The 72,089-nt window shown below is 38.6% G+C and overlaps 2 protein-coding genes across 3 annotated transcripts in view; one reads left to right on the forward strand and one right to left on the reverse strand.

The window, feature by feature from the left end:
* The window catches only part of pargl (poly (ADP-ribose) glycohydrolase, like), a 15,590-nt gene extending 7,173 nt beyond the window's left edge, over positions 1-8,417 (forward strand). Inside the window, exons 10-16 of the mRNA XM_038296652.1 lie at positions 1,903-1,978; positions 2,053-2,200; positions 3,277-3,355; positions 3,444-3,552; positions 3,667-3,766; positions 7,600-7,728; positions 8,172-8,417. Coding sequence (XP_038152580.1) covers positions 1,903-1,978; positions 2,053-2,200; positions 3,277-3,355; positions 3,444-3,552; positions 3,667-3,766; positions 7,600-7,728; positions 8,172-8,284 — 754 coding nt within the window. The 3' untranslated portion in view covers positions 8,285-8,417. The remainder of the gene's footprint in view (positions 1-1,902; positions 1,979-2,052; positions 2,201-3,276; positions 3,356-3,443; positions 3,553-3,666; positions 3,767-7,599; positions 7,729-8,171) is intronic.
* A 3,675-nt stretch (positions 8,418-12,092) lies between these two features.
* Positions 12,093-55,580, reverse strand: ogdhb (oxoglutarate dehydrogenase b). Of its 2 annotated transcripts, XM_038296643.1 has the most exons (22): positions 55,260-55,580; positions 42,650-42,838; positions 40,701-40,794; positions 35,416-35,531; positions 33,051-33,205; positions 32,815-32,961; positions 31,065-31,155; positions 30,323-30,502; positions 30,118-30,246; positions 26,581-26,760; positions 24,722-24,874; positions 24,457-24,559; positions 22,286-22,414; positions 22,044-22,194; positions 21,298-21,425; positions 21,023-21,201; positions 19,556-19,627; positions 18,590-18,715; positions 18,428-18,500; positions 15,133-15,296; positions 14,849-15,003; positions 12,093-12,535 (listed from the first exon to the last, which is right to left on the reverse strand). In XM_038296643.1, exons 1-22 carry the CDS (start codon positions 55,491-55,493, stop codon positions 12,403-12,405), a joined length of 3,081 nt encoding a protein of 1,026 aa, XP_038152571.1. In that variant the 5' UTR covers positions 55,494-55,580; the 3' UTR covers positions 12,093-12,402. The 2 variants fall into 2 exon arrangements, with proteins under 2 accessions (XP_038152571.1, XP_038152570.1); XM_038296642.1 differs by lacking the exon at positions 55,260-55,580 and having other exon boundaries at positions 42,650-42,840.
* Between the last annotated feature and the right edge of the window lie 16,509 nt (positions 55,581-72,089).

Below are 72,089 nucleotides of genomic sequence, written 5' to 3' on the forward strand. Positions count from 1 at the left end.
TAACTGCGACTTTTGAGACCACCTCATTGAGGAGATGTTGAAAGAGTGGCTGAATGTAAGGAGACCAGGGGTTTTTTTTTCCACTCATCACCATCGCTGTAACTCCATGCGTGCCCATCTCACAGCTGATGTGAAAAACATGGGGAAACAAATTAACCCTGTGCTCGCTGTTCAACCGTTCGACATCGGTGTGAACCGGACCCAGCAGGTGCAGCAGAAGCAGCGAGTTTACATGCAAAGTCAATGGTTGACGCGCATATAGGTGCAGCAAAAGGTCCCGCAGCCTTTAAGCATCTGACGCACCGCCAACGCGCTGCTGCTGCTCGAGATGGAAAAATAGAAGTTTTGCTGCTGGACGCGCCGCATCAACCAATCAGAGAAGCTGATCTGGGAGCTGACAGCGAGACAGACACATCGCTCTGATGACATATGATATTAAGGCAAATGAAAAAGGCTGGATGGATGAGGAGATGATGAAAGCGTGGCTGAGGGAGGTGTAGCCTATGTGAGAAGAACAGGTGTTTTTTTTCCACGCATCACCATCGCAGTTAATCTGTGACTCCATGCGTGCCCATCTCACAGCTGATGAGAAAAACATGGTGAATCAAATGAACGCTGTGCTCGCCGTTATCCCGGGAGATCTGACAAAGGAACTTCAACCGCTCGACATCGGTGTGAAGCGGCCGTTCAAAGTAAGGCTGCGAGCGGCGTGGGAGCGATGGATGACAGACGGAGACCACAGTTTCACGATAAGTGGAAGGCAGCGCCGGGCAAGTTACGCCACCGTTTGCGGATGGATTGTAGATGGACTAACGTGTCTGCTGGCTCTGTTGTTCAAGCTTTCGCAAAAGCCGGCATTATTTCTGAGGAGCCGCGCTGCACGGAAAGTGACTGACAGCGAAGAAGGGGAAATTGGCATGTCTGATTTAGCGCAGCTGTTTAATTCAGAAACAGAGGATGAGGACTTTGATGGGTTTGATTACTACTCTGTAATAAATACATGAATAAAGCACAATCATACTCAGTTTTGCTCCCGCTCTATTTTTCTACCTGAAAACTTAATTCAACAGCAGCCTCTGGGCGGGTCTACTCCTCTTCACCGCGGCGGCTGGCAGGTGTTTTTTCATCTAAATAATCTAAATCTTGCAGCTATATTTGCTGTGATCAGTGGGAATAAAGTAGTTTTAATATGTTTTTAAGTGAGAAAGTCCACCTGAAAACTTCATAATTGCAGTCAGTTCATCCAGATTATCTATTTCTGTCGGAGGCGCTCAGACCCCCACATACCAGCGGTGCACCGACAGTAGAAATCCCTTCAACAGCAGCCTCTAGGCCGGGCAGCCTCCAGGTTCACCGCGGCTGCTGGCAGGTGTTTTTCCTCTAAATAATTTTAGCTGCAGGCACCAGGATACCGGTAATAAAAGCGAACAAATTCCGTCGGCAGGTTTCAGGATTTTAAGTTAATTTAGGAGTGATCACTGCGATGTGTCTGTCTCACGGCCAGCACCCAGGTTTGATTAATAGTTTGTAATAAATACATGAATAAAGCACAGTCAGACTCAGTTTTGCCCCCGCTGTATTTTTAAATACGCAGTAGAGGTATTTAAAGGTAGTAGAGGACATGTACCTGTATATAAAAAACGCGTCCTATAGTCCGGTGCGCCTTATGTGTGTGTTAAATACAGAAATGGGACACATAACTGAGACTGCGCCTTTTAGTACGGTGCGCCTTATGGTCGTGAAAATACGGTAGTACATATCATAGGTTTAAACTCGATGTCTTTAGGTGGCTTGAGACGACGTGTGTTGTGAATTGGCGCTATAGAAATAAACTGGATTAAATTGAATGTAAACCCAAGAAAGGTTTGGGAACCAATGTTCCATCTGTTTTATTTCTTGTAGGTGCAGAGAAACACTGGGAAAACTGCACGTAACCTCAGAGGGCACGATCGAGGATGAAGGTACAGGGCTGCTTCAGGTAAAAGGCCCACGGTGTCAGGTGACCCACAGCTGTCCGTCCACACAGGCCTGACTGTATCTGTGTGTTTGCAGGTGGACTTTGCTGCCAAGTGGATAGGCGGGGGTGTCCTGGACACTGGTTTGGTTCAGGAAGAGATCCTGTTCCTCATGCATCCAGAGCTGATCGTTTCTCGCCTCTTTACAGAGAAACTTGATGACAAAGAGTGTCTCATCATTACAGGTTTAATGAAATATGAAACGTTTATTGAAGCCACTTCATATTTCGGAAAATATTTATTTCTCTTCTATTATATATTAATTTATCCTATTTACTCACTATAAAAGTTTCCACTCAGTCTGTTTCTCTCTCAATGTCACACATTTCTCTGCAGGATGTTGTTTGTAGGCCAGACATACTGTAGCTTCTTCCCATAACAAACCAGATTCTTTCTCAAGGTTTATTCATAACATGTTATTGTTTAACCAAAGTGTTTGTAATTTGTTTCGACTCTGACTACTTTCCATTGTTATAAGTAAGGGGGGACGAACGCTGCTCTAGCAGAACAGGGCAGAAAGCTGTGCCATTAGGGCCGTATGAGGAACTGTTCTCTCTTTGCAAAGATATGAATAAATGTGCCGACTGAGTGAAATCCAATTGAATATTTATTATTATTATTTATTTTACTAGGATGAATGGTTGAATACTTTTTTCCCCACGACAATATTTATGTCGCTTCTTTATTTCAGGTGGAAAGAATTGCCTAAGAATTAAATGCTCATGTTAAAGATTAGGTAAAATAGTCTTTATTTTATCCAGGTATTGTATGTTTCAATTTTCAACAATGATCTATACTTTTGACCGAGAGGGGTTTTCATGGTAAGACAAAATGCCCAAAGGGAACACAAGTCAAAAAAGGTTTGGAAACAATGAACTAGACGTTGGGACACTCATCTAAAATGGCTTAACCACCTTATATAGTGCCTTATAATGATTAGGGCGGACGGTCCGAAACAGGCTCTGTTTAGCAGGTTAGCTTGGCAAACCTATCTTTGACAGTTAGCTATAGCCGGCTTTAGATTTTTCTCTGAAGTAAATAAAGAGGATAGAATAGAATAGAAAATCCCTCCATTGTTCAACGATAGTGAACAATGGAGGATAGTTAAAGGCAAACATTGGCGTTTTGCTCCAGACAAACTTAAGCCATTAGAGAAAGTAATTAATAATTAAATCTTTTTTTAATGTTTAGATGTTTTTATGGTCCTTAGCTGGATTCGATTTGATATGCCATACTGTGTTTTATTTTGTCTTATCCTCAGGTACGCAGAGGTTCAGTTGCTGTGATGGTTTAAGTGACAGATTTCAGTGGGTGGGACCTTTCGACGATAAACTTGAAAGGTGTGATTAGGACACGTCTCTATAAAACATTAAAAACAAAGATTTTAAAGTGTTCTAATTTATTGATTTCCTCCAACTCTTTTTGCAGAGATGATTGGAAGCGGCTAAAGCGTCAGATTCTGGCTATAGATGCGCTTCATTTCAGACATCCAAAGGAGCAGTACAGTATGGAAAAAGTTAGACGGGAACTGAACAAGGTCAAAATTGTCTCAAGCTCTTGTCCTGTTGAAACATTTAAAAATGTCTTGTTAAACTGAAACTTGAGCAAAAAAAATTGCTTATTTCAATTTTTTTTGCGTGTATTTATAAAGGCTTACTGTGGCTTTAAAGGCCAGCCTGGCTGTGAAGAGCCAGACATAGCTACAGGGAAGTGGGGCTGTGGAGCCTTCAATGGAGACGCAGAACTCAAAGGTAACATTTGTTCTATTATTTGATCTGTAGTTTTTGACCTTTAAACCAGTTAAACATTTTCGATAAGTTTTTCTCTGTTAAATACTTGGTGTTTGTTAAGGCCTTATTGAATAATTAAATTGATATATGCTGGTGAAAGTTCTCAGTCATCGAGATCATCGTCATTCCAAAAAAGTAAAAAAAAAACACTCCACTGGACATTGTTTTCCAAGTTTGAATTCAATTAAATTCAGTTTATTTCTATAGCAACAATTCATAACACACATCATCTCAAGGCACTTTACAGTTCAACCAGATCATCCAGTGAGATTGATTCAAAGTTTTCTAAGGAAAACCAGTTGATTGCATCGACTCATTGACTCGAATGCAATCTCTCTTACTAAGCATGCTTGTAGCAACAGTGGAGAGGAAAAACTCAGTTTTAACAGGAAGTTTAAAGTCGTTTGAAGTTTGAAGACATTTCGCTTCCCATCCAGGAAGCTCTTTTAAATCAAAATGTCAGAAATAGTGTTGAGTTCGAGGTTTTATACAGTAGCCCAACAAAGCCTTGCTTTGGCTTAGAAAACAAATTGAAATGGACGAACCGGGCTGTCTCTTTGGAATGGGGGTCGTTTGGCTTCTTTTTTAGCCTGCAATACCCCATACCTGTCTATGTCTCTGAAAGCCAATAAAGAGAAGCCAGGATAGGCGAGATATGATCTCTCTTTTTAATTTTCATTAGAACTCTGGCTGCAGCATTTTGGATCAGCTGAAGGCTTTTAACTACAGTTTGTGGACTTCCTGATAGTAAAGAATTACAATAGTCCAGCCTTGAAGTAACAAATGCATGGACTAGTTTCTCAGCATCACCCCTGGACAGGAGATTTCTAATTTTTTCAATATTCCTCAGATGAAAGAAGGAAATTCTAGAAACCTCTTTGATATGGGATTTAAATGACAGGTCCTGATCAAAAATAACACCAAGATTTTTTACTTTATCTAAAATCAGTTTAATCCCATCCAAATGAAGTGACTGACTAATCAGCTTCTTTTTCAGAGACTCTGGTCCAAAGACTATAACTTCTGTTTTGTCTGCATTCAGAAGCAGAAAGTTAAGAGTCATCCAGGTTTTTATGTCTTCAAGACATGCCTGTAATCTATGTAATGGGTTAGCTTCATCTGGATTTATAGACAGATATAGCTGGGTATCATCAGCATAACAGTGGAAATTAATCCCATGCTGTCTAATAATTCTACTGATTGGGAGCATGTATAAAGTAAAGAGAATTGGTCCTAGCACTGATCCCTGTGGTACTCCACAGGTAACATTTGAGCATGTGGAAGATCTATCATTAACATGAACAAACTGAATTCGATCAGATAGATAAGATTTAAACTAGTCTAGTGCTGTTCCTTTAATTCCAACAAAATATTCAAGTCTTTCTAAAAGAATATTATGGTCAACTGTATCAAATGCAGACTGAAACTCTTCAAAAAGTTCATTCTGGTGTAAGTGATTGCTACTACTTTCACAAGAATTTTAGATAAGAAAGGAAGATTGGATATAGGTCTATAATTGACCAAGTCATCTGGGTCAAGAGACGGTTTCATAAGCAGAAGTTTAATTATAGCAACCTTAAAAGCCTTTGGTGTAATGATCTCAGGAAGTAGGACCCAGAATTCAAGGCGAGACAGGCAGTGGGAAAGTTCAAAGCATTTATTTAACAAACAGGTGCGCGGGGCTGCTCGTCTGCTGCGGGGCGGATCTCTGTAGGGATAGGAAAATACAGGTCAGTGACTGGATGTGGAGCTGAATACGACTTGGAGCAAAGTCCCTGACCTGATTCAAAGTTCAGTCCGTTAGCGGAGGTTTGATCGCAGTTGCGTCCCCAGAGTTCCTAGAGAGCGATGCCGAGCAGCAACAGAGTCCAGAAGGGAAATCCAAGGCCGAAGTCAGGAGACAGTTCCAGGTTCAGAAGCCGGTAGAATCCAGGACCAGATGCGACAAACAGAGCAGACAGGGGCAAGGCAAAACTCGAGATCCACAGGGCAGAAAAACTAGTCATAATCAGGGAAGCAGACAGACTAAAGAAAGCTAGGAAACGTCTCACCAAAACACACGAATAACCTGGCGCTGATGGGAGGCCAACACACAACTTAAATAGTAGAGGAACCAGGTGGAAATGATCGGCGATAATCAGCCGGAGAACCAATTAGACAGGGAGCAAGGAGCAAACGAAAAAAACGAACCATCAGAGCCGAGATCATGACATTTGGTATATTTCCCTGTAACAGAGATACACTCACCGGCCACTTTATTAGGTACAGCTGTCCAACCGCTCGTTAACACTTAATTTCTAAGCAGCCAATCACATGGTGGCAACTCAGTGCATTTAGGCATGTAGACATGGTCAAGACAATCTCCTGCAGTTCACACCGAGCATCAGTATGGGGAAGAAAGGTGATTTGAGTGACTTTGAACGTGGCATGATTGTTGGTGCCAGAAGGGCTGGTCTGAGTATTTCAGAAACTGCTGATCTACTGGGATTTTCACTCACAACCATCTCTAGGGTTTACAGAGAATGGTCCGAAAAAGAAAAAACATCCAGTGAGCGGCAGTTCTGTGGGCGGAAATGCCTTGTTGATGCGAGAGGTCAGAGGAGAATGGCCAGACTGGTTGGAGCTGATAGAAGGGCAACAGTGACTCAAATAACCACCCGTTACAACCAAGGTGGGCAGAAGAGCATCTCTGAACGCACAGTACGTGGAACTTTGAGGCAGATGGGCTACAGCAGCAGAAGACCACACCGGGTGCCACTCCTTTCAGCTAAGAACAGGAAACTGAGGCTACAATTTGCACAAGCTCATGGAAATTGGACAATAGAAGATTGGAAAAACGTTGCCTGGTCTGATGAGTCTCGATTTCTGCTGCGACATTTGGATGGTAGGGTCAGAATTTGGCGTCTACAACATGAAAGCATGGATCCATCCTGCCTTGTATCAACGGTTCAGGCTGGTGGTGGTGGTGTCATGGTGTGGGGAATATTTTTTTTGGCACTCTTTGGGCCCCTTGGTACCAATTGAGCATCGTTGCAACGCCACAGCCTACCTGAGTCACCAGATCTCAATCCAATAGAGCATCTTTGGGATGTGGTGGAACGGGAGATTCGCATCATGGATGTGCAGCCGACAAATCTGCGGCAACTGTGTGATGCCATCATGTCAATACGGACCAAACTCCCTGAGGAATGCCTCCAGCACCTTGTTGAATCTATGCCACGATGAATTGAGGCAGTTCTGAAGGCAAAAGGGGGTCCAACCCGTTACTAGCATGGGGTACCTAATAAAGTGGCCGGTGATCGTAGAATAATCACATCCAAAATGGAGGAGGAGATCAAAGATCTAACATACAAGTTGAAGGCTTAGATGAAGACAATAGTTTTGCTAACTCTGAAAGTTCAACTGGGAGTTTAACCATCCCCCCCAAGAGACAAACCAATCGCGGGGGGAGGAGTGCAAATTATCTTATTTATAAAGAATCCCATAAAAACCTAAAAAGACCTGGACCAGTGATTCAGCAAAACATGGTTCTGCAAAAATATCAACATAGCAGGTAAAATTAACTAAAAAGTGGTTTATATTGATCTTTTTTGTTCCATTTCACTTATGGCCTTTTCACACTATTAAACCCAACAAATACTTTGACCTTTTCACATTTTGCCACATTAGACCTCCACCTTTAAAGTTGTGTCTCATGCAGGTTATTTTTGTTAAATTTCTAGGACAGTGGACCTGAATCAGTTCAGGCAGGAAATGTTGCATCCGTCACAGTGACGCTGTCTGTTCATTTGCAGCTGTGATCCAGCTGATGGCCGCAGCAAAGGCCAGAAGAGGTTTGGTCTTCTTCACATTCAAAGATGATTATCTGACAAAGAGGTTGCAACAGATTTACCACTCCCTGGTATCACAGAAGGCGACAGTTGGTGAGACAATTCATGACAGAAATTATTTTTTCCCCAAGTTGTGAACAGGAGCATTAGGGGAAGAGTTGGTTAGAAATACTCAGATCTTTGGATGATGTTTTGCCACTTTAACATTTCATGGTGATCTGGGGAAGTGCCCATTGATGTTAGAGCCTTGATCTTAGTGCTTGTTATGAACATAACTGAATTTACAAAAACTTATTTTTTAGATGTTCCAACTGGAAAGTTGGAGATTGGTCAGAAATATCGTCCATACATTGTTTTATTTTATGTAAATCTTAAATGGAAATTGATATAATCCACATTTTGTGAACTGTCTCTACTTTAGAGTTTAAGTTCTACAAATTTTAAATCATAAAATTGATTATAAAATTAAGAATTTATTGCTGAGACTCCCCTTAATTCTTTCTATAAACTATGATCATTTCTCTTTTTCTTTTCAGGCCAGCTGTATAAACATCTGGAACATTACTGTAGTCTTCAACGTAAACAAGGAACTTCACATGAAAGACTGTTTGACTACCTGGGAAAAATAAAACTGAATAGTTCACTTTAGGAATTCTCTTCTGTTTGCTTGAAACTGAAGGAACGAGATAAAACAAATAAAATGAGAATCAATAATGATGATGATTAGCTTTTTGGACGATCAAACAACAGGAATCTGGTTTCTTAGATGCTGCTTGATGAACCTTAATTAGACTTAGACTTAGACTTAGACTTAGACTTCTTTATTTGTCATTTTGTATGCACAGGGTGCATACAGAACGAAATTGCGTTACATACAGCTTATGAACGTTGCATTGATATTTCAAATGGCACGAGTTATAGAAAAATACAAAAAGTGCAGCAGTGGTCAAAGTGTGAACAGTGCAGAGGATAAGAGACAGTGTGCAAGTTGCAGTGGTTCAGTGCAAAATGGCATTTGTGCAAAAAATGCGTTATTGAAAAATACAATGAGATGAACAATTTAAAGGGCTAAAAGTTAAAAGTTCAGCAGCATTTGATGCCCGATAATGTGCAATAGGTGCAGAGTTCGGATTGTGGATTAATGTTGAAGCATCTCATCTCCAAAAACCACCAAATGTTGATTCCTCCTGATAAATGATCTGGATTCTTTCTCGGTTCCATCTGTACAGCAATGAATTTACTGCAACATGATTTCCTCTCATCCAGACGTTATTTGATGAACTGTAAGAAAAGTTACAGACTAGACTTGCATAAAGTTTTGAGTTAAACCACAGCTTTGATTTGAGTGCTTTGATTTTAATGGCTCAACTAAAACATGAAGATTACTGAAGAAAATGTTTTATTCTGTTCCAAACAGGCAGCACCCGATGAAAAATGGTTTTTACTGATTCTTTGATGCTTTGAGGGAAATTAGCTCAAATTTAAAGGAATAATTTTTATTCGACAGAAGTGGACTTTAAAGAGTAATGTTTTAATATGACAGGAGAATTTAGACTAAACAAAGAAATACAGAAGCTTGTGAAAACTGTTGCTCCTAAACCGACTGTAACTCAGATGCTGCTTAAAATGTTGAACTTCTAATTAAATGTGTTTTCAATGATCTTTCAGTGTGTCGAATTATTATTGATGTTTAGTGTTTTGTCTTAGACTTCATTCTTAGATTACTAGACTCAACTCATAGTTAGTACTTTACTTCATAGTCAGCTATACACATGGGCCAGTCTTAGATACTGATGGTATGATATAGACCGTGGTTTGATGATACTAACAAAGTCATTTAAATTGAAAATATCCTAAATTATTTGCTCAATTTATAAGTTTCTTTCTGTGCTAAAAGTATAAATAAAATGTTTTAACATCACCTATAATGCATAGTTGTTGTTTTTTTTTTTAATAGAGCAAGATAACATGATCCCCAAATCAATTTCCTTCAGCAAAAAAATAAAGTTTTACTTTATTCATTAATGAGACAAATCTGAACCTTAAGTCTCAAGCATAAAAAAACAACCATTTTTGAAAAAAACATTTAGGACCTTTCAGCTCCATATTTAGTCTTTTTTAGTTTTTGTGTAAACAGGTTTCTCATTTCTTCTCTGTTCTGTTTACAGAGCAGAGGAAATAGTTAGATTTTATTCCATTGATTCAAACAAAGAACATGTTTTATAAATGGAAAAAAAAAAAAAAATACATTTTGGAAATGAAAACATGAAGGGAAAAAGCAATCCAGAGATTAAACTCTCCAAACTTAGTTAGCCCACTGGGGATAAACTTTAAAAAACTTTTGAGAGTAATTTTTCCAAGTTATTCGATTGTCTCAAACGCAGGGACGTAGCTAGATGGGGGGCCAGGGGTGGTCATAGCCACCCTTAGCCAGTCATTGGCCACCCCTGCAATTTTTTCCCCCTCTAATACAGATGGTGGCAGCAGTAATACTATCAAGTTGAATATTAAAAACATTTAAAATTTTTGTGGCTAATTATGCACATCAATATACTATCATCAAAGATGTAAAATACAGAATTGATGCTATTTTCAGAACTAGATTTTGTTTTATTTGGGGTAAAGAGAAAATGTGTCTCTGTAAGTCATCTAGGACTCCTCAGTGAAATCAGAGATACATAATTCTGATAAAAACGTATCAATAATCAATGTATGTAGATATTAGACACAATGAGTAAATTTAAGCAAATATGAGATCAAAATGGTACCAAACAGGTGAAACCTTTTTGCTGGGAGGCTGCTCCAGATTTCTTGATTAATTTGATGACGAACAGCAAAGCAGATGTGGTTATAAGCACAGTTTGACACAGCTCCCGTATCGGACGATCTTGAAATGATGCACCGACACAGAACTTTGCTATAAGAGCTGGACACAGGCGCCGTTGCCTCGGTGGTGCTGGAGCCACCGCTAACACAATAAACATGTTTCTAACGCCCATGCAGACCAATAGAAATGTGTCTTCACTCCTCATTCAAAGAAAGCCTGCCTCCACAACTGAAGAGTAAGCAATCTGTATAACTCCATTGGAAAAAGAGAAATACATTTAATATATTTTATATCTTTAATATGATAAAAAAAAGGAACATTTTTAGAATGGAATACATTCTCTGCAAACATTTTATTGATTTTTTTTTTAAGATTCATTTTCTGATTGCATTTCATTCTTTCTATTTAAAGAAAAAACATGTTCTTTGCTTGCAAAAAAACAAATAGCAACAAAAAGGAACAAAATTAACTATATAAAAGTAAAAACCTGGATTCTAGTGAGCAGATGTTATGTTTCTAACCAGTGGGGCTGTAGGCTGAGAGTGTGTAGCTGCTGCTCTACAGACATGGAGCTTTTCAAGCTGAACTTTAAAGCAACATTACCTCAGATTTAGGGCTGAACAATTAATTGCATTTTCAATATAATCGCGATTGAAAAATATGCAATTTCCAAATCGCGGACGTCTGCAATTTTTGGCTATGTAACAATTAGTGAATCAGACGCGTTCTTTAGGTGTCAGTAAAATATTTAAAGTGGATTTGCCTCCACATGGAAGGGAAGACAGTTGCAGCAGTGAGATAATCTAATTTTATTACTTGTTTTAGAGTTTATATATTCATACACAGCACTAAGTACCAGTTAATCAGTTTAATACATAGACTGGTTTGTTGGTTGCACTTTGGACTTCATGTTCAACAAGGACTGATGTCCAAATCAGTTAAAAGCTGTTTTCTTGAATAATATTCTGATTAATAAAAACATTAAAAGTTCTTGATTTAAATAGTCCTTGTTTACAATTGTCTTTATTTAGAGGCCATTTTTGTTGCTTGTGGTTATGTAGAGAAAAGTCTAAATTAAATTGCAATTTTGGTTGAAATATATTGGAGGCAGAACGCGATCATTAATTAGGACACAGCGTGTCTTTTAGCACCTAATCTGCACAGCGATGAAACAGATTGATTTGTTGTTTGTATATGTTTAAAAAAAGACATGATCATTTAAACTGGGGGAAAAATTTGCATTAAATCGCAATATAAAGAAAAAAATTGCAATTAGATTATTTTCCAAAATCGTTCAGCCCTACTCAGATTGATGGACAGGATTTTCCAAACAGCCGACTTTGTCATTGTAGGCAAAGGAAAATGGGAGCTACTGTCAGCATAGCAACATTTTTAGTTCTGATACTGTTCAGACTCCTGCTTTTAGAGGGAACCTCGATACCAAACACCAGTTCATCATCAGTTTTCTAATTCTCAAAATAAATTAGTTTAAATAACTTATCTCAGTCCAAGAAGCACCTGTAAGGATTCTAAAATGCCAACTGTTAGTTTCTCCAGTTTTTATTATAATTCCTGTAGATTAGATTAGAATTGTGATTCTTTCTGGTTGATGAGTTAAAACCAACTTAGTTTGTGAGGCCTGAATGTTTACCCACATTGTTTTTGTTTGTTATTAAAAAAATATTCAACTTATTTCTCCACCAGCAACTATTTTACTCAACAATCAAGAATATATTTTTGATCAGCTATAAAAACAAATTACAACTTGTCTTGAACAATGATCACATTCAGTGCAAGTTAAAGGCATTGTTTGTCTTGTCCTTCACTTTAAACAAGGAGCCTTTATGGAAACAGAGTCAACAGTTTCGTGTTTGCCGTTTAAAACGGTAGAGATGCCGGTTTTATGGACCCTGACGTCGAGCAGGTAGGTCAGATCTGTGTTAGACGGGACGCTGCGGTTTCCCTGGGAACTTCTCCAGATCGAAGGCCGTGTCCAGTAAACGCTGAAGCTCTGTGAGGTGGGTGTGCTTGTTCCCTGTAGCCGGAGCTGCTGCCGGGTCACGGCCGGCGTACCTTAGAATAAACACAGGGACAAAAGGTCAAACCTTATCCTGAAGTTACTGAAATCATCATTGGCGTCTTTCTGAGGTCAAACAGGTTATAGGATCCCAGGCTATTATGGATCAGACTGGGGGTAAACCTACAATGTCTTTAAAAACATTTCAAATATGTTCATTGAATTGGGAAGAAAATAAAAACATTCCACCAAAACATGATCTTAAAATGTCTTTCTCCATAAAAACAGAACTAAAAAAAACGAGAAAATGCATAGAAAGAAAATGGAGAATTAAATTTAATGACTAACATTTTTAAAAATAGTGCAATAAATTGTTACATTCATGCTGATTTTTACAGTTTCTATTTTAGTCAGTTAAATAACATGCTGCTGTCATTTTGCACATCTCTGATGTTGCTGCTATTTTCAAATATCTATTATTGTAAAAATGTCCATAGCAGCATATTGGTTATTTATTATCCAGTTGGACAGTTTTTTATATTGTTAAAACACTTTACAGTTCAGTGTTTTATACTCTTCACTATTATGTTACTCATTAATTTTTCTAAGGACCACATTTATGTAGGACAGTAAAGGAATTTTCTATTCTATTTCACAATTTCAATATGCAGGGTTAGAGTTAATCCAGATTGGAGTAAATTCCTGCATTCCCTGACTTTTCTGATTCAGAAAGCTAGGAAGCCATTACCAGGATTTAAATTAGCAGCGATCTGCAACAGAATAAAACTGAGCCACTTTTTCATGAACAACCTGTTTGAGTTTGGATCACAAATAATCTGATATCATCAATTTAGTTTCCTCAAAGGAAAATCAATCATAAAATTGGTTTCAAGAAATAGTCAGATTTTAATATTTTCAGCAAAGACTAAAAAAGATTCACATAAGAGCGTTTCATGTCTCTATTATGTGCAGAGAATAAAACATGGGCAGTGTGAAATGCACTGCTCAAAATAATAAAGGGGACACTCAGTAAACCATCCTAGACCTCAATGAATATATTCTCATTGAATATTTAGTTTTATACAAAGTTGAAGGGGCAGACAACAAAATCACACAAAAAGCATCAATGGGTATTAAATTAATTAACCAATGGAGGCCTGTATTTGGAGTCGCACACAATTTTAAAGTGGAAAAAAACACTACAGGCTGATTCAACTTTGATGTAATGTCCTTTAAAAAGGCCAAAATGAGGCTCAGTATTGTGTGTGGCCTCCATGTGCCTGTATGGCCTCCATACGATGCCTGGGAATGGTACTGATGAGGTGGCGGATGGTCTCCTGAGGGATCTCCTCCCAGACCTGCACTAAAGCATCTGCCAACTCCTGGACAGTCTGTGGTGCAATGTGACATCAGTGGATGGATTGAGGCATGATGTCTCAGATGTGCGCCTCCGGGGAACTTGTGGGTCAGTCCATAGCTTTAATGCCTCATCTTGCAGGAACTGCTGGCATGAGGTCTAGCATTGTCCTGCATTAGGAGGAACCCAGGGCCAACCGCACCAGCATATGGTCTCACAAAGGGTCTGAGGAGCTCATCTCGGTACCTAATAGCAGTCATGCTACCTCTGGGAGCATATCGAGGGCTGTGTGGCCACCCAAAGAAATGCCTACCCACACCATTACTGACCAACTGGCAAGCTGAAGGATATTGCAGGCAACAGATCGCTCTCTATGTTGTCTTCACATGGGATCCCGCTTTCATCTGTGAAGAGCACAGGGCGCCAGTGGTGAATTTGCCAATCTTGGTGTCCTTTGGCAAATGCCAAGCGTCCTTCGTGATGTTGGGATGAGAGCACAACCCCCATCTGTGGATGAAGGCCCTCATACCATCCTCATGGAGTTGGATTCTAACCATCTGTCCAGGGCTCTGGCAGTGCTCCTTCTGTTCTTCCTTGAACAAAGGCAGAGGTAGCAGTCCTGCTGCCGGGTTGTTGCCCGCCTACGCCCTCCTCCATGTCTCCTGGTGTGCTGGCTTATCTCATGGTAGCGCCTCCGCCCTCTGGACACTACGCTGACAAACACAGCAAACCCTCTTGCCACAGCTTGCATTAATGTACCACCCTGGATGAGCTGCAACACCTTAGCCATTTGGGTTGTAGAGTAACATGCTAATACAACAATGAAAGCACCAGCAACATTCAGATTTGACAAAAAACAGCCAGAAAGCATCGGCACTGAGCGGCGGTCTGGAGAGTTTGTCTTGCTAATTGCCAATAATTTACACTATTCTATTTGCCAACAGCATGTGACACTGATTGTGTACAGTTTGATCAATTTGCCATTATAAACAAAAAGGTCTGCAAAACCTACCAGATGGGGCGGGTACGACGCAGTGTAGTACGAAGGCGGGGTTTGACGTAGTCATAGTAACCCTGGTTCTTATGCTCCTCCTGACACCAAACCAGATCAGCATTCTGGTAGCGATCAGTCTCTGCTTTCACCAAGTCAAAGGGGAACGGGGACAGCTGCAACGTTGGACAAAACACAAACTGAAACTGATGCTTGTCTAAGAGTCCGTTTTATATTCATGGTGTGATATAAATCCGAGCCTGGAGACGTGGTCAGTTTGTTTAAGTCATGGTGGAATCAATCACCTGTTCAATACGGATAATAGCAACAGCATCATCCATGCCTCTGGTCTTGCGTTCCCGGATGAGCTCATAGAAGATTTTGCCCGTGCAGAAAATGACCCTTTTTACTTCCTGTGGACTGACTGCTGCTGGTCCCTCGTCTGGGATGAGACGCTGGAAGTGGGTACCTGGACAGAGAAAAAAAAAACAGAACAAAGCTAGAAAGAACAAAGATAAGACCTCTGCCTCATTATGCCTTCACATCTCACAAGGTTAACTCTTTATAGGGCGCTCAGTGAAATACTTTGAAAATCAAAATATCAAGCCAACAGTGTTATTGGAATCCAGGACAAGACCTTATTACCTTTGAAAAATTTAAAAACATTTATGATTTGATGTTTTGATAGCAAAAATTAATGTCAAAGTAATAACGAGAAACACCAACATAACCTTAGAGGCATTAATGCTGATACTGGCACTGACAGGTTTTAGTTTATAAACTTAAACATGATTGCTAACTAGGCTTAATAACTTTTTAATTTTACTTGTTAAGTTTTCAATTAGCTTTTTTTCTCGACTTAACTTTTTCTTCCAACTTAATTCACAGTATGTAATATATCATTTAAGGAGAGGTTGGGGAACTCCTGCTCCACAGACAGCCATAGGCAAGCTGAAGGTGGCTAAATGTTTGTAGTTACTGTTTCCAGAGCTCTGGCGCCCCCTAGCAGAGCAGAGCCTTACACTATGAATAGCTCTGGCCTCAAAGAATGACACCCACACCCTGGAACTCAAAGAATGACACCCACAGAGCCACACACACAGGATGGAGGAGGAGACAGGAGCAGAGCGCCTTATCTTCAGAGATTTTGAAACTTGTTGAATCCTCGATAAAAAGTAGGTGTTCAGATGTTTTAAGGCTTATTTACACAGATAAGATTTTTTAGGTATGGAGGAACAGCTCTACCGTATATAAAAATAAATACATAAATATCAATAAATCAATAAATAAATAAACATTCAATTAATTACCCCCCAAAATACAATGAATAAATATGTAGGTAGAAATTAAATTATACGGTGAGACATAAATGTATGTATATCTCTTAATTAGCTTCTTTATTTTTCACCTTCTTTTGTAAACAGTTTCATTTGTTACTTGAATCGACTGTTTAATTGAGGTCTGAAGAAGTTTTCTCTAAGGGTGACCCTAAAGAAATAAGATGCCTTTTGTAGGGTTTTGTTTTCCCTAGAGATGTCCATTGAATGCAAACTCATAGCCATGTCTCCATGTGTAGAACACTACACAGTACCTTTAATTTGGTTCTAATAACAGCAGATTGTTTTTTTTTTTGTCTACTAGTAAATACTTTCTTTTTTTTTAATTATGCTGATCATAAAGCAATGTTTACACTGTGTTATGTCATTGGCTGATCTTTAATAAATGTTTTAACCAGAGTATCAGACTCATTTTGAATTGATATTAGGTTGGTACAACGTTAAGTAGCTTCTGATGTAGTTAAGCTACTTTTAACACATTAGTGTAACTTAGCTTGCTATAATTCTTTAGGTGGTAGCTTTGGTGTAGTGAAGCTTAATTTATTGTTGAGTAACTGATAGCTTAGCTCACTACACTGGACAAGTAGCTTGCCCAACACTGCTTGTAGCGACAGTGGAGAGGAAAAACTCCCTTTTAACAGAAAGAAACCTCCAGCAGAACCAGGCTCAGTGTGGGGTTATTGTAGCAGTATGAGGCTGTAGATTTGGAATCAGCACATACGTCCTGCATACAGGGCGTGACAGTTAACAGTTTAGATAATCTTTAAAGTTGTAGAGAAACGGCTGCTCCAACAGTTGTGATGCATGACTTTACACGAGTGAATAAAGTGAATGTGATTGGTCGTTTATCAAAGGGGTGAGATTGTTGTGGTGGAAGGTTCACAAGCAAGTCTGGTTGTGGCCAGTTTGTCGGAAGCATCTTGCTAACCAGTTAGCAACTTAGTGCTAGCAGGTTCCAATGGGAAATTCCATTGGGACCAAGTAGCACTAAATTGGTGACTTAGAAATGACACTGTCAAGGAACGCTATGGACAGCGGAAACATGTGAGAGGAGGAGAGTTTTCCGTTGGAGGTTGCGGATGAGTCTCCTCTGTCATCCATTTTTTATTTAGAGGAGGAAATCGGGGATGAAGATGTTGTGGAAGAGGACGCCAGGGCGGCAGAAGCTTGGTTTGGTGTAGAAGGCTTCCAGCCGTACATGTTTGAGCCCTTGCCTCGCAACGCTGCCAGTTCTGTTAGCTCTACGCCTGCTGAAGACACAGACGTCCATCCCCGTGAACACTGGGACAGAACTCAATGGGAAAGGGAATTATTCTGATTTCTTATTTCAACCGTTGCGTATATTAGCTGCGACATGAATCAAGATGCTATGACCGAAAAAATTTGATTGACAGATGACCGTTGATATATGATTGGCCGAATTTAGGTGTTCAGGCTGATGTATAACTAACTGGCCTGCAGAAGATAATGAAAAAAACAGATTTTAAGACAGGATATTTTTTTTTTTTTTATAAAAATGTTCTACATTTTGGGACAATATTGTCTGATAAAGAGTACATTTATATACATGTTTAAGCCAGAATGATTTGACATTTAAATATGATTTCCCTATGCATTAAAAAGAGGCCCCCTTTTGTACTAGAAAAGATTCTGTCGTTTTTAAATAATTTACCAAAACTGCACAGTGGGTTAATTCAGCCAATAATAAAAAAAAAACTTATTCATTAATTTGTTTTATTTTGAAATTTGAAATAAAATTTCATTAAATAAAATAATTTAACTTTATTGATCTCACATTTAACCCATCCCCTGGGGGAGCAGTGGGCTGCAATCATACGGCGCCCTGGGGAGGAATCCGGGTTTAAGGGTCCTGCTCAGGGACCCAGAGTGCAGGGTGTGGTCATCAAACCAGGTACTTACCTTCTCCGAGCACAAGCGCACTGCTATCACCACTAGGCAAACACTCCCCTCTTTCTTTAAGCTCTTTTACATTAAATTAGCCTTGATGATTGAATTTAGAGACGTTAAAATGCTCGTTTACTTAATCATTAATATTTCTGCCAATAAAAAAAAAACAACCCAAAACAACTCTTGCTAATTTTCATGAAGATGTGGTCAAAGTTAGAACAAACCTCATTTTATGTTTTTCTCAACTTCTCTAACCAACAGAGAAACAATAGAACCGAAAACATCACCTCCTTAGTGAAGGTAATTAAACCTAGCCTTCTTTTTATTTCCTGGACTTTTTTGTGCCATTTCTCACCAGGCAGCATGTCATCAAAGCTCGATTTGGCCTCTGGGTGGCGCAACAGTGACTTTGGAGTAAACACAATCAGCTGTTCCAAAGACAGAGAGAACAGGGAAATATGGAGCTTTAAAGATGGCTTCTCATGCTGAATCATGGTTCAAGGTGAGAGGAGCTTACAGGCTTCCTGAAGGGCAGAAGGATCTGTCTGCGGAGGACGTGGAAGTAGTTTGCAGGAGTGGAACAGTTGGCCACAATCCAGTTACAGTCATGAAGTTGATGCACCGCAAAATCCCCAGACAGATTCTAAGGGGGAAAAAACAACAAAAAACCTTTTCTTTATTTTCCTTTATGTTCTTCACAAGAATGTTTTAAAAGGCAGAGGGAACATGATCTCAAACTGCAACCTTTTTAAACCACCAACTACCTGGAATTATCTTTTAGTTTCACAAAACTAACTGAGAAAACTTATTTTTAAATACCAGTCATTTCTGGTATTTTAATAACTGAATTTATGTATTTATGCAAATAGCTTTAATGTTGTGCTTGGTCCACTTTAGTAGGTGTGTTGTCTTTTCATGCTTATTATTCTTGTTTTCACATATTCATGTTTTTTTTTTCCTTTCCACAGATTAAACTTACTTCCTGTTTAAAATCTTAATTAAACAGAGCTTTATTCTAAGTTTTAATGTAGAAGAACAGAATACATTTAAAATAAGACTATGAAGAAAATGAGGCCAATAAAGGACATAATGTAACAGACATTATGGTTATTCCTAAATTAAGTGATGAAAGTATTTCTATTTTTTCTTCTCCTCCCACATAAAGTCCAGACATTTCAAAGAGTTTGGGCTAAGTTCCTAACAACTGAATTTTAAGACAAAAAACATTTATTGCATGTTTTATGTGCATTGTAGCGGCATAGAACATAAAATTTAAAGAGTTTGGATAAAAGCATATTCACAGACAAAACTTTCTTGCATGTATTTGTACAGTTTTGGCTAAATCATTGCTCTGATAGGATCTTCTGTCAGCAAAGGGCGTTATTTAGAGTCTGCACACTCCAGTTCAGGATCATTGTATAATTAAACATTTAAATGATGAAGATGAATAATTTTAAATCTCAGCAGGGACCAAACCACTTACAGGAATAACATCTGGGTCGTCATTACACATCTGTAGGAACCTTTCAGGACGGGCTGATGAATGCTCTGGACCCTGGAAGTAGATGAAAAATAAAAAGAGCAGAACTCTGAAACTGTTTATTCAGCGAATAGCAACTTTTAACGGATTGATTTCCTGACCAGCTGTAGAAGCGGGCCAGGAGCTCAGAACAGCAGTTATAGACGCTATATATATATATATATATATATATATATATATATATATATATATATATATATATACATACATACATAATAGGGGTGGAACGGTTCACAAAATCTACGGTTCGATTCACGGTTTTGTGGTCACGGGTTTCGGTTCGGTATATGTTGATTGATACACCGAAATTCGATAAAAATTAATGAAATTAATGAAAAAATCCAAAAAAATTAATGAATTGTAATTATTTTTCATGATCTGCGGAAACCCTGGATCATTTCCACATGTTTTGCTGCTTTGAATTTAATCATCTGGCGCATGCTCTCTACCATCTCCAAGGGACTCAGAGGGGAGCGGACGGGAGCCACAGTGGAGGCTGCAGTCTTTGCTTTGTGCAGCCGGTCTGGAGCGCAGCGGGGCGGAGCGGTGGTTGCTGACGGAGTATGTGGGATTTCGGGGTTAGCCTGACATGTTGGTCATGTTGCTGTTAGCATAAACAAAACGTGTTGCACAATGCTTGCACTGTTGCACTTTTATCCACAACTTTCTTTCCGCCGTCATCGTAGGTCACTCTAAATGCAAAAAGCTCCCATACAGCAGACCTATAAAGTGCTGCTGGCGCGTCTTCCAACTCCTGTTCTTTCCCACTCGCCATACCCACACAATTCTCCACAACAACTGATTTTTTTCTGCTACACCCGGCTACGCTGCTTCGCTTCTTCTTCTTCTTGTTTACTACTGGTGGTTGGCTTTGGTCGCAGTACCGCCACCTTCTGCTCTGGAGTGTAAACGCTTCCCCTATGAGAAAAAGGAGCAGCGCATGCACCGAACGCAACACACGCGAATCGAACAGAGACAGTCGAACCGAACAGTTCGTACGGTTTTCATAAACCGTTCCATCCCTAATACATAAGAATCTTATAAATTCTATTTTAAAGAATACATTGCCTTTACGTCTGGGGGCGGGCTTTCCTCTGGATTTATGGGGAAGGCTGATTTTAATTGGTGTGCATGGACTTTAGCAATACATTTGTATTCTAGCCCTATTTTGAATTGGGCTCGATGTGAAGAGAATTTAAAAGTAAATCTTAATCTGGAAAAGAGAATTTTGAAAAATAAATGAAGTTTGAAAAAAATAAAACCAGAGAAAACAGCAATTTTTTAAAGACGTTTCACAGAATTAAAATTTCTGGATTTAATTTTTTTTTTTCAAACCTCCATTTACAAATGTTGTTTTTAATAATAATGGACCAAATATCCCTCCATAATATAGCAGATCTTTGTTCCTACCATCCCCTCCATGCCATGAGGGAGCAGCAGCACTATGCCGTTCTGTCGGACCCACTTGGCCTGTCCCGAGCTGATAAACTGGTCGATAATACACTGAGCTGTGTTGTGAAAGTCTCCAAACTGGGCCTCCCACAGAACCAGAGCATTGGGACTGGCCATGGCAAAGCCTAGCTCAAAACCTGTGCAGGGATAAAACAAACAGCATGGTAGAATTTAAGAATTTTTTGTTAACAATGTTGAGGTTTAGTAGCCGTGTCAGTACTTGTGCCACCCACCCAGGACTCCGTACTCAGATAAAGAGCTGTTGCAGACAGTGTAAGGAGCCTGATCTGCAGAGATGTAGTTCATGGGGATGCAAATCCTTCTATCAACGTTCTGGTCATGGAGAACGTGATGCCGATGGCTATGAAAGAAAATACAAAACAAGCGTAAATATAAACGTGTTATTTTATATAATTATTTTTTATTGTAACATTGTATACAAATGTAATGGGGGGGGATGAAAACGCTAAAAAAAAATAAGTTAACCAAGTTCAAAAAAGACAAATCTAATTACATTTCTCCAACTACAATAAAATAACATAAGATTCAGGTTTCAAACTAGTGTAGCACTGAGCAGCACGTTTTTTTTTTAACCTTTTGTGCAAATGAATCCCAGTTATCTTTAACCAGTGTAGTTCATTATTACCAGTAGCACAGTAGTTAACCTCTCAGAAGAAAACAACATAATTTTCTTGTTTTCTTTAACAAATTCAACCAGATCATCCAGTCAAACTGATTCAAAGTTTTCCATCTAAGGAAAACCAGCTGATTGCATCGACTCGTTGACTAGAAAGAAATCCCTCACACTAAGCATGCTTGTAGCGATAGTGGAGAGGAAAAACTCCCTTTAACAGGAAGAAACTTCCAGCAGAATCAGACTCAGTGTGAGCGACCATCTGCCGAGGCCGACTGAGGAAGTTACTTTACCTCATGTGTTGAGAAAGAACAAAACTCAGCATTTACCATGTTTTGCTGTTACCTGAATGTCCCCCTCTCTACATCTTGCCCGCTGAGACGCACATGGATGCCCTCTTTGAGCAGAGAGCCGAAGGCCATGTATTCTCCGAGGGCCCAATCACAGATACGTTGGCTCACCATATTTGCACGTCCCTTTAAAATACGACTCAACCCTGCAGTGTGATTGACCAACAGAAACAGGAAGCTTAAATATGGCTCACTGGGAGGACTTTCTTACAGTCAGAGTGGGAGGGTGGAGAGTACCTCCATGTATCGTGAAATCTTCCAATGGGACAGAGGAGGCAATGTTTCCAATGTGACAGAGCTCATGTTCGCTGATGCCGGTGGAAGGGCAGCGCATGGTTTTAGGTTGACCTTCTAGAGTAAAAAAACCTGAAGATAAAGAGCAAAGATGCAACTCATTGCTGATGTTTCAATTTCAAACTGCTAAGGTATTGAACTGGATTTGCTCCATTCAGAATAAACAACATGCAGGCATTTAACACACAGAAAAGGATAAGAGTAACAGAAAAGAAAACAGACAATGTTTGAGATAAAAGACTTTAAAAAATCTCTGAAAAGAAAAAAGTCAAAGCAAAGGTTTCTGGAACAAAGCACCATGTCTTCAGGGTTTTTTCTCATTAGGATATTAAAAAGGATTTAAATATATATCTAACTATCATCAGTTTAAAAATGATATGAGATGCAGTGCCTTCTCAGGATGGGGCGCAAGTACAACCAAAAGAGAAAGGGTCCAAGCACTGAACCCTGCGGAGCACCTCCAGGACACCATGTTCAGAACAATGACAGAAGGTTACTAGGATATTTTACCAAATCATTTTTATTTACCCCACATCTTCATTGTGAATTGGACTTTTCAGTACATTCCAATTGCTCTGACCTAATTTCAAATTCTTCAAAATAAACTTTGGTCTCCAAACAAAAATATCAGGCATTTTTATTCTCTTTACTAAGATCTGAGGGCAGGAAGGACAAATGGAACATCTCAAAAATGACTTTCATAGAGATTTTAGACAAATAAAACAGTTATTTTACTTGGAGAAAACGAATGTTTGTTCTTGACATGAATTTAAAAGTAGTGTAGCTTAATGTGGCTAACTGACCGAGCTAAAAGAGGCTAACCTGTTAGCTAATGAGCACAGCTAGCTACAGTGCTACCCAGCTCTCCCCCTTTATATCATGGTCTAACAGTTACTTTGTTCAGCATAAACAGATTTTTTTCAGTTTTTTTATCGATCAGGTAAAACTTCATCAGTCATTAGACACGCTAACGCTACAGATGCTCTCGACTCGGAACACTGAGCTGCGTAATGTTATTATGGTTGTCTGGGCAACCACAATGTTTTTGCGTCATGTGGCAACGTTCAGCCAATCATGTAGCGTAATGTCATTGTCATGAAGCAGGACCCGAGCAGATCTGGTAGCTACACTGGGAGTATTCCCAAAGCAGTGGCCTGGGATTGGCCTGCATCTCTCTTTTGTTTTTTTACATTGTTTTTTTTAAGTCTGCTGGTGCAGCTGCGGCGCACCTGTCAGACAGAGGGACAGACCAGGGTAGGCCGGTAGCATTTGAGGGGGGCCACAGAAGCCAAAGGCTGTTTCTCAATACGTGTACATGTGTGTTATGTACTTGTGTACTCATGAAACCTCATCATCCTCAGCCCTACTACTGTTCCAATTCACAAGAACAGCAGACAGAAAACGGACAAAGTCCCTGGATGTTGCTCTCACATCAGAGCAGACTTGTCTGTTCTTGAGATTGACAGCTGTCCCAGCATGCACTGATCACAGATCTCAGAGATTAAGTTAAAAGTTCTCTTTTCTGTTGCCGTTTTTCAATAAAAGTATGTTTTAAGATCTTTTGAGGAGAGAACATTACACTTTTAATCGTCACTATATGGTCGATTTACTGATTTAATGCATAATTTCAAAAAATCTGCGGCAACCTGCGGAGCTCCGATGTATTGTATGAAATTGTGTTGTATCAAACTGGTCCTATAGTCACTCGATTACAGATGGAGTCATGTAACAAAAGTAATTTCTCCCTGGGATTATTAAAGTATTTCTGATTCTGATTCCTGGTTGATGGGACAGGTGTTGTGAATGAAACGGTTCCCAGCTTGAAAGAGCTCCTGTGTGTCACTGAATGTGTGCATTGATGACTGAAAGACATCTTCTGCCTCCATTTATCTGTTTACTACAGTGTGTTGAATTCATGATAATGTGGATTTAAAGACATTTCAATTAGAGAAAAAAAATTGCAGGGGGGGGGGGGGGGGGGGGGATGTAAAAAAAAAACAAGTCTAATCAACCAAAACTTTCGCACCCCCATGCAGTACCTCCACAGACCCCCTAGGGGTCGCGGACCGCCTGTTGAAGACCTCCGCCATAAATGATTAATATAAAGGAGTTACCTGGCCAAGGAGAGTCCAGCCAGTGTTTGATGTGGAGGATCTTCTCATCTTTGGACTGAGCATAAGCCTCTTCACAGATTTTGTCATATCGAGCTATTTCCTCCTGAGAGACACAGGTTTGAATTTCATAAAGGAAAATGTGTGAGGTTTTGTGGTATCTCAAAATATAATTAAATCTTATGAATTGAAATTCAGTCTTTAAGCGATGAATAATAGATGAATAATAATTAAATGAAATGCTCTACATCAGATGTTGGTGAATTACCTCATAGTGTTGTATGGTGACAACTCCTTCAGCAATGAGTTTTTCTGCAAACTTCTGCAACACTCCTTTCTGCTTTTTTATCTGCTTGTACATGAGTGGCTGGGTGAACATTGGTTCGTCCATCTCATTGTGGCCGTTACGCCTGTAACAAACCTGCAATCCAAACATTTAATGACACAATGGCCCCGGTACATAACATATAAAACCTCATGTTTAAGTTAATGTGGAAACATCCCGAGTTGCTCACATGTGCAAGAAATACGGAAAACATGTCAAAAAATGTATTTAATTAGTTAGGAATATTTAGGTTTCTGATGCAGGAACACATTAAAAAAGTAAAATATATACATTATTGTTTACAAATATTCCACATTTTCTTTTATATAGATCCAAACGGAGAATTCATACATTTTGTCTCTTTCATGGCTAATAAAACATTTTTGATTTCTATAAAAAAGGATATTGTTTTATAATTCATACATACTTAGGATGCAAAAAAATTATGTCATAATTACTTATCGAAAAATGGTTACTAAAAAATTATATATTAAAAAAATTAAATTAACTGTTGTAATGTTGCTGCCATCCACTAGATGGCACCAAAATAGCATCCATTTAACCACCAAGCCTCTTCTTGCAGCACAGTTTCTCCCAGCATTGAACACTGGGTCACATTAGAAACAGGGGGCTGTATCACAGCTAGCATCCAGTTTAACGTGGAAAACACTGACAGTATGTCAGAGTGACACATCCTGTCATTAAATGATAGTTGTACACATGGCCTAGTTCAGGGGTCACCAATTAAAAACCAGCGGGGTCCGAATAAAGAAAATCATCACCAGTAAAGGTCCGGAGACATTTTTTATTATAATCTGTTACTTTAAAGCTTTTAATACTGAAATAAAATGGAGGTTTTTATGCATCCATGTTATACATTGACTTTTTAAATAAAAAATATAAAAAAATAGAATGTTTTTCCATTTTGAAATCTAAATTGTTTTTGAAGTAGCGAACAATCTTTCAGTTTGGTATATAGACAATTTCCTGACTTTTTTTTAAATAAAACACCTGAACTGACTGTTTTTTTCTTCCTTTTTTCTGTCTTAATGTTCGCAGTGGGCTTTATAATGCCCTGCAAGGCTTTAAACCTGGGTTTGAATGGAGACTAAGACCATTCTAAAGCACATATCAAGGAGCTAATTTTGAGCCTGGATCCATGTCATGGTGTTATTGTGAAGTTTAATTAAAAGCACACATTTTCACCTGAGAACTGATGATGTCAGCTGTGTTATAGACCCTGGCTGCGTGCAATGAAAAGTGTATATGATGATAAAGTAGTGCATCTCAATCTATTTACTTTATCTATTACTTTATTGTATTTTCAATAGGCTCCTAGGTCTTTTGTACCAAAACTCACTGTTCAAAACGACTTCCAGCAGTTCACTGTACATTGGACATCATAAATGTTACACATATTTTATTTATCTAGTTTTCCTTCAGTAATCTTTCCTGTTTTGTTATATCTTATAAATTAATGTAATAATGTGAAATATATTTGTGTTCATTCAGTCGGTATCTAATATAGGTAGCAAAATAAATTATATAATATATAATGGTGTAATAATTCTTTTTTTAAATGCATCATATTTTCAAATAACTATTCAGCTCCTAATGTTAATGCTACGATCGCTTTGATACAAGACAAAAACTGAGTTTGTTGTAAAAATAATTGCAGCTTATTAAAAACTTATTAGTTGATGAATAAGTTGGATCAACTTATTGATCCAACTTATGGACTTGAGAATAAATTATTTATTAATAACTTGTATTCCTAATACATACAGTTAAAAAAACTATACCAGATCTACGACGACGTCCTTGTGGAAGGTGTTCCTCCACTCTGCCGCTACGTTACACACAAACATCACAGCCTCTGGGTCGTCTGCGTTGACGTGGAAGATGGGTGCGTTCACGACTCGGGCCACATCTGTAGGGTATGGGGATGAGCGGGCCATCCTGGGATCTGTGGTGAATCCAATCTGCATGCATCACAAAGGGCCATAAGGTGATTTATTGTGGCTGCAAGTTTGACGTTCGAAACCTAAACTCAACATAAACTTATCATGATTCATCGTATGGAGTTTTTTTGATTGTGGCCGATTCCAGTGCGGACATGTCATCGGGAGAGATGGGTTATTTTCTGCTGCCCTGACCTGGCCAGCTCAGCGGTTTATGATCGAGTGTTACCAGTTGTTCTGTTTTGGCCAATTTTCTTTAAAAACTGTCATTTTTGCATTTCACTTTGCCTTACTAATTCTCCCACAGACAGAGCAGTAGTGATAAGGGAGAACAACAGACACACCCCACAAATCCTCCTTTCCGTTTCTGTTTCTGTTTCAACCGGACAGACAGAGAAGCATTCCCTTACAGTTACGAGAGATGGTCAGGAACCAGCAGGAATAGAGAGGAAGCGGAAAAACAACAAAGAGCTGCCATCAAAAAGTAAAATAATGCCGGCAGAGCCAGCGGACTCGCCCCCGGGGCGCCGGCGTGGTGGCGGCTAGGGGGGCTTCCTCGGGGCTGCCTCTCCTACACCTTGGTGGGGGTCTGATTTCCGGGGCTGGCCCCTCCTTGGTGCCTTCGCTCTTGGGGTCCCTTTGGGTGCCTGGGGCTTTGGGTCTCCCGGCGCTGGACTCAGTGCTCTGGGGGGTGCGCCTCTTCAGTTCTCCACAACCACTATTGAGCATTTTTTCTATGGATAAACTTTACATGCACAAGTTCACCCTCACAAACAACTACAGGTGCTTGGCTCCAGGTACTCAGAGATTCACTTCCATACAGAAACCCCACATTCATATCTTCAGGTAACACAGAGTACATGTCAGACTTAATAATATTACTTTAGCGATAGTTTCAAGGTGTTGCTTTATTGTATATCTCGTATCGTGTCTTTCGGTTGTGCTGTTCTTTTTACATCTCGTTACAGGTGATGAAGCAGACTGAAAATGTTTTGTCATTGTCTCCTTTCTATTTTCTCTTTCTTTCATCTTTTCTTTTTTTTTTTCTTCTTCTGATTTCTGCTCTATTTCCATATAAACTGTAAAACTCCCTGCATAATTATAATAAAGCAATTTATATGCATGAAACAAGTGGAGCAATATGGCAATTGCCATACTGCTCCACTTGTGAAAGTAAAATCTGTTGGGCTCTTTTTGGCATCAAGACAATTATTCTTATTGCCACATTGCCAGACAGGACACTGTAAAAAAAACAACAACAACAAAAAAAAACAGTAAAATAATGTTAGAGACTAGGTAAGACATAAACACCCTAAAGTGTTAAAACACTAGCACGGCCTATCCAGTACAACTAGCTTCATGAGAAGGTTAGGGCCTGGTCACACTTTAAACGTATGCTCGATATCCCATAATCTTCTAAAACACTAGCATACGCTGGACTTTCTATTTATTTTTTCAATTTTGGGCGCATACATAAAGTATTCATAACGAGTCCAGAACTTATGTCCAACGACAGCCTAACTTATAAATAAAGCATAACAGCATAATGCTCATTAAACGATGCAGAAGCATTATTTCATGGGCATTACGAAGCATCAGTTAAAGCTGCTTTTATGCAACCATGAGGAGTCCGGCCTGCTTAAAAAGATTACTTTGATCGCGGTCTTAACCTAGCTTCTGTTTACCCACCGCTCAAAAAAAAAAGAACAAAAAGAAAAAGAAAGAAGGTTTGGAGTCGCAGCAGATTCAGCTTCCAGTCTGCTAGGACGTTTGTTGGTCTTTATACCAAAATGCTGCCGAGACGCCATTATACAGTAGCTGGAAGTTAGAGACATGTTCAGCGCTTGTCTGGAACACAGCAAATACGTTGACATGCGTTGGAGAGAAGTTCTTGATAAGTTACACATAAGTTATGCACAAGTTACTCATAGGTTTCAGATAAGCTAGACGCCATGACATGAACTTACACTCAACGTACGTCAACGATCAGATAACTTATCTAACTTATGGCCCACATATGGCATACGAAGACAAATTTTGAGCATGCCCAGAATTTTCCAGCGTATTCATAACTTAATGTACCCATAACTTATCCAACGTATGCCAGAATTTTTGCCAGATTTTTCGTACATCAGGCTGGTCTAAATCATCAAGGTGTGACAGGGGCTTTAGATCCACCTTAAGGAACCATTTTATATGATAATTACAATTATAGATTATATAATAATAGCAATTCTTGTATTATATAATTTTATTTGTCAGGTTAAATCCGGCAATAAATAACAGATTTGTGGCTATATGAACATAGCAACAGCGCATGAACAGTCAACAGGCTTTTGGATCTATTATTTGTTTAGTTTTTTTAACAAAGGAGGGGAATATAGCATTGCCAGTACTGTAACTAGCCTTTATTTTTCTGTATTTTTCAAATGTAGTCGAACAGAAAATTGGGATGGGGGGGATTGAACCTGTGATGGTCGCGCCGAGGCCTCTGGATATACTTTTCTTCTCTCCCACCTCTCTGCCTGCCCAGATGCATCTCCTCCTCACTCCCCGCTTCCTAATACTTTTCTTACCTTTAACCTTTTCCTCTCTTAGCCAAAGTAACATAAAGCTTTACAAGACTCATTTCTTCAAGCATTCTCTAGATGGAACTTTTTTTAAAAACATTTTTGTGTTGTTTTAATCATATCCCAGAGAAGGACAAGTCCACATCAGAACTTGACGCCTTCCTTCACCGCATGTGACTTCAACAAGGTTCTACAGAGGACGGCTGTCATGGAAACTAAGATTAACGGACTGGAAGTGAGTGTGGAAGTAAATACTGGTTACGGAAATGATACGACCTTGTCACTGTCGACCCTGCCAGTGTCTCAAAACACTGAGACAATAACCAGGCCAGTAGCTGCCAAAGGAAAAACAATCTAACCCAGGTCTGAAAAGACACCCGACAGGGCAAACGCCTCATTTAGATTACAAAACTTGGCCAAGACTTCAGAGAAACACATCTTCTACTCCAAGTGCAAAAAGCTGTATTTCCAAAACAAAGATAAGTAAGAACCCACTGAGATTACTGAGAATAAAGGTATTCCGCTAAAAAACGGGTTTGCTGCCTTGCTAGACGACTTTGAAGGAAACAGCCTGTTTCCAGACAACAGCCAAAGGTATGACAACATTTAGCCAAAGATAAATTTAGCCTCATAGCAAACCAGCTACTAAGCCAAAAACATTAATAGCACCTGATGATGCTGTGAATGGGATGAAATGCTTCTGCAACTTAGATATATCGTTTTCATCCTCCAGAATCTCATATTGGTCGGGCTCTAGTTTTCGCTGATAAGTGCAGGTCTCTACCTCATTCAGATTAAAAGCAAATACCTGATTGTTGACCACCACATGGATGGTGCCATGGGTGGTGTAGGACGGCAGGTCCGATAGGTGGAACGTCTCGTACACAATTCCCTGGCCTGCAAATGCGGCATCCCCATGGAGCAGAATAGACATCACCTGAAAAGAGTTTCAGATTTTAAGCCTGTCTATTATCAGGAAAAACGTTTTTTCTTTGACTCCTGAGTTCACCGACCCGCTTCCCATCGGTGTCTCCAGAGTAAAACTGCTCAGCTTTGGTCTTCCCCTGCACCACCGGGTCCACAGCCTCCAGATGGGATGGGTTGGCCATGAGCGACAGGGTGATGAACCGATCACTGACTCGGTTCATCCTCCGGTGATACATACCTAAATGATATTTCACATCTCCTGAGCCCTAAACACAGACAGCAAACAGTTACAGCACATGGCTCTACCTACTGGTTTTAAAGATTAGAGGGAAATCATAATAAAGAGAATATAAAAATTGCTAAAAATTCCTTCTTTAGTTATCTATTCCAGATGAGCCAAAAGCTCCTGGTGTTTCTGGCCTAGACACAACATAAACAATATAAACAAAGTGCTATTTTCCATGTTGCCATTATGTATGGAGTACAGCTCGTTCCATTATTGTTGCAAGCAAAGGAAATATTTTCTAAATTAAAAAACAAAAAAAACTAAAAAATTGAACTGAAATTTGAAAAGTATTATATCAGAAACACAACTTTGTTAAACTTGTTAATTTAAAAAAGGCATTAAAAGTGTATTTTTTTCCCCTCTGATATGTTATATTTTAAACTTTCTTTTAAAGTATTGATGCTTGCTCGCAACAAAAATGCTACAAAATCGACTCCATTATAATAATAATATTTGCTTTAAAGTGATGATATTTAGAAACTTATCTGGAGATAGTTCCATTAACAAAAACATATGTCTGCCCTTGATCTTATTGTTCAAACCTCATCAGCAGCCTCCAGCTTAGAGTCGAACTGGCAGAAGATTTGATCCAGTTCTTTCCGGATGACATTGGCCAGCACGTTCAGCCGGCCTCTGAAAGAAACCGATAATAACAAAAATCACATTTAAAATCAGTGAGGATACTTTGCCTGACAGAACAGTCCAAGGTAAAAAATTATCCATACACTGGAAGCATTTTACATTTTGATATATTAGATCTACAAACTTAAAGTTGCACTGTCTTTGCATAAATAAATATAGAGTAAAGTAATTGTAAGTACTTTTAGGGGTGGCCAGTGCGTTGCATATATATTTTAGGGCCAGGCTGAAATATTTGCTTTAGAGCAGAGGTCTTTAACAGGGGGTCCGCGACCCCTAGGGGGTCCATGGAGGTACTGCATGGGCAGGGGTTGATGTTAAGGATTTTTACCTTTCACATTTCATTTGCCCAGAAAAAATTTTTACTTGCCCAGTATAATGTTTGATAAATATAGCTCCTAATATTCATTTTTTGTATATATATCAGTGAAAACATGTTTGTTTTTTAAATGTTTTTTGTAATTCAGTATTTTTTAAGTTTCCAGGTTCCTGGTGTGTATATGCATGCGTCAGATAATGAACCCAAGCCTACATTACCGTGTTAAAATGCTTTTCAATCCTTCCTGCACATTCTTTTCAAACTAAACTTTGCTTGAAACTGTTGTGTGCTTGGAAAAATATAAATTGTAATGTTAAAAATCTAAAAAAAAAAACTTGACAGGTTAAAAACTAAAGATAAATCACAAGACAGAAGTCAATGTCACAAATTAATAACTTTTATTTTAGAGTCACGGTATGTTTATACAAGATGATACTATTAATATAATGGGACTTTTCTAGAGAATCATTATACATAGTTATTTTATACAGGGTTTCCACAGTCTGACATCATTTCAGAATTCCCTGACTTTTAACTGACTCAGGATTAGTTTTCCCTGACAAAATAAATGCAGCCATTTGTCGTTTTGGTAACTACATCAAAATTACCGCTAGGTGGACAAAAATTACGCCATCTGGCGGAAAATCACCCGGCTGTTTCAAATCACGCGAGAATGTGTACAAAACAACAAAGATGGCGCCGGCAGCGCTTCTGGGTCGTTTTCATCGAATGTCGGTGATTTTAAAGTAATTTTGAGCGATAAATCTTTTTTTTTTTGCGATCATTGCACCTTGCCCGACGGGCAAATGCAATGAAATTTGTACTCTCCCGACAATAAAAACTACTTGCCCCGGGAGATAGGGTGATGGTTAACATCGAGCCCTGATGGGGGTCGCGAAAGTTTTGGTTGACTTTTTTTTTTTTTTTTTTTTTACATATTCCCCCATGCAACTTTATCCACGAATTGAAATGTCTTTAAATCCACACTAACACACTAATTGTCTTTCAGTCATCAATGCACACATTCAGCGACACACAGGAGCTCTTTCAAGCTGGACACCGTTTCATTCACAACACCTGTCCCATCAACCAGGAATCAGAATCAGAAATACTTTAATAATCCCAGGGAGAAATTACTTTAGTTACATGACTCCACCTGTAATAGAGTGACTATAGGACCAGTTTGATAGAGTACTATTTCATACAATTTATATAATTAGGGGGTCCCTGCTCCATCTCTCCATCAGTTTGGGGGTCCTTGGCCTGGAAAACGTTAAAGACCCCTGCTTTAGAAAACACCCGCTTTTAGGAATAGCGTTTTATATTTTCTGTACCTGTGAGGCATTCCCAGGATCACACTCTCCACTCCACACTGACTGGACCTGTCAATGATGGTCTTAAGGGCCGGGATGAGCGACTCGCAGCCTTCTGAACCGAAGCGTTTTTCTGAAGACCACTTTCTCTGGAGGAACTCCTCAAACCTGCACAGGTGAGAACAGATGCATCACAGAACTGAGACAGTGGTTCTGATACTTCCAGACTCTGAAAGAGAAGAACCAAACAGACCGACCTGGTGGACCGGATCATTCTACCAAGCAAGGTTCTCTTCTCTTCCAAAGAAAACTGCATGATTCCAGGTGTTTCGAACTTCTGTCGGATCCACTGGCACTGCTCCACATCGTTTATGAACATGAACTCCACTCCGATATGCTGACAGTAGGCTGTCTAGAAAACAGAAAGATGACTGGCTATGTGCTGGACTAAAAGTCAGGTGTTCTAGTAAAGGGGCGATCAAGAAAGATTTGTCCAAATAATGTAGTGGAGGGCCGCACAGGCGCAACTTTCTGATGGACTGGTGTGGACATGTCCCCACCAGTAACTTTAACTGCTTTTACCTCCTTTCCGCTCATTTACTTTAGCCAAAGGTAACAGAGGTTAGGTGCAGCTAACTGTTTGGAGCGTTTTGACAAATGTTTTTTTTTCCTCTCTCCCGCCTCTCAGTGTTTTATCGCCCGATCTGTCGCTTTGAAACATCTGATTTCACTGCGTACCGAGTAGCTACGTGGTTGGAGGAGAGACACACAGCAGCACTCAGTGAATATTAACCAGCAGCTACTTTGATGTTTAATCTTTTATAGGGCACTCATCTCAAGCAGATAGTGTTATTGGAATCTAGGACAAGACCTTATTACCTTTGTAACATTAAAAAATATGGATATTTTGATAGCAAAAATTAATATCAATGTAATAACAAGAAACGCCAACTTGCCCAAATATATTAAGAAAAATAACAAAAGTGTTTCTATAAGAAATTCATGAAAAACATGAATTTCTTTTTTTTTTTGGTACAATATAATCTTAGAGGCATTAATGCCGATACTGGTAATTACATTTTTTAGTTTAGAAACCTAAATATAATTGTAAACTAGGCTTATTAACTTTTTAACTTTACTCTTTGACTTTTAAATCAGCTTTTTACCTTTTCTTCTTGACTTGTTTTTTTTTTCACAACTTAATTTGCAAAAGTTAATATATCATTCAAGGCCAATTGCATGTTTCCTGGGTGTACTCCATTTGTAAGGGGTATGTAAGTGAACAAAAATGCTAACTTGCCCTTTAAAGGGTTAAGTAAAAGTTAGAGGACAGGTTGTGTAAAAACATTTGAGATCATGCCACCAAAAAATCTGTTCTTTAGACATACAAAGCTTTTTCAGCTAAAACGGCAAAAGATTGTAAGTTTATACAAGTTAGTAATATCATGCACGAAGCTTGAGAAAACAGTTTGTTCTTCTTTACAACTTAGAAAAGCTGGGCTTCTCAGAGGACCATGACTCCCAGTTACAGCTTAAAATGTTTTCCTATTATACAGACGGAATCTGACTGCAGAGCTTCTACATATTTTGAAATGTTGTTGCTGGCATCATTATATTAGTAAATAGGTTCATAAATGTTTTTTAAACAGAGCACAGAGAGAAGCAGGGAGAGCTGCAGATTTAAAGATGAGCATATACACCGTCAGACCAGTATACCTATAGTCAATAGGAATGCAAAAGACGTCAGATTTGCGTTTATCCCTTTAGTTTTTTTTAATGAAAAATAGACTTTAAACTACCTCAATGGGCGTGTATCCCTTTAGTCATGCACAAAAAAAAACAATTTAAGGTCAGATCGCCATATGCTTGTTTTTTTGTACATGACTAAAGGTATACATGCCCGTTGAGGTAGTTTAAAGTTTATTTTTCACAAAAAAACTAAAGGGATAAACGGGTATTGACTATGGGTATGCTGGTCTGACTGGGTATGCTCATCTGTCAGAACACCGGCACTTCAGGAATACTCCCGGTTCTCCCTATGGCCAGTCTGGGTATGTCAAACTGAGACATCTATAATTAGAAGTGGGACACTTTTTCTCTTAGCAGCAAAAACACACTAACAAATGAGCAAAAAAACGTATTTATAACTGTCAAAATCGTAAGTAAAGATGAAATTCCGTGTGATTTTGCAAACATAAAAAAAGTTAACCTTTTCTTTTAAATTCTGGAGGAAGCAAATGCATATCATGACTGTCTTTGGCAGAATTCAAATTAGCGGTTTTAATCGAGGCTAATCTAGATTAATTCCAAGATTACATTGAGGTAAATCTAGATTTAAAAAAAATATATATATCTATGCCAACCACTAGAATAAAGTTTAAAATACTTAGTTAGTAATTGACCGTTTATAGTGAAAAATGTGCAACGTACAAGGAAATATTAAAAATAAAATTACAGTGAAGTGCTACAAAGTCAGCCTATCTGGTTGCTGTCCTGCATGTTTTAGATGTTTGTTTTCCAAGGAACCATTATTTAATCCAGGTGTGTTAAAGAAGGCTGCACACTACGATTTTTTTTTTTCATCTATTGTGTGTGTTTTGATTATTTTAGCAACACTCCTACCTCGAGGCGGCGAATAATCTCTCTGAGTGACAGAGAGCTCTCACTGCCGCCGATGTAAGTGGTTGTGGGAAGCCGGAAAACCTTGTCCAGGTCATTCTCTGTTAGTCCGTATAAACCTGAGGAAAACAAGAGATCTTCTTAAACAGAATCTAACTAAATATAAATTTGATCTGTGTAAAGAGGTGAAATGGAAACAGATAAGGAAGGATTGCAAACCTGAGAACAAAGAAAACCTCTATGGGGAAAACTAAAGGAAAAAAAAAAACTTCTGAATATCTGCCTTTAATCTTATCATCCAACTGTAACATGGCAGATTACATGAACCGAGGAATCCTGCTGAAAGGACTCCTTCCAGGAAGTAAAACCACAGACCCCGCCAGGTGGGGCCAAACTCCTCCAGAGTAACAAACGTCCCTGGGGCCACACTTTGAACACTCCTAATCTAAGCTGTCTTTATCAGACTCTAAGATAACTCCTTAAAGAAGGAACAATAAGTTCTGCATTCGGGTCTCCTCAGGGTTCTAATCAGCTGTTCATTCTGCTTACAACTCAAACATCAGCTTTAATGGCCTCGGAGTTCCTAATCACTTTCCTCAAAGGTTCCTGGAAAGCATGATAATATTTTCCTAAAAGCAGAAACACTGCCTGTTGTTTTACTGGATGTTTTATACAGCAGCAAAATTTATCCCACTGTAATTTAATCTGACTTACTGTTATTGTAAAGATTACTTTACTTTCTCAAAAATCTTTAAAGATATGTTTGACTTATTTTTTTTTTTTTCAGGCTTTCTGGAAGTCCTCATTTTTATTCTTATTTTGGCAGCTTAGCTACTTTAGTTTACTATTTGTACTTTACTCAGATAATTTACAATTTTGAGGTACCGTACGTTGTCACCAAACCCACCAAATGATTTTAATTTAGATTTAAGGATGCAAGTTATCATTTAAAGAATCAACCTAAAGTTGATCGGTCTTAAAGATTACTAATAAACAATTGATAGGCAGCAATTACCTTAAAAACTTGAGGATATTTCCATAGCATGGAGGGCTAAATATTATTTCACAATATGGCAGCAAAATATAATGATCATAGTACAATATCATATTTTAAGATAAATTTTAAAACTGGACTCCATGAAATGAACTCACATTATCTACTTTCCAATCTAAGTTGTTAAATTCAAGCATGACATTTTCTATAATTTTACAATCTTTAATGTAATGTGGTCCACTTCTCTGTCATCACATCCTCGCCTTTCAAGCACAGAGGAGAAGTTGATGCTGCTCCACCATGCAGCGAGGCTAAATAGGGGCTATTTAAATGATAGCCTAAAGACTTTATTCAAGTGCTAATATTTACAAAAAAAACAAAACAAAGTCTATTCCACATCCTTGCTGCTATTAAAATCTAAATAACTCCAGACAGAATTCTAAATCAATTTATGTGTCTTCTGCACCGTGCCTTTACTTTGGCATTACTTCTCTTGCAAATACCAGCGAGCCTCTGTTTAAGAATGAACAGCGCCCTCAAGGGAACAGTGGTAACATTACAACACTGAAAAAAATTCCTTAAAAGTGGATACCATAAATAGGATGAAACAAACTTTATTGTAAAAAATATTTATCGAATATTTGTTTAGTCCAGAAGCACTAACGAGGGATTCCTAAATATCCATTATGTGATCTTTGAGCCAATCTGACTGTATGAATGGTCTCTGTAAAGTTCCTTCAGATGACATGTATTGCCACGTAAGGAGTGCTAATGCGGCTTTTTGGGAGACATATCTCATATACTTCACTTTTTGACTGCTGAGCTACATTTACTGCTGCTGTTCAGGTTATCTCGGTCTGAAGTCAGTACTTTTTTCTCTGATATCTCTAAGTTACTCTGTCAAGCAGATCTTTAAAACACAGCTTCTACTGCTGCACTTTTCTACTGGGTACTTGTAGTGTTCACAGTTATTATTTCTGGTAGTAAGGCGTAGCTAACCTAGGCTAGATTCCCACAGCGGGGATAAACACAGCAGGTTCGTTTGAATCACCCGATTTAATTTGGAGGTTTTTAAGAGGGAAACGCTCGCACAACAGGATGAATACAAATCCTATAAAATATTTTTATCTAAAACTTAATGAAGAGAAAAAGCTTCTCCCAGGATAAACAAAGTGTAGACAGGTTTATTAGCATTTTAGAAGATACCCACTGTATAAGGTTATATTTCTCCATTTTAGTGCTCTGATGTTCGTACGTTATGGGATGGACTACGCCTTCGTCTAACTTCCTCTATTTTCACAGCAGATACTAAAATAAGTTAAAGGACATTTTAAAAGATGTGAATACGTTTAAAGATTGAGAAAAGAAATTTAAACAATGCATAAAACATTAAAAACTAATTTAAAAAACAACAGTTTTAACTAACCTGAAAACCTTTTTTAGTATGAAAAATAGAATTTTTTTTTTTCGAAGTCCATTTACAGACATGTTTTTTTTCTTGCAACAATAATGGAACATAACTCACTCCTACATATGTTTGAAAAAAATCTGGTCCCTCTTTTGGAAATTATAAAAAAAAAATAATGTACTAAACTGGTTGACCCACGTGCACATTGGTCACTGCGTGGCCAACCCCATAAAAACCTTTCGGCTCCGTCGCTACTGCACAGAACATTCAGGAGGAAAAAAACGGACAAAACAAACAAACTGCTGGTTAGGTGTCCAGTTAATTGCCATCCCAATGATTTCAGGTCTCATCACTGACCCCTTGCCTGACCTCTGTGACCCTTTCACAGAAAATACACAATAACACGAGTAACCATGGCAACATTCCATTAGAGGTCAGAACAATCATCTGGATGTGAACTCGTAGGCCCAAGCCTTTCATCCGGCACAAAGACAACATGTGACCAGAAAGCACACAGTTTTTCACAGCAGTAAAGGTCAATGTTTGTCATTTAACATTTTTAACAAAACATGTTTAATCTTGGTTCACCTTATTAAGTATTCTCTGAATCCAAAACAGACTGTTTACAGGAGCAAACTGTCTTTATAAGGACAGTACAATCAGTGGCGATTCTAGACCAAATATACCAGGGGGGCAGGAGGGGGCCAGGGTGTTTTCATGGGGGCACAGAAAAGCATGGAATAAAAAAAAAACAGGGAAAGGGATTCAAATATATTAAGAGAGCTGCATCAAGTGAAATTTCTATTCAATTAGGTTTAATAAAAATTATATTTCTTATTAGGTCAATATACATTCATATTTTAGAAATGTTTATATATTTTTCACTTAATTTAGGTTAAAATGACCATTTTCTCATTAGAATTTCTTATAGGTATCTTCAGTACAGGGGCCAGGACATGATCTACAGGGGCACTGGCCCCCGTTGGCCCCCTGTCTAGAACCGCCCATGAGTACAATAAAGACTGACCAACCGTCTCACATTCAGACTTTGGGAAAGCTGAGGACACATAAAAAAACCTGCAGAAGAAGCTCTCCAAGAGTACACATTGGCACGAGTGTGCTTATACTGAACTGCTGACACTAGCATGATAACATGCTTAGCCTAATAGAGCCGGAGCATCATAAAGCAATAGTCTTATCTCACAGTCAACACGCTTTTCTGGACTGGATGTTCTAAAACAACCTCAGCTGCAAAATTCTGCATGATAAAAAAGTGGATCAACAAATTCTAACATTATCTCTTTTATCATAACGGTTATAGTTATAAGTCATATCATGACTCATGATAAGTCATAGTAGTAGAACTAAAGGAGGGTAGTAACTAGTTATAACTGTTGGAGTTCATTTTGGAAAAGAAAAAATACTTTTTGGAGTAAATTGCTCAGTTTTTACTTTTACTTATGTAATAATTTTTTCAGAGAATCACAATTTTTTCTTGAGAACAATTTCGGGTTAATCTGCCACTATGAGTAACTGAACTGTTCAGATATAAGGTGAAAACATGGCAAAAACAAGATATTGATGTTTATCTTTTGCTGCATTGTCTTCTGTAAAGGACAGTTTAATACGTTTATGTTGCAAAAAAACATGCTTCATCTGCCCAATTGTGTTATTATGAAATCATTTTATTTTTTAAAGCCGTAGGGAAGTCGTATTAAAATGCCAAATCATTCTGGCTTAAACATGTCTGATAAAGAGTACCGTAATTTTCGGACTATTAGCCACACCTGAGCATAAGCCGCAGAAGCTAAGGCCCCGTCCACACGAAGTCAAAACGAACACGAAACGCTAATATTTTCCAGAACGTTTGTCGTAAAGACGGAGACGTAAAATAAATGTGATCGTCCACACGAATGCATGAAAACGCTTCAAAATGTATGCCAGGCCTGTAAGTGGCGCTGTGGTGCCAAAGCAAAAATAGGCGACGAAATGTTGGGCATGCGCACTAATATTTATACATGGTTGCCCTGCGAGTCCATTTTCGTGGTTTAGTCAAATTCAGGTGCTGAACCGTCGTCTATATTGCTCTGTTCTTCCTGGAGATATTCCAGAAGGAGAAGATTTTGTTGTAAGCCCGACAGCAGGGTGAGTAGCATTAGCAGCAACCATTCAACACAGTACGGCGCCATTGTTGTTGTGATACTGTGTCACGCATGCGTGTTTAGAGGCGACGCTATGACGCATGCGTGTAAGAAAAAAAATGCGGTTAGAGCTTAAAGATGGAAACGCGAAAACGGCGTTTCAAAATCTTCCCACTCTGAAGGCTGAATAAAAAAAAAGATCGTTTACAGACCCCCGAAACGCCGGCTTCGTATGGATGAGAGGCTGGTTTGGTGAAAAATTTGTGCGTTTAGGCCAGGGGTTGGCTTCGTGTGGACGGGGCCTAAATTACATGATTTGTACATATACAAGCCGCACCGCACTATAAGCCGCAGGTTTTTTATCTTTAACGTCCATCTTTCTCGCTGTTGTTCTGTCTCGTACCACTTGCGGTAGAAGTCTGCTTAAGAAGGACCATGGGGTGTTGAAGCAAATGTGACGTCAACATGGTGGATGGTAAAATCCATCGATTTAGGTATTACCCTAGTGGCCGTTAGCTGTAAAAGTCCATAGATAAGCCACATTGTTATAGAAGCCGCAAGGTCGAAAAATGGGGAAAAAGTCGCGGCTTATAGTCCGAAAATTACGGTACATTTATATACATCAATGTTTTGACTTTTAAATATGACTTCCCTACGACTTTAAATATAAGGCTGAAACACGCATTCATTACATAGAATGAGAGAGAAATGTAAAATGATGCAGGTGCAGGGTTGCTTTCCTCACCGACATTTTGAAAACCAACGGTACACGGAGCATCATCAAAGTCCACACAGCTGATCCCGAGGGGGTCCAGCTTGGCTATGTGGTGGCCTCGTACCTACAGACAGGAGGGCAAAGGTCAGCGAGGATAGCCGGCGGGTTAGGCCTTCTAAAAACTCTACTGCAGGTCACTCTGATGGGAACACACACGTCAGTGTTTACTGTCCTGATATCACAAGTGGGTTAAAAGGTTTTAAACAAGCTGCTTCTACCTGAACACTTTCTGTGTCTGATATGTTCACAGATAAAAAATGCCCTTTGTGCAACTTTTAACCTCATTAAATGACAACCAGCTTATTTAACCGTGGTGAAAAACCCATAATTAACTATGTTAGTCATTACAATGCCATTGAAGGGCAACATACACTAACCTTAATTTATACAGTAACGTATGATTATTATTTTTATACATTGCCTGAGTCCACATTGTATAAACCTTGTTAAAAAAACTGATTAAAGCTGTGTGTTAATCAGCTAATTATTTTAATACAACAGTTTTAGAGAAGAAAAGAAGAGAGTTAATTAAAGACTATCTTTATAGTATGTTTATATCCTGCTTTGTATTCCAGGGCGGAATCATCGTGTGTTTAACATTAGCTGTGGGAAAATGGAGCAGCTCTGTTTACTCTGCTCTGTTTGCTCTAACTGCATGCATGGCTTTCAGGACGACACAGCGGCCTGTGAGACAGCGCTGAGGGAAGCAGGGGTAGACTCACTGCTGCTCTCTGTTGTGAAACTTACCAAAATACAGTTAAAAGTCAAAGATTTGTCTCTAGTTGCTTTTTTGAAAAGTTTCTAAAAGGTTTGAAAGAAGTCTCCAAATATAACGACAAAGGCGCTAAGTTGGCAACACTTAAGGTGACCAGATTTGGGTTTCTGAAAAAGGGGGGCAGCTCGGTTCGAGTGCCCGGTGTGTTCGACTAAGTCCTGCACTGTAGTCGACCAAAAATCCCTGATGATTTTGAAAATTCCACCCCGAAATTTTTCTTAGGTCTAAAAAGTAGGACATGTCCGGGAAAAAGAGGACATTTAGAGGACGGCTGATCACCCTAGCAACACTGGGCTGTGTCTGGTTTTCCTTCCCTATAGGGCGGCCACTTTATCTACCAGTTAACTTTATACACTAGCTAGTTACATTTGAATATTTCATGATATTGTAATTCACTTTTGACTCTGATTATGATTAGAATAAGTGAACAAATATATAGTATACTGCATTACATGCCATAAATTAATTTAACATATTTCTATTCATTCGGAAGTTGTAGCGTCATTTATTGTGCAGTGGTGGTGTTGCAGTGAGATCAATTACATGCAGAAAAAACCCTGCAGCCAATGCAAAAAGACCCGCTTGTGTTTATTTTTATCCCTTTTTCCTTAAAATGTGCTTTGATTGGTTTTGCACCGATACCAGAATCGGGCGGAGCCCCGATCCAGCACTAAAATTGTGGTATCGATATTGGCGAGTACCAACAAATAGGGCACCGATACCATTTTGAGATCCAAAAGTTTATTCAACTATTGTCACCCATTCCAGGTAGGTAATAGAAAATTCTACTGGATTCACTTTGTATTAGTCTTTTTCCTGCTTCACAAAGGTAGGCAGCAGCTTGACAAAGCCATGATGGTAATTATTTTACATCCAAGTAGTTTGCAGTTCTTCATATAGACACACACACATCAATTTCAAACAGATGGTATCGGCCGACACTGCACAGCCAGGTATCGGGGCCAAAAAATGGCATTGGTGCAACACTAGTAATTATATTGTAGTACACATAAAACACTGGTACTTCTCTTGTAGTATTAGCTGTAAACCTAAAATGGAAGCTTATGTTGATCTCAACCATTCAAGAAATCTTACAACTAGATGAGAAAACAACTGCTTAAAGACACAAGAGTTCGAGGTTTACCTGATAGGCTCTAATCAGTGACTGCACTGCTAGATGGTCTTTCACCAGTTTCTCCACATTGGGTTGAGCTCCAACCAGTCCCTGGACAACGGTCATCCCATCAGAGGACGGAATGGTCGCTGGGGGACGTTGGTAGGCTGCACCAGGCGGGACTCCTGCATTGGCATTCCGGAAGAAGACATCCCAGGACTGGTGGAAATAAAATTTAAAAAACATAGTTTTTACTTCTTTTTGTAATTCTGCTCAACTCCTGGTGCTTGATAATAACTAGACAAGTTAGTTTGCTGTTAATAATCGGCCAAGAGTCTATCAGAGAAAAGCCCAAATGAATAAATGAAAAATTCATGAGTTAAAAAGAAAATAAAAAAAAGTTTAGGCAGATCTTTAAATTCTCTTGAAAACAGTAGTTTCAGTTGTTGTGGGTAGTATAACAATCTGTATGTTTTAGTTTAGTGACCTTCAGTTTTTGTGTGAAGAAGTGTAATTCTATGAGGATCATGCAAACATCATCTTGGTCCTATAAAAGTGAAAATTAAACATTCAACCAATCTTACGATAAGTCACAAGATTGTGTTTTACTATTATCAATGATGATATTGATGAATGCAAAAAATATAAATAAAAAAAAAAAGCTCTTTTTTAAATAATTTTTTGGTAAGGGTGCCGCTGTTCTGTCAGACCAGCATACCCACAGTCAATACCCGTTTATCCCTTTAGTTTTATATGAAAAATCACTTTAAATTACCCCAAGGTGTGTGCATCCCTTTAGTTATGTACAAAAAAATTATTTAATTACTTACTTTTTGGTATTTTTTTTAAGCCTATGGCGATCTGACCTTAAATTGTTTTTTTGTACATGACTAAAGGGATACACGCCCTAGAAGTAGTTTAAAGTCTATATTTCGTACAAAATTAAAGGGATAAATACAAATCTGATGTCTTGCGCATGCGTAATGACTCTTTGTATGCCGGTCTGACAGAACACCGCCATGTTGGAGTACCTCAAACGGTGACGTCCCAGGGTTGGTCCATGATTTAGCTAGTAATTGGATACATTGATATACTGCCGATACATCGCTAACATAAAACACTTAAAACATTTGGTTTGATGGAAGATGAAGCTGAAAGGACACTGAAGTGTCTAAATCACTGCTACCACATAGAGAAGACCACTGTGGAGATCAGGCTCGGACTGGGAACGATTTTCAGCCCTGGCATTTTTTCATCTACACCAGCCCACCTATGATTAAGGTGTGCCGGCCCTTGCAAACTGAAATTAGGACCGGCCCACCGGGCAAATGCCCGGTATCACAGATTACCAGTCCGAGCCTGGTGGAGGTTATGTAAAGTAGCACTTTTGATTCTAGCAAGCTAGCGGTCCATCGTACAGCTGGGTACAGCCTGAAGATTCTCCGAGTGTTTTTAATTTCACCGCCTGTAGGTTGACCGGCCAACACACCCCGACAGTGGGTCATCAGCAACAATCAACTGTAATGACAAGGTATGAACGCACTCTAAGCAGGCAGAGCAGTGACATGTATAGTTATGTTGGCAGGTATTAAATCTTTAAGTACGCCCCTAACGCAAAAACAAACATCCACCACTAGGGCTTAGTTTTCCAACTTTATCCCTATTCAAATTTCACAATGACACACATTTTTATAACTCCAGCAGCAGCAGTCAGGATGAACATATTGTAGCAGCCATTCAAAATGGCCCTTTAAACAAATGGCAGCCGAATGGTAGTCCATCTCCCTGCAACTCCCAGCAATATCCCCTCAAACTTCCAGCCATTGGAGTGAGCCCCCCTTGCATATTTTTTTTACTCCGACTCCACTTTTTCACAGAATTACAGGGTCTGACCAGGAAATGATGCTTCCCTTTAGATCTTAATGTCCATAAACCATGAATCAAGAATATTTTAGTACAATGTTTAAAAGGGAATTGGATCAGCCGAGGACCAACCAAGGACCCATCAAGGAAAGTGAAGAAATTTTGAATGACTACTGTATCTATGCTACACAGGGTCCACACAGAGGCTATCATAGTGGGTCCAAACATCCAGAGAAATGGTCTATTTCAGGGGTAACCAATTAAAAATCAGCAGGGTCCAAATAAAGAAAATCACCAGCTAGTAAAGCTCTGGAGACATTTTTAAATATAATCTCTTACTTTAAACAGCATTTAACACTGAAATAAAATTAGGGTTTTAAGCATACATGTTATATATAGAATTTTTAAATGTAAAAATAGGGGGGAAAAAGTGTTTTTTGAAGTAGAGAAGAACAATCGTTCAGTTTTGTATATAGACAATTTCCTGATTCACACATTTTTAAAACACCTGAACTGGCTGTTTGTTTTTCTTTTCTTTTTTCATGGATTAATGTTCGCAGTGGGCTTTATGCTGCCCTGCAAGGCTTTAAACCTGGGTTTGAATGGAGACTAAGCCATTCTAAAGCACATATCGAAGGAGCTCATTTTGAGCCTGGATCCAGATTTATTTTTGATTCTGTTCATGGTGGAGAATCCTGCTTCACAGCAGCAGGTTGAGCCAAACATCCTCTAAATATTCAGGGTCATCTTTGAGCACCATTTCACTTTTCTTTCACCAGTTCACCACAGTTCACCGCAGTCAACACTTTCTCTGCTCTCTTTTTCTCATCATCTTCTCCTTCTTTCCCATCGCCCGGCTTGCCACAGGTTTGCCTGCTGTGTCTAAAATTAGCAGCAGCAGCAACCCAGACTGACAGCAGCTCATTGGATAATTGGATGTGCAGCCTTGTGCTGGACGCTCTGGAGGGCTTTACCGTATTAACAGGAGAAGCGGTGCAAGTGAAGTTAGAGTTGTCAGACAACATGCGGTAATTTTTAAATCAGGTTGGGTCCAGATTAGCCAGCAGGTCAAGATCTGGACCGCGGTTTGCTAATCAGTGACCTCTGGTCTATGTCTTACGCTGATTCCCCGTTTCTACGACAGGCAGTCAGGTTATCTTAGCCCTCTCACCATCCTGTAAGCTTTATCCCTTATATTTGAGAATTAGGGTCGATTCACGTCAATGCATTCAGGGACACCTCTGAACAAACTTTACACCAAATACAACAAGTGTCAACCCTCAAACCCAGACTCATCTATCAGATTGTCAGACTGAGGCGCATAAAATACATTAGCATAAAATAAACTGTCTGTTGGTTAGACAGTTGACCCGTCAGTCTAACAACCTGTTGTCTGTTTGTCAGGTAGTCTTTGATCCAGGCAATTGTTCAATTCAATTCAATTCAATTCAGTTTATTTATATAGCGCCAAATTCACAACACATGTCATCTCAAGGCACTTCACAGTTCAACCAGATCATAAAGTCAAATTGATACAAAGTTCTCCATCTAAGGAAAACCAGTTGATTGCATCGACTCATTGACTCAATACAATCCCTCACACTAAGCATGCTTGTAGCGACAGTGGAGAGGAAAAACTCCCTTTAAACAGGAAGAAACCTCCAGCAGAACCAGGCTCAGTGTGAGCGGCCATCTGCCGAGGCCGACTGGGTTCAAGAAGACGGAAGCAGAGACACAAAAGCAGCTGTAATAGGCGGCCCCGTCCAGGAAACACACAGCCAGGCAGACGAGCTCCGAGCCAGCTCCCATGTCAGAGGACGAAGAAAGCACATCCACCCAGTCACAGCACAGCTGATGTTTCTTTCCAGGATGACGTCACAGCCAAACAGGAACAGACAAGGCAAAGCTACTCTGAGGAAAAGCAGATAGAGCAGAAGGTTAGAGATTGAACTAACAGATTCTGCAGAATAGGAGAATAGAAAGAGAATGAAGCAGAATGATGAAATGGGGGTCCCTATGTCCTCCAGCAGTCTAAGCCTATAGCAGCATAACTATAGAGATAGCTCAGGATAACCTGAGCCACTCTAACTATAAGCTTTATCAAAAAGGAAAGTTTTAAGCCTAGCCTTAAAAGTAGACAGGGTGTCTGCCTCACGGACTAAAACTGGTAGTTGGTTCCACAGGAGAGGAGCCTGATAACTAAAAGATCTGCCTCCCATTCTACTTTTAGAAATTCTAGGAACCACTAGTAAACCTGCAGATTGAGAGCGAAGTGCTCTGTTAGGAACATAAGGAACAATCAGATCTCTGATATAAGATGGAGCTTGGCCATTTAAGCCTTTATATGTGAGGAGGAGGATTTTAAATTCTATTCTTGATTTAACAGGAAGCCAATGAAGAGAAGCCAGGATAGGAGAGATGTGATCTCTCTTTTTAATTTTCATCAGAACTCTGGCTGCAGCATTTTGGATCAGCTGAAGACTCTTAACTACAGTTTGTGGACTTCCTGATAGTAAAGAATTACAATAGTCCAGCCTTGAAGTAACAAATGCATGGACTAGTTTCTCAGCATCACCCCTGGACAGGAGATTTCTAATTTTTGCAATGTTCCTCAGATGAAAGAAGGAAATTCTAGAAACCTCTTTGATATGGGATTTAAATGACAGGTCCTGATCAAAAACAACACCAAGATTTTTTACTTTATTATCTGAAATCAGTTTAATCCCATCCAAATGAAGTGACTGACTAATCAGCTTATTTTTCAAAGACTCTGGTCCAAAGACTATAACTTCTGTTTTGTCTGCATTCAGAAGCAGAAAGTTAAGAGTCATCCAGGTTTTTATGTCTTCAAGACATGCCTGTAATCTATGTAATGGGTTAGCTTCATCTGGATTTATAGACAGATATAGCTGGGTATCATCAGCATAACAGTGAAAATTAATCCCATGCTGTCTAATAATTCTACCAATTGGGAGCATGTATAAAGTAAATAGAATTGGTCCTAGCACTGATCCCTGTGGTACTCCACAGGTAACCTTTGAGCATGTTGAAGATCTATCATTAACATGAACAAACTGAAATCGATCAGATAGATAAGATTTAAACCAGTCTAATGCTGTTCCTTTAATTCCAACAAAATGTTCAAGTCTTTCTAAAAGAATATTATGGTCAACTGTATCAAATGCAGCACTAAGATCCAACAGCTCCACCTGAGTCTTTTGGAGTTTCTCACAAAGTCGGGTTTAATTTTGTTAAATTCCTGTTCTTCCGCTAATCCTTCAGGGTCACGGTTGGGCGGTTACCTACTTCCAGCATTCTATGGTTGAAAGGCAGGGTACACCCCGATTAGGTCACCAATCTGAAGCAGGTATGGCAAGATTGGCAGAGCGGTTCCAGCTAAAATATTTGTTTTTGGTTCCTTTTTCATGAGTTCTTATCTATTTTAAATGTTTTAAACAAAGCCAATAGAAGCTAAGTTTGACTGCATGAGAGGCTAACGCAATGCTATTATGTTTGGAACTGTTGTTTATAAAAGACACAAACTTTATTTCAGTAAAGATTTAAACACTTACAGGACATTAGCGTTTATGTTGTTCCAGCTATGGCCATTATATCTGATTGAATTTAAAAGTGAATGACCAAAGAGTCCTTTAAAATGACTCCCAGCTGCTGATCTAAGCCATCTTTCATCAATCATCCCATGATCTGAAAAAAGCAATTTCAGAAAAACGCAATACATTTGAGTCAATCTGAACAACAGACATTTGAAAAGATACAATTTTAAAAAATAATTTAAAAAATATCAAAATGAAAGAATAAAATCTGAGAAGAAATCTACGTTTTTCATAGTTTCATTTCTGGATTGCACTTTTTTTTGAAGTGCATTACAAAACGTGTTCTTTGCCTGCAAACGATACTGGAGCGAAATTCTCTCCATAAATATTTAAACACGCATTCACACAAAGAAACTGGTAAAAGAGCGCAGCTGTTTGAGTAAACTTTAGCCTAGTAAATGTTGGACCTTTGTCTGTTTGGAGTTTTTTTCACAGCTGCATGGAGTCGGTGCAAAGCCCTCTGACTTGATGTGCCGGTAAATGTGCAGAGGTGAACCGATACCAAGGGGTTCAAACAGCACGTCTCTGGAAGGTCATTTCTCATCAGAAAATACTGTTCCGTGAATTTTGCCTTTAAGCCAGATTCTGCTTCCAGAGAAGTTACCGAAAAATTCTTGACATTAAGCAGTGTATTTTCAATCCTAATAGAAGCCCATTTATCACTGCATGCATCCTGCATCTATATAAGAACTACATAGAGTCACAATCATTGTTGTTTTAGTCCACGATGACGATAGCGAAAACTGATGAGCTTAAAGGAATAGTACACCCAAAACATGATTAGCCTTCATTTTCTACTCACCCCCATGCTGAACAACACTCTGGAGTACTTTTTTGATATCTCAAATGCATCTGGAGATCTGGGAAGCTTCTTGCTGTCTGCTGACATTCAAATAATGGAGGTCTATGGCGCCCGAGACAGAAAGGTCCATAAAAGTCCACAAAAAACGTTTCAATGTTCCTCCATACTGCTTGTCCAATGTATTCCAAGTGTCCTGAGTGGGTAGCATCCAGAATTTACTCGAAACGAAATCCTTTAGAATGTTTTTAGAGCATAAACAGTAGTGTATAGGATTTCCTGAAAGCGCGTTCACGGCGCTACGGAAACCGCGGCAGACCAAACCAGATGAAAGTGCGCATTCAGCTCAGCAAAGAACTCATGCTCTTCCTCAACACTGAAGTCCTCAGACATTTTTCTTTCGTTGTTTCTTTCTTTGCACAGGTAAACAGCACATTTCTTCTTCTACGCTTGCATTATTGGCAGAGCAGACGCTGAATGCGCACTTTCATCTGGTTTGGTCTGCCGGCTTCCTTAGCGTCGTGAACTCGCAGGCGCGCACTTTCAGGAAATCCTATACACTACTGTATATGCTCTAAAAACATTCTAAATGACTTCGTTTCGAGTAAATTCTGGATGCTACCCACTCAGGACACTTGGAATACATTGGACGAGCAGTATGGAGGAATATTAACACGTTTTTTGTGGACTTTTATGGACCTTTCTGTCTCGGTCACCATAGACCTCCATTATTTGAATGTCAGCAGACAGCAAGAAGCCTCCCAGATCTCCAGATGCATTTGAGATATCAAAAAAGTACTCCAGAGGGTTGTTCAGCATGGGGGTGAGTAGAAAATGAAGGCTAATCATGTTTTGGGTGTACTATTCCTTTAACATGGATCTTTGATGGCAAAAACATGACTAGTCATAGGTTTTAGTCAGTGAGACGAGACTAAATGAAAATTAGCAGGTTTTCTGTCGGAAGTTTAAACTGCATCATTGTGCTGTAATCAGGAAAGCAGTATCAGCCGTGCTGCTGCATCCTCTTTGACCCTGCGGCCCACCTGGCGTGCAGTGTCGCACATGCTGCAGGAATACAGGATCATGGCAGCAGCGGCGGCAGGGTTTGAGAAAATAATCCGGAATGGTTCGGTACTGTGCGCTGAACTTTAAAACTTTAAAACTCTGCTCTGATCTTCCATCTGTGCTTGTGTAGAAATGCATCTTTGTGCGTGTAGCTCAGAGTCTGCTCTTTACGCTCCACTCTGATGCTTCACTCTCAGCAGTCTGGCTCTTTCTGCTCTCGCTACTTAATAAAGTATGTGGCTGATCACCCTCTGCTAAGCACTAAAAATCCCTTTGTCTAACTTTCAAACTTATATTCCTTCCACCTCACAAGAGGTGATACTAAACTTTCTTTAATTTCTACCAAAAGGAATCCCTAAATTATATCCAAAGTAAATATTTCGTTGAATTCTGTTTATTTTTGGATAAAGAGCCCGATGAAAAGGTACATAGATCTTTGAATATGTCTCTCTGATTGTTCTTGTTTCTATTTAGAAAAGATATACATTTTTCCTTGTATTGTCATTAAAACATTTTCTCTGTTTCCTTTAAATATGTCAACGTTTTAGTTAACATATGCGCTCAATTTAGGTCTGAATTGCTATGGCATTACAAGGCAGTTTTGTAGGTTCTCTCTGTATTTTTTATATCAAAACCCTGTGAATTTAAATCTATTTTGACCCCTGAGCAACAGTAATTAAGGGGCAAATGCTCAGAAATAAAGCCAAAAGTGCTTTATGATGGAAACCTTGCATGTTTAAAATCATTCCTTTATTGTACATTTTGTTAGCTTGTCTTTCTGCTAGATTAACCAATAGGATATGTTGAACTAGATCTGCTATTTTTACAACTTTGTGAGAACTTTTTTATAAAGTAGAGCATTAAATAATAAAAAAGTGGATTTGAATTCTATAAATCAAAGTTTTCTGTCCAACAGCAATGATGAACTGCACGGCAGCATTCTATACCAAGCTATTGTAGTATCTAGGATAGAGCTGTCAGTCTGGTAAAGAATCTGGTTGTTATTAGAAATTGTAAAGGTTAACTTTTTTTGCAACATAAAACTGACTAAAAGATGGATAAAGACTTTATAGAATGGGATAAAATCATATCAAGATTCATATGGCAAGGAAGAGGACCACGGATTAGATTCAGAACTTTGCTGTTATCGAAGGACAAAGGGGGGTTAGCTTTACCCTGTCTTAAAGGAATAGTACACCCAAAACATGATTAGCCTTCATTTTCTACTTACCCCCATGCTGAACAACACTCTGGAGTACTTTTTTGATATCTCAAATGCATCTGGAGATCTGGGAGGCTTCTTGCTGTCTGCTGACATTCAAATAATGGAGGTCTATGGTGCCCGAGACAGAAAGGTCCATAAAAGTCCACAAAAAACGTGTCAATATTCCTCCATACTGCTCGTCCAATGTATTCCAAGTGTCCTGAGTGGGTAGCATCCAGAATTTACTCGAAACGAAGTCATTTAGAATGTTTTTAGAGCATAAACCGTAGTGTAAAGGATTTCCTAAAAGCGCACGCCTGCGAGTTCACGAGTCTACGGAAACCGCGGCAGACCAAACCAGATGAAAGTGCGCATTCAGCTCGGCAAAGAACTCATGCTCTTCCTCAACACTGAAGTCCTCAGACATTTTTCTTTCGTTGTTTCTTTCTTTGCACAGGTAAACAGCACATTTCTTCTTCTATGCTTGCATTATCGGCAGAGCAGACGCTGAATGCGCACTTTCATCTGGTTTGGTCTGCCGGCTTCCGTAGCATCGTGAACTCGCAGGCGCGCACTTTTAGGAACTCCTATACACTACTGTTTATGCTCTAAAAACATTCTAAATGACTTCGTTTCGAGTAAATTCTGGATGCTACCCACTCAGGACACTTGGAATACATTGGACGAGCAGTATGGAGGAATATTGACACGTTTTTTGTGGACTTTTATGGACCTTTCTGCCTCGGGCGCCATAGACCTCCATTATTTGAATGTCAGCAGACAGCAAGAAGCCTCCCAGATCTCCAGATGCATTTGAGATATCAAAAAAGTACTCCAGAGTGTTGTTCAGCATGGGGGTGAGTAGAAAATGAAGGCTAATCATGTTTTGGGTGTACTATTCCTTTAGCTACTATGTTGCAGCACAGCTTGCTCCTCTCCTGAACATAAGCGATCCATTATACACCGCGAAATGGAAAGATATAGAACGTGCTATGTCACCCACGATACCTCTACAAGCCATAATAAATGATAACGAGCAGAGAAAACACCTTAGGGAGGAGTCAAATCCATGGCTAGGATTATCTCTTGACATATGGAATAAAATTATTTTAAAATATGGGTTGACAGAGCAGAGTAGAGTACTGAGGTGGATAGCATATGATTCAGATTTTAAACCTAATGTAAAAGATAAAACATTTAGTAAATGGGAAAAAGGTCCAAAGATATTCTGGGAGGTTGTTAAGAAAAATACTATACGAAGCTTTGAAGAAATAAAGAATAAATATGATTTAAACAACAAGGACTTCCTCAGGTACTTACAATTGAGGCACTATACGGAAGAATTATTAAAAAAGTCCAATTTAAGATGTTTATTTCAACAAAAGAGTCAAACTTGGGAAAGAAAATATCTAGATTGTACACAGGATTGGAAATTTTGAAGAAAAGCAATACAATATACAAAAAAGTAAGATGGGAAAAAGACGCTAACTGTGGACTTTCTTAGGAGAACTGGGAGGAGATATGTAGGCAACAGTGAAGAACATGTTCCCCCTTGTGGAGAGAGTTTGGCTGGAAGAAGATTGTAAGATATTTCAGTACACCAGCACAAACAAAATACCCAGATACTAAATGTTGGAGGCATTGGAGAGGATAGAGCAGGCCACTTCCATGTGTTTTGGGATTGTACCTACAGGTGCTGGTCATAAAATTAGAATATCATGAAAAAGTAGATTGATTTCAGTAATTCCATTTAAAAAGTGAAACTTGTATATTATATTCATACATTACATACAAACTCATATATTTCAGATGTTTATTTTGTTTAATTTTGATGATTACAAATGACAACAAATGAAAATCTCAAATTCATCATATCAGAAAATTAGAATATTGTGAAAAGGTTCAAAATTGATGGCCCCTGGTGCCACACTCTAATCAGCTAATTAACTCAAACCACCTGCAAAAGCCTTTAAATGGTCTTTCAGTCTAGTTCTATAGGCTACACAATCATGGGGAAGACTGCTGACTTGACAGTTGTCCAAAAGACGACCATCGACACCTTGCACAAGGAGGGCAAGACACAAAAGGTCATCGCTAAAGAGGCTGGCTGTTCACAGAGCTCAGTGTCCAAGCACATTAATAGAGAGGCGAAGGGAAGGAAAAGATGTGGTCGAAAAAAGTGTACAAGCAAGAGAGATAACCGCACCCTGGAGAGGATTGTGAAACAAAACCCATTCAAAAATGTGGGGGAGATTCACAAAGAGTGGACTGCAGCTGGAGTGAGTGCTTCAAGAACCACCACACACAGACGTATGAAAGACATGGGTTTCTGCTGTCGCATTCCTTGTGTCAAGCCACTCTTGAACCACAGACAGCGTCAGAAGCGTCTTGCCTGGGCTAAAGAGAAACAGGACTGGACTGCTGGTGAGTGGTCCAAAGTCATGTTCTCTGATGAAAGTAAATTTTGCATTTCCTTTGGAAATCAAGGTCCCAGAGTCTGGAGGAAAAGAAGAGAGGCACTTCATCCACGTTGCTTGAAGTCCAGTGTAAAGTTTCCACAGTCAGTGATGGTTTGGGGTGCCATGTCATCTGCTGGTGTTGGTCCATTGTGTTTTCTGAGGTCCAGGGTCAACGCAGCCACATACCAGGAAGTTTTAGAGCACTTCATGCTTCCTGCAGCTGACCAACTTTTTGGAGATGCAGATTTCATTTTCCAACAGGACTTGGCACCTGCACACAGTGCCAAAGCTACCAGTACCTGGTTGAAGGACCATGGTATCCCTGTTCTTAATTGGCCAGCAAACTCTCCTGACCTTAACCCCATAGAAAATCTATGGGGTATTGTGAAGAAGAAGATGCAATACACCAGACCCAACAATTCAGAAGAGCTAAAAGCCACTATTAGAGCAACCTGGGCTATCATAACACCTGAGCAGTGCCACAGACTGATCGACTCCATGCCACGCCGCATTGCTGCAGTAATACAGGCCAAAGGAGGCCCAACTAAATACTGAGTGCTGTACATGCTCATACTTTTCATGTTCATACTTTTCAGTTGGCCAACATTTCTATAAATCCTTTGTTTTTATTGGTCTTCAGTAATATTCTAATTTTCTGATATGATGAATTTGAGATTTTCATTTGTTGTCATTTGTAATCATCAAAAATAAACAAAATAAACATCTGAAATATATGAGTTTGTATGTAATGTATGTATATAATATACAAGTTTCACTTTTTTAAATGGAATTACTGAAATCAATCTACTTTTTCATGATATTCAAGTTTTATGACCAGCACCTGTAGATGTTCCCCTATTGGCAGGATTTAAAGAGTTGTATGGATAAGGTACTGGGGGGGGGGGGTGGGGGGGGGGGGGTGGGGGGGGGGTGGGGGAATGTATTCCATTCACATTTGATGATTTGTTCATGGGGAGAGGGATGGAAATATCCAGCTGAAATATATTTATAGGATTATGTTGGTAGCAAGCAAAAAAGCCAATACTAGGAAATGGCTGAAGCTCCTAAAAGGGAAGATTGGGTTGACATAATACATAATATTTATATTATGGAAAGGCTGACCTTTTCCACCAGATTTGAATCTGGACAATTAAAAAATTATTATGAAAATTGGCGGGGTTTTATTTCACCATGGAGATCAGACTTTGTTGGTTAATACTATATTTAAAAATATCTTCAATAAAAAGTGCAAATATAAAAAAAAACACTCACTAAAACCTTTTTGAGTTTTAGTCAACTAAAACCGACTAAAACGATCACATATCATAATGACTAAAATGTGACTAAGACTAATAATAGTTTTTGTCCTGAAGACTAAGACAAAATCTAAGATGGCTGTCAAAAACCACACTGCTCACAATGCTGCAACAATATGTTATCAGTACTGAATTATCAGATTCAATTGAAAGTTCTCTATTGAAGCTGGAGAAAAAGGATGATGATTATTCTGCAAAAAAGCACTGAACCCTACGGTTGATTTAAAGACGAGAATCCACAAACATTTATTTTCTAATGCCAAATACCATCACATGGCATAAACCCCCCCCCCCCATCCCCCATCATACAGCTTCCCCACCTTATGAACGTTCTTGGGATTCTCCAACCAGGCGTAGTACATCTCCTCAACATAGTTAGAACTGGTTCCATTGAGAAACGGTTCAGCAGCCGCAGATTCACTCAGGCTCCTCACAGGCTGAAGCGTCCTTACGCCTCCTTCAGGCATTGATGGCCGGCATTGTGCCAGGCTCTGGGTGGCCTGTGTGACAGCTAAAGGCCGAAGCCTTGCAACTGTAGTCCTTAAGCATTGCATGGCTGCAGGTAAACCTCCGTTCCTGACACCCCTCCTCAGTTCTCAGACACAGCAGTACTCCTTCCAGGTGTTGCTCCTCTCTCTCTCTCTCTCTCTCTCTCTCTCTCCAGAGGTTTCAGATGATTCTAAAGGACAGAGTTTCATTAAAGCCGTATTAGTGGTAACATTTTTAAAGTGTTTAACTTGTAATAATAATTATGCAAAACCTGGTATTTTGCTTGTTTCATGCATGTCTGAGTAATCTTTATGAATTCTGCTCCCTGAGCAGCTCTCATCTTTACCCACATCCTCCAGGAAGCGCCTAGCTCCCACATTCTCCGATTAGCAAGCACCGATGTAATCATTTCTGCTCACAGTTTAGACAAAGTCGATCTTTTAGCTCATAATCGGAACAGTGAACAACTGTTATTTCTTATTATTTTTGTCCAAGTCATGAAAAAAATCTATGTTTTCGAGCCATAAGAGGAATCAACAAAAAAAAAAAACCAAAAACAAATCAAAAGAGAGCTCAGAGCTTAGTGAGATAAACTGTTCCCGAGTCTATTTGTTTATGATGCAATGTTCCTGAATCACTTTCCTGATCAGTGCATTGCCCTGTTGATGCGATCTATAGAGATAACTCAAACCCCCTTTTCCTATTTGAGATCCTCCTTCTCACATATAAAGCCTTAAATGGCCAAGCTCCATCTGATATCAGAGATCTGATTGTTCCTTATGTTCCTAACAGAGCACTTCGCTCTCAATCTGCAGGTTTACTAGTGGTTCCTAGAATTTCTAAAAGTAGAATGGGAGGCAGATCTTTTAGTTATCAGGCTCCTCTCCTGTGGAACCAACTACCAGTTTTAGTCCGTGAGGCAGAGACCCTGTCTACTTTTAAGGCTAGGCTTAAAACTTTCCTTTTTGATAAAGCTTATAGTTAGAGTGGCTCAGGTTATCCTGAGCTATCTCTATAGTTATGCTGCTATAGACTTAGACTGCTGGAGGACATAGGGACCCTTTTTCACCATTCTATCTCTATTCTCCCACTCTGCAGATTATTTAGTTCAATCTCTAACGTTCTGCTCTCTCTGCTTTTTCTCATAGCATCTTCATCTGGTTTGTTCCAGTTTGGCTGTGACTCCATCCTGGAGAGAAATTTCAGCTATTCTTCTGTTTTTCAGTGTAGTCCTGTTTCTCTGACTGTGACTGGCTGGATGTGCTCTATTCATCCTCTGACATGGGAGTTGGCTCGGAGCTCGTCTGCCTGGCTGTGTGTTTCCTGGCCTTTTACAGCTGCTTTTTGTATCTCTGCTTCTGTCTCCTTGAACCCCAGTCGGCCTCAGCAGATGGCCGCTCACACTGAGCCTGGTTCTGCTGGAGGTTTCTTTCTGTTAAAAAGGAGCTTCCTCTCCACTGTCACTACAAGCATTCTTAATGTGAGGGATTGTCTTCAAGTCAATGAGTCGATGCAATCGACTGGTTTTCCATAGATAGAACTTTGAATCAACTTGCTTTATAATAATTTGCTTTCAGAAGTAGACCATCATTGCCATAAAGTCCCACTTGGTAATTGTGTATAAAACTTTATTAGAAGGAGCTTTGGAAAAAAATTAATTAGATGCAGTAGATAAGAAGATGGAGAGGGCAGTGAGGAAGCCAGAGGGGATCAGAAGTCCATGAATTTTCTGCAGGACAAAGCCCCTGGCATGCATCCAAGTACTCCACTGTGTGACTCGCAAGTAAAGGTCTTAAAGATGAAAGAATGATGATGCGGCCCCCTTCCTCACCTGACATAAACCCTACTGAGAGGGAGTAGGGCCTTTCCTAAACAGGAGATTTACAGTAAAGGAAAACAATCTACCACTGGACAGTGTGGGAGGCTTGGGTTGCAGGTGCACAAAAAGTCGACCGTCAGCAAATTAAGAATCTGACGGACTCCATAAATGAGGAGCTTCTAACCGTTACTGAAAAGAAAGCCAGCTGTAATGCTCGCCGATATATTTTTAAATATCAGTAAAGTTTATTTGAATATTTTGAGTTATTTTTTATTCTCACTTTTATGATTAAAAATAAACAATACAGATGAGTACATTTTCATTTTTATTTTAGTTGCATAATAAAGGGATGCACGATATTGGGATTTTGGCCGATATCCGATATGCCGATATTTCAAAACTCACGTATCCGATAACCGATATCGATATTGATGTTAAAGCTGGACAAAAATAAGTAGTCATTGAAAATAGCAGTTTTGTTATCCATTTCTGACACTTTGAAAAATAATATACTCAAATATATTTTCATATGCTGATATCAAATTGATTTTTAAAAACGCGGTATCGATCTATTTTACTTTCAAAATCTCGTGAAATTTCATCGTTCTGTTACAAACTCTCGTGATATTTTGCAAATTCTTGTGAGATTTTGTTAGTAAAATAGATCGATACCGCGTCAATATATCAACATATAAAAATATGGAAAAATTTGGTTAATTTTCGGGGGATTTCATAGCATTACGATGACATATAGCAATATTTCATTAGTAAAAGAGATTGATATGGTGTTTTTAAATGGCAATATATCAGCATATGGAGATATTGTGATATTTTAATGTATCAATATTTTTTCCCTCGTCTTTAGAAGTTTTCTAAGTCTGTAAAAAATAAGTTTTTTTTTTTTTAGACTTTAGAAACTCAGAAGCTGATCAAATATCGGGTTAAATATCGGAGGGGTGGCCGATGTCCGATATTCAGTTTTAAGGCCGATACCGATAGGGGGCCGATTATATCGTGCATCCCTAATAATTCTCCACCCTAATAGTTGCCCAATATAGTGCAAACATAGATATCCTAAAAAAGCCCAAATCCCACTTTCCCCGTCTTAAATAATCAGGAGTGCTGTAGTTGTTAAAAAATAAAATGAGTCCTAAAAACTACAGCCTGTCTATTACCGGTAATTGGGCAAACACTACATATTTATAATACACATATAATTCAGAAATATAAATGTAAAATGAATGGTAGACTTGTGAGAAATTCATATTCTTTTTAACATTTTCCAACATGGAGGCTCTTTCTCCATCTATACCTGGACTGACTGCAGCTATAAGATGATTTAAAGGACCTTTCAACATTTTTAGCTAGTTAAGGAATAATTGCATTGATTTTCATTGAAGGAAAACTATTTTTTCATATTAAAACCACTAGAATGTATCAGAGAGGGTTTTATACTGTTTTCCATCACAGCCAGAGCTTTTAAGTTAAACTATAGGTCAGGTGCCTCTGCTCTCCATCCTTCATGGTGACCCTTGGGATCCCTATTAGAATAAACCTTCACCGCTTGTTTTACTAGTCCGCCTTCTTTTTCCTCCTCTTTATTATATTAAGGATTATTTAAAGTCAACAGAAATGTATTGATTAGTTTAAAAAGAATTGATTAAAACTAATGCCATTTTGGGGCTTTGTGGATCTTAAAAAGACATCTAAAAGTCTACTTTTTTTTAGATTTGAGGCTATTAAAAAACCTCCACGGCATCGGCCAATTTTAATATTGTACAATTTAGGGCTGAAACAATGGATCGGATAATTTGATTATTTAAATAATAGTCAACTAATTTAGTAATTGATTAATCGTTAACCGGAGAAGGGAGACTCTAAAACATTTCTTTAGCTGACCACCTAGAGCAGTAATTATACAAAGATTGTAAAAAAATATATATATACTTTTTTTAATTTAAGATAAAAACATTTGCGTCTGTCAATTTGCTCTATTCAGAACTCCTTAAGTGGAAAAGATTGAGTTTCTCCTGGTTTAATATTGTTAAGTCTTCTTTAAATCGTTTAATCGAAGAAAAAAAAAAGACAGATTAATTGATTTGCAAAATACTCATTAGTTACAGCCCTAGTACAATAATATCCACTCTGTTTTCATGGCTCCATCACAACCTACCTTAAAACCTGCTATTATTTTTGGGAGTTTACTGCTAGTGAGTCTTAGTTTGTGACCTTGTTGTTCTAAATCTGTTTAATTGTTTTAAGTTTTTTTTTTAATGGATCAATGTTTTGATTCTTTTTTCCCCCACACTATTGTACAGCACTTTGTTTCTTCTGTCCGCTGTTGTTAAACGATTTATGAATAAAACAGAAAGGTTATGTTCATCATTTTGAATAATATATAAATTCAAGGTGTTAAGTATTGGTTCTTTATTGCTAATTTTACTTGTTGACCGTAGAAACACAAAAAATTCCCTTCTTTGCCATAAACTAAAAAACATAGTTCTTAAAAGAATTGGAATTATGTTTACATTTCATTTAAAGTTGTAGGGATGTCATATTTGAATTTCAAATCATTCTAGCTTAAACATGTATATAAATGTACTCTTTATCAGACGATATTATCCCAAACGTTAGAAAATTTCTCTTTAAAAAAAAATCCTGTCTTAAAATCAGCTGGTTTTTTTCGTTATCTTATGCAGGCCAGTTAGTTATACGTCAGCTTGAACACCTAAATTCAGCCAATCATATATCAATGGTCATCTGTCAATCAAATTTTTCGATCATAGCATCTTGATTCATATGTCGCAGCTAATATACGCAACGGTTGAAATAAGAATATTTTCCTTTCCCATTGAGTTCCGTCCCAGTGTTCACAGGGATGGACACTGGAAAACATGCAAGAGGAGAGTTTAGTGTGGGAGGTCGTGGATGAGTCTCCTCCGTCAGACATTTTTTATTTAGAGGAGGAAAGCGGGGACGAAGATGTTGTAGAAGAGGACGCCAGGGCGGCAGAAGCTTGGTTTGGTGTAGAAGGCTTCCAGCCGTACATGTTTGAGCCCTTGCCTCGCAACGCTGCCAGTTCTGTTAGATCTACGCCTGCTGAAGACACAGACGTCCATCCCCGTGAACACTGGGACGGAACTCAGTGGGAAAGGAATTACTCTTATTTCACCCGTTGCGTATATTAGCTGCGACATATGAAGCCAGATGCTATGACCAAAAAAATTTAATTGACAGATGAGCGTTGATATATGACTGGACGAATTTAGGTGTTCAGGCTGACGTATAACTAACTGGCCTGCAAAAGATAATGAAAAAAACACAGATTTTTAAGACAGGATTTTTTTGGGACAATATAGTCTGATAAAGAGTACATTTATATACATGTTTAAGCCAGAATGATTAAAATTAATTAAATATGATTTCCCTAAGACTTTATGCCTCCATAGAACAAAGGCTAAAATTATAGGTCCTGTTGAACTACTTGATTAGAAGTTTTTTGTTTGCTTTTCCATTTCACTCTTTATATAATGATATCAATTGAACAAGGTCATTCCTGCTGGTTTATTAGTCAGCCATCTCTCAGGTAGTCAGTGTGCAGAAGACTCTCAGTCTTTCATGTAATTAAAGGAAATGTATGGAAAACCTCCTTCTGCCATCTGTTCAGCTCATAGCAACAGGTGGAGGTGGTTACCCTATGATCCATGAGGAAAACAGCAACAGTATATATCAATGGGATATTTACAGGTAAAGGACAATTCAATTAGAAAGTTATAGACTTTTTTTAATAGTGTATATATATATATATATATATATATATATATATATATATATATATATATATATATATATATATATATATATATTTCTAAACAAAAAAATAAAAGAAGTTGTATCACTTTGTTTCAGGTCAACTTTAACCTCAAAACCTCAACATTAAAATTATTATTTAGAGAGGCATACTAATATTAAAGTGGCAATGAGGCCCCAGGATCACACAGTAGACGGATCAATTATAAATTGATTATAAAATTGTAAAGTTCTCCTTAAACTACCCCGAATTTCAGGCGGAAGAACATTTAAACTTTTCTGTTTACAGAGAAGTTAGACTCAGATGTGAAATCCTGCTCTTCGGTTGCTGTTTTTACCTTTTTCTGCGTCTTTCCTGCCGCTTCCTCCGGTTTCTGCCTCCGCTCCCCTCCTGACCTGCTGCTTCTGCTGCTTTTCCTCTGAATGAATGAGCAACACACGCAGCTGAGTCAGGAGCGCGCGCGCGAGGGGTGCGATAGCGCGTGCGCACGCGCAGGTGGAGTGAAGATTCGTTTATTTGGCAAGGTGCGCTGTGGCTCAATCATTTCTCTTCCAAGCTGCGTCATGTGATGATATCAGTGAGATAAAACAGGTTAGGCTGAAAAAGGGAAAGAATTTAAAAGATAAGGGAGAATCTTTCTTCCGTGAATAGTTTTTAGTCTTAAAGAAAACATATGGAGGCCATACATTTTGTTCAACAAAATGTGTTTCTCTGAAAAGATATGATTGGAAGCTAAAAAAAATTATAGTAAATAATAAAAAAAATAAAAAAATAAATAAAGTGATTTCCAATTTGAAGACTTTTTTGTAATTTTAAAAAATGGAAACAGATTTTCTTTGAATGATTTGAAATTGTGAAGCAATTAATACTTTCAAAACGCATTACATAAATACCAATCACTATGATCAGTGACGGTTCTAGACCAAATGTTCCAGGGGGCCGGGGGCCAAGCATGTTTTCATGGGCGCACAGAAAAAAAGCATGAAGCAAAAAAAAAAAAAACAAAAAAAAAACGGGGCAATTGATTGAAATACATTAAGAAATCTGTATGAAGTGAAATTTCTATTCATTTAGGTTTAATTAAAATTATGTCTTCCAACTGAAAATGTTTATTTTTGGCTTGAAAATGTTCATTTGGATTATTGTTAAAATCAAAATAAATATCCCTTAGCATAGCAAAAAAGCAGATAAAACAATTGTTGCTATATACATATCTAAAAGATTAAATAAAGCTGTTATTTGAAATATTAGGTCAATATCCATTCATAATTTAGGAATTTTACATATTTCTAAATTTGTTAAAATTACAGTTTTCTATAAGGTCTGAATTAGAACTCAAGAAAAACTGATAAATTCAGCTGTAAAAATTAGAGTATTTTTAAATTTGTTTTGAAAAAAAAAACATTTAGCAGATGAAAAGTCGGATCCTGTCTCAATACCACTGAAGCTATCACCTTATTGTTTTTAAATAATTAATAAAACAGAATATTTTTAATAAAAACTATTGAAAGAGATCCAAAGGACCTATCAGTAACCATGTCTGTACCAGTGCATATCATCATTAGAATTTCTTTGAGTATTATTTCTTCAGTAGAGGGGCCATAACAGGGGCCAGGACATGATCTACAGGGGCACTGGCCCCCGTTGGCCCCCGTGTAGAATGCCCCATGACTATGATGCATTAAAAACATTTTTTAAATCCCACGGTTCCTGAATAAAACAGCTGGACTATTTTGTCCAGGCACCTAAACTGTCAATCATTCAACTCCTCATGAGGGAACTAGATTACAGCAGCAAAAAAAGCTATCTTTTTTCAGTTTTACCTTTTTTGTTTTGTTTTCGTTTTTGAAAGTAGCTTTCAGTTTCAGATCTTTTACTTGAGTTTACAAAAAATTTTATCATTTAGACATAACTTTTTCATGCTTTCAAAAAAGTTTTTCAAACTAACGTTACGGCCCTAATTTAGCTCCATCATGGTACAACATCTGTTCAGGTTGTTGTGTAAAAAGCAATAAAATTGTACAGTTTATATTTAATCATGAACAAAATTAGCCTATATATGTTTTATCCCTTAAAAGACAGTGGGATTTTATTTAGCATAGAAAACAATAGATTCCAGATCTGAATGATCAGCTTAATAAAACAGAACAGTCCAAAAAAAGGGTTAAAAAACAAGACAAGCAGGTCAAAAAACAAGACAAGCATCAATACGATAAAAAATAAAACAATATTATCTGTTTAATGTCATTGACTGAAATTTGTATGGTTTTCCCCTTTTGGGACTCAGTTTTTAGTTTTCAGTCATCAGTTATTCTGTTTTGTTGATCTTTGGTTTATTTTCCATTATATTCAAGCAGTCTTTAGTTACTCTCTGCTGCCCCCTTGTGCTTGCTTTCCTCCCCCTTGGCTTCCTTCTAGTTAGTTCTATTCACACCTGCTCTATATTCAGCTCGTTAGCCCATCCTTTGTTCTGTTCCCTTTATATAATCCACCTCTGCAGTCACTCAGCGATGGTTCCTTGTTGTGTCAGTTGCTTCCTCGTCTATGGTGCTCTACATGATTTTTCACTGATGTTTTTTTTTTTTTTTTTTTTGTATTTTTTTATGTCTGCTTCACTTTGCCTATTAAATCAACAGGAACTCATCTCTGCAATTGGGGCCTCAAGCAACTTCACCCCCATTGCTGACAGAAATATTTGTGTGCATCTGCACCCAAACAGAGCAGCATTATGAGCAATCAGTTCAAATGATCTGATCAAGAAAGACAACTTCTGAAAGTCATTTAAAATCAGTGCAGGGACATTAGGCTAATAAGATGCCATGCGTCTGCACATCTCACAGCGAAAGGATAGAATACTTCGTAATCCTTTGTACAATACAATCAGATAAAAGTTCTTTCAAATTATTAAAGTATTAAATTATTAAAGCGACTCTTGGAATTTTTCCACCTTGATGCAAATGAAGTTTTTGTAATTATAATGCAATTCCATTAATTAGCAGACAGCAACACTTACGGTGATTTCTGGAAAAACCAAGTATTTCTATCTCTGAGCAGCAGTGTCATCTGGCAAAAACAAAACCTAAACTCTATTAAATAGGAAACAAACATGGAGATACATAGGGACATAACTTTTTTAAATACAAATATATGTGAAGGTTAACATTAAATGTATTTCCTAGGAACCAATAAAAAAATATATCTTATGGTAATTTAAAGATATTTTGTCTTGCCAGTAACCCTGTTGGCCCCTGTCTAGATGATTGTAGAAAGAAAATTACACTTTAAAAAATCTTTTTTTCTCATAAAGGTAATTTATTTCAGCATATGATATAATGTAATTGAACAGCATAATACTTTGTTTTTTCTCAAGTCAGGAAAAACAAAGTCTAAATAAGATGAAAATAGTTGAACTGTAGAAAAAACTTATTTTCGAAAGAAGAAAATGCCGTGCGGTTTTTAAATAAAACTCAGATAAAGCTTCAAACTTCAAGAGGTTCTTTAAGTTTTAAGAACAAATTATTTATTGGGTCTGACTAGTCACACTTTACAAGAAATCCAATATTTCCAGGAAATCCAGTTCTGGATCTGTCTTTTATATTTTCATATTTTGCTCTCCAGCAGATGCTATTTTTACATTTTAAGATATGGAAGATATATATTCAATCCATGATCTTCAGACCTAATTAAAAGTGTCTGTCCATCTAAACTGACATCCTGCAAAAAGAGAGCATCAATCAGAGAAGTAAACACGACATTAAAAGCTAATGGAAACTTTGGAGGAGCTGCAGGGATTCACAGCTCACATCTGTAAACAGGATGAGTACTGGTTCTACTTCAGAAATCTGGCATTTGTTGATGGAATTGTCATGATAGGTTCACTAAAAGCGACCCAAGAATGCAGAACACCACTGACGGACACAAGGATGAAAGTTTAACAGTTTATTTATGGACAAACACACAGAATATACTGGTTCAGGTTCGGGGCCTGGATTCTGGTTCACCGGAGTCTGCGTGAGAGATAGTTCAGTTAGCGTTGTCAACGGAGGTTTGATTTCCTGAAGTTTACTGATTGTACCTTGAGGGTTCTTGAGGTTAGCTTTGGAAGAGTCACTGTTGGTTCTGGAGAAGAGTTCATCAGCAGAGTCCGTTTGCTGCTTCAGCGTCTCACGTCTAATTTGAACAGACCTTGGCTTTGGGTTTCCCAGCTCTAGTCCAGAGCTGCTTGGAGGTTCTCTGTGAATCTTCAGGTTTGGCTCTGAGGGTCGGCTCGGCAGGTTAGCTCTTCCTGAGCTTTCACAGAGGAGGCACAGGTTTCCTGGAAAACAGAAACAGGGATTAGAATCCAAGCTGGATTCAAAAGTCATCGAAATACTCTGAGGATCTAGGCTTAAGCGCTGACCAACTGGAACAACACTGCGGCGTTGAGGCAAGGTCTGAAGACAGCTTAAGTAGTGGATCCTCTGATGATCTTGACGAGCTGCAGCTGTGCAGGAGGCTCCCTCAGAGGATCCACGGCGGACTCTGCTGGAGAAAGGTGGAATTTCTCCAGCTCCCAACAGGAATAAAAGCAAGATAAAAGCTTCTCAAAAGCATTGGTTAGACTGAATAAAATCAGAGGCAAAAAATCTGTAGTGATAAACTTTACAGCTTTCTTATTTTAAAACAAGGTGGCGACAGCATAATTTTTGGGTTCTTTAGTTAAGGCAGCTGAGCAACATTTGAAGACAACCTGTTTGAGATTCCAAATCACCTAATGCTGAAGCAGAGGTTCATGTTTTAGCTTGAAAACCTAAATATACATCCAGAACTAAAACTGAAGAGATTAAATTAGATTAAATATTACTCAAGTTAAATGGGTCCAGTGAAAGTCCAAGTCCTATTAACCCCCAATTTTCGGTAAAATTTGATTGAGAGTCAAAGCTGAGCATTTCTTAAAAGCTTTATTTATAGCTTTATTTGCAAGGGTATTGGAATTATCTCAAGTCACTTTACAGGATAATTTAAAACAGATTATATAGTTAGATTGGTAAAATGTTTTCTATAGATGTAATCCCTGCTGATGGAATCCAGTCCTTGACATAGTAGGATTCATACCTACTGGATGAACATGTAGGGACAGTAGACAATCACTTGCGCTGGGTCATTGATTTTAAAGCAATCATGCAGTGAGCATGCATGCAGTGAGAGTGGAGAGGAAAAATTGCCTTTTGTTTTGAATTTTTACAGTACTAGTGGCTCAGTTTTTTTCTGAAAAAAGGCTGACAGGCAAGGGGTTATGAGAAAGGGGGAGAGAAATGCAGCAAAGGACCGCAGGTCAGATTTGTACTCGGGTCGGCGGCATCGCAGACTAAGGCCTCGGTACATGGGTCGTGCGCACTAACCACTGTGCCACCTGCACACCCAGAAAAACTGCCTTTTAACAGGAAGAAACCTTTTGGGCTCAGTATGAGCGACCTTTTGCATAGGCCGACTGGGGTTCAAGGAGACAGAAGTCAGGACAAATAAGCACAGATTTATAAATACTTTCCATCTTAGAAAGTTTAACAGTAAACTAGCTCCATAGGTGTCTCTGTCTGGGAAAGAAACAGTTAAGCAGACAAGCCCTGAGCATGTTTTTTTTATTTCAAAGAATGAAGGAGTTCACATACAGTTAGTCATGATGCTACAATGATGAGATGATTAGAGAAAAAACTCAGAATATAGTTGAATTTAGTAGAATTCATTAAAAGTGGCCCCTATGTCCTCCAGCAGTCTAAGCCTATAGCAGCGTAATAATAGAGATAGCTCAGGAACCACTGCAGCTATAGGATTTATCAAAAAGGAAAGATTTAAGTAGACAGGGTGTCTGCCTCACGGACTAAAACTGGTAGTTGGTTCCACAGCAGAGGAGCCTGAGAACTAAAAGATCTGCCTCCCATTGCACTTTCAGAAATTCTAGGAACCACTAGTAAACCTGCTGAGAGCGAAGTGCTCTGTTTGGAACATAAAGGAACCTAAACTAGGAGAAGCATGAGCTCGCTTTTTAACTTTAATCAGAACTCAGGTGGCAGCATTTTGGACCAGCTTAAAGCTTTTAGCCACATTTTCTGGACTTCCTGATAGATTTTCCTTAAATTACTTTGTTTTGTTCTATCAGATAAAGTCCTGATAATATAAGTGTGTCAATTTATTTATTTTGAATGAGAATGAGACGAAAACAGGTTTTTTTAGTGGTTTCTACTTCTTAAAAAAAACAACAACCAAAAAAATTTGTTTATTTCTGATTATTTGAACCCTCATCTTAAGACATTTTGCTCTGTCAGCGTTCAGGACAATGTAGTATTTCATGAGCAGAGACAGATGATAAGCTTCCAAAACAAATTGGCTTTTGCTGATTCAATACTGCACTCTCTGGAGATAAGACACCCTAATGTGTGACCTATTGTACTTTCACATTAAGTACATTTAGGCGTTCAGGTTTGTCACTGCAACACCCAGAATAGAGCAATAAATGTCAACCTTTGTCCTTTTAGCTTTGGTTATATGGAAAAAACAAGGTAATGACCCTCACATTGACTCAAAGATGACTTTGCTATTCCTTAGAGTAATGATTAAGCTGTGGTGAATGTCTGCAAAATGAATTTATGTATAAGTATAACACCTTTTCCTGTTCATTACATATCGGTATTGCATAAGATCTGCTGCATGTGTTGGATAGAATAAAATAGAATAAAAATCCCTTAATTTTACCACAATGGGGAAATTCTGGTGTTTACGGCGGCAAAAGATTATAGATGAAAATGGTGACACAAATATGGACCTTTGGAAAATGTATGAGAATAACACCATAGAGGTGTGCAGGTGGCGCAGTGGTTAGCGTGCCCGATTATTGAATGGAGGCCTTAGTCCTCGATGCGGCCGATCCGAATCTGACCTTTGTGAAAAACTGAAAAAAGAATAAAAGAATGAAGAGTTAAAAGCTAAAGAATAAAATACTGAACTGTAAAGTGTTTTAACAATATAAAACTGTGCGCCTGGAGAATAAATAACCAATATACAGCTGTGGACATTTTTGCAGTAATGGATATTTGAAAATAGCACCAACACCAGAGATGTGCAAAATGACAGCAGCGTGTTATTCCAGTCACTAAAGTAGAAACTGTGCAAAATCAGCATAAATGTCAAACTTATTGAGGTTGTTGGGAACAGTGGTGGTCAGGGACAAGCACCTGCCCATTTCCCCTCTGGACAAAAAAGTACCCTCCTGAAAATGTGTTTTAGGTTTTTTTGTCTTTGGCCCAAAATACTAATTATGAATTTGAAAGCCTATCAAACCAAGAGTCTAGATTTTTGAAATTTAACCCTAACCCTTCATAGAGCCTTGCCCTGGTGGAAGGCCACCTAACCATCCAGGTAACTAAACAAACGTATTTACCTCCTTTAGCAACCGGTTATTTCGCAGCATAACGTCTTTAATGGCCTCTATCAGGGACAAAGAAACATTTTTAAATTCAACTCTTTGATTAAATTAGAAAAAAAAATTCACTTAAAGTATCTCATACATGTAATAATTGATTTTTCGGTAATGGGACTCCCTGATGACATCTATTTGACTTTTTATGATAACTACAGCAAACAAGTTATATTTTGTCTGTTTAACATTTAATTTAAAAGCAAGCATAAAGCAAATGATTACAACTCATATAAATTACTTTAATAAAGTTGTATTCAGTTAAAGCGGAGGGAGTAGAAGATGCTGCATTTCCAATTTCTGTTTATCTGGGACTGCCAAAACTGCCTTGAAATAATGTAAAATTTTCATAAAATAATTGTATTCACACTTAATCTGAGAGGGAAAATAAGATGATCTGTCAGTGGAATGAGAGTGTTTAACCTTTAACATAAGATTATTACATATTATGCACTTGAAATTAGATAATAGATTGTGGTTTTTCATATTTTAAATGTAAATCTTAGTTCATCTGCAGATTGTCATTTATACCCAAGTGACTTAAAGATATTTGGGAATCCTGGATTTTATGATAGTTGATCTGAAAGTGTTATCTATTTAAGTGACACCAATGTGGCATTGCTACCAATGGACTCCGGAAGATCATTAAAACCTCAGCATCAGGCAGTGTTTGGCTGTTGGCAGCTCCATGAAGCGTATAAGGTGCCCTTTTTTCAACCTGAGCACCTGCCTCCAAAAATGTCTGTGGACGCCACTGGTGGTGGTTATAGAGTCTTACAGCTGCTGTTAGGAAGGATCTGTGATAACACTCCCTGGTGCATTTACGGTGCAGCACCAGTTCTGCTCTTGCATCCAGTTCTGCAACAGTCTCATGCATGGGGCGGGAGACATTATCCAACAGAGATGTTAATTTAGTTAGGATCCTGCACTGAGTCCAGAGGGCATCCAGTCTCACAGATGACCTTCCTGATCAGCTGATCCAGCCACTTTCTCTCAGCTACAGATAAGCCACTGCTCCAACAGACAGCTCCAATGACGATGGCTGATGCCACCGTCATAGAAGGTCTTTAGTAGCGCTCCCTGCACTCCAAAACACCTGAGTCTCCTCAGTAGGAAGAGTCTGCTCTGGCCTTTCTTATAAATAGCCGAAGTGTTGTGAGTCCAGTCCAGTTTATTATCGCATGGATGAGCTTAACTGTTCCAGAGGCGAACAGTAAAAGTGAATATCACTGTTTTTGCTTAGTAGCTGTATAAGCAGTGACTTTATAAAAAAAAAAAAAAGCTTTTCAAACATTCTGAGAATTTGATGATCAGGATTATTCTGATTTCATGTTTTTTGTTGAACCATTGACAGCCGTGAGTATAAGGAGTGCATTTGGTGCCTTTATTGCTGCAAGCAAAGAACAAATGTTTTAAATGAAAAGAACAAACAGAGACACACTACCATGCTCACACTAACTATTTTTTTCTTAGCCAAATTACCTAACAGTCATAGTTTCGGACTCTGGAGTACCCAGAGAAAGCCACACATGCACAGGGAGAACATGCAAACTCAATGCAGAAAGACCCCGGGCCAGGAATTGAACCCAGAACCTTCTTACTGCAAGTACACAGTGATACAAGCTAGACCAAAGTGCAGCCCTGAAAAACTCCTTAATTCAACTATTCCTTATTCCAGCACATTAATTATGTTTTTGATCAAAATGCTTTTGCTAAAATGACATCAGAACACTTATAATATTAAGTGTGTCTCAGCTGTGTCTTTTGTCGCTATATTTAGTGACTTTTAGGACCCCTCTAGCACATTTATTTCAAAAAAGCACCTAGCGCCAAATCTAGCGACTTTTTTCTGCTACTGGAGACTCTGGCGACAACATCTAAAAGCAGCGAACTCTGCTCTCCAGAGCGAGTAGATTGGTAACCCCGCCTCCTGCTCTCCTCTATCTTGTCTGCTGTCATGATTCATGCAGATATTATTTCATCCAAATCAAAAATGGAGAACAGAGAAGCAGATCATGGCTTGTCTACAGTGAAAAGAAGGACTGGTAGGTGAGCTTAGTGCTTGGAAAAAATCTTTCATTCCTTTAGAGACAGCATGAAAAGTTAGCTGAGTACAAAACATAGAAAGGAAAACAGCAAGAAGAAAGGGAAAAAACCTAGAACAAATAATGGATGTCTATTCTATTAAAATTTCTCTATCTGTATAACGGATCTGTTTTATGTGTTTTCTTCTCAATTCAGAGGGCCCCCTGCCTGTATTTGCCTAGGGCCCCAAATTTCCTAAATCTGCCCCTGCCTCACATACAGCATTTACCCAGAATGCATTGTAATCTGATGTCAACATCCGTGTGACAATATGTGATGTAAATCTATTAAAACTTATCAACTTACAGTATTTTAACTGTATTTAATTTGCATTAAAAATAAATCTTTTTCAAATAGATTTAGTTGTTGTTTGAGCTGCTGAGTGTTAAGGTGAAGGTGACAGTAAACAGACTAAAAACGATTGAGTCATGAACATGGCACAGTGTTCTTCTAAGAATGGGAGTCGAGAGAGAAGAAAGAGGAAGACTAGTCAGTTTATTTATTTACTGACCTTTTATTATTTACAGTAATCAGTCGCCTATTAAATGAAAAAACGATTCCATGAACCAGTATTCTTCAGCTCCGTCATCAGTTTTGTTCTGATTCCTCGTCTGAAGTTTGATAAAAAAGGGGGAAAAAGTGTCAAGGTCTTTGGCATCAACATTAACAGCTTAAACGTCAGAAGATAACGCAGTACTCATCTCTGCAAGGCCTGGCTTCCACAGAGACCCTTCATCTGATTAAAAGACTAAATTTATAACTTTGGCCTGGATAGAGAAAGGGAAACAATTTTATCCTGTTGCTTTTCTGGGTGGGTTAAATGGCACAAAAATCTGATTGTGTTTCTTAAAAATAACCTTGTGTTATAGGCATGCGAGTTACAGCTGAGGGGTTTGACATAGTTTGGCAGTTGAATTCCTTCTGTAATTTTCTATGTGTGAATAGTAAGCTCACTATTATCACCACATCCTACCAGTACACCCAGCACTTTGAAAATGACTGCTGAATTAATAATTGGAGATCTATTTAATCCTGATACCCCTCTGTAGCGGACATGTTATCTGACTGGATTGACTCTGCTATGAACCTTAAGGGCAGATTATACTTCTGCATCTGCACACATCAAATGTCGCTTGGGTCTGGTCACGAAACAGTTTATCTGGTATGCTTCTGCACCTTCGGTCTGGAATTTCTAAGAAAACACAGCAGTTTCCCGCCAATGCGCAAGGGGGAGCCTATTCGAGAAATCTGACGCGCCTGCAAGAAATCACAGTCACAGAGATGGATCTAGAGTCACTAGATATCGAAGAGGAACAGGTTCTGTTAATGGAGCAAACCTCCTCGATTAACCTTTTGTCGTAGTTGTCCATAGTAAGTTGTTACTCTGTTTTTAAAAATGGCGCACCCCGGCACCGAATCGAGAAGGACGACCCCACAGACAGCCGGAAAGGCATAATAAGTTAGCCTGGGTGCCATTCCGAACTTAGTCCCGCCCA

Source organism: Cyprinodon tularosa, unplaced genomic scaffold (assembly GCF_016077235.1).
Source record: "Cyprinodon tularosa strain WSP-4 unplaced genomic scaffold, ASM1607723v1 ctg374, whole genome shotgun sequence".
Classification (NCBI taxonomy): domain Eukaryota; kingdom Metazoa; phylum Chordata; class Actinopteri; order Cyprinodontiformes; family Cyprinodontidae; genus Cyprinodon; species Cyprinodon tularosa.

Bases quoted from the DNA above. Each gene is read 5' to 3' on its own strand.
- ogdhb (XM_038296643.1), bottom strand. From the start codon at position 55,493: ATGCAATGCTTAAGGACTACAGTTGCAAGGCTTCGGCCTTTAGCTGTC. The intron at 26,761-30,117 runs GTATTTGCTTTT...TGATGCATGCAG, and splicing joins ATGTGGTGGTCAACAATCAG to ATTGGATTCACCACAGATCC. The intron at 24,560-24,721 runs GTAATTCACCAA...TGTGTCTCTCAG, and splicing joins TCACCATACAACACTATGAG to GAGGAAATAGCTCGATATGA.